At 42.5% G+C, this 72,089-nt stretch overlaps 2 protein-coding genes across 2 annotated transcripts in view; one reads left to right on the top strand and one right to left on the bottom strand.

Moving 5' to 3' along the window:
- Positions 1–7,606, bottom strand: part of LOC143766274 (uncharacterized) — a 16,770-nt gene extending 9,164 nt beyond the window's left edge. Inside the window, exon 1 of the mRNA XM_077253820.1 lies at positions 7,553–7,606. Coding sequence (XP_077109935.1) covers positions 7,553–7,579 — 27 coding nt within the window. The 5' untranslated portion in view covers positions 7,580–7,606. The remainder of the gene's footprint in view (positions 1–7,552) is intronic.
- A 29,378-nt stretch (positions 7,607–36,984) lies between these two features.
- On the top strand, positions 36,985–61,915 carry LOC143766265 (oocyte zinc finger protein XlCOF8.4-like). Its single transcript, XM_077253796.1, has 7 exons — positions 36,985–37,019; positions 48,196–48,339; positions 48,469–48,639; positions 48,723–48,846; positions 48,930–49,027; positions 49,226–49,313; positions 61,025–61,915. The coding sequence occupies exons 1-7, from the start codon at positions 37,005–37,007 to the stop codon at positions 61,858–61,860; spliced, it is 1,476 nt and encodes a 491-aa protein (XP_077109911.1). The 5' UTR covers positions 36,985–37,004; the 3' UTR covers positions 61,861–61,915.
- The last annotated feature ends 10,174 nt before the right edge of the window (positions 61,916–72,089 follow it).

Below are 72,089 nucleotides of genomic sequence, written 5' to 3'. Positions count from 1 at the left end.
TTACTGGAGACATTATATCACTGTCCGATTTGGCTTAATAGAAAATTTTATTTTTTCTATATAGTGCCTGAAGGGACTAATTAATACAGTGAAAAGTTAATAAGTAAAAAAAAGCATGTCTCAAATGTTATGTGTCTCAGAAAATGCTGACACAAACCAAAGTTTTAGTTCTTGTTTTAAACAAGTTCCACAAGTGCTTAAGCCACTAAAATATCTAAGAAAGGATCACAATGCCAGGTAATTTTTACTGTAAGATGGCTACAAAATTGCAACTCAAAAAGAAATGCAAAAATAAAGTTTTTTTTACCAACTACGTTACTTCAATACGTTATATAGTTACATAGTTACATAGTTATTAAGGTTGAAGGAAGACTGTAAGTCCATCTAGTTCAACCCATAGCCTAACCTAACATGCCCTAACATGTTGATCCAGGGGAAGGCAAAAAAACCCCATGTGGCAAAGAGTAACTCCACCATGGGGAAAAAAATTCCTTCCCGACTCCACATACGGCAATCAGACTAGTTCCCTGGATCAACGCCTTATCAAGGAATCTAGTGTATATACCCTGTAACATTATACTTTTCCAGAAAGGTATCCAGTCCCCTCTTAAATTTAATTAATGAATCACTCATTACAACATCATACGGCAGAGAGTTCCATAGTCTCACTGCTCTTACAGTAAAGAATCCGCGTCTGTTATTATGCTTAAACCTTCTTTCCTCCAGACGTAGAGGATGCCCCCTTGTCCCTGTCTCAGGTCTATGATTAAAAAGATCATCAGAAAGGTCTTTGTACTGTCCCCTCATATATTTATACATTAACATAAGATCACCCCTTAGTCTTCGTTTTTCCAAACTAAATAGCCCCAAGTGTAATAACCTATCTTGGTATTGCAGACCCCTCAGTCCTCTAATAACCTTGGTCGCTCTTCTCTGCACCCGCTCCAGTTCAGCTATGTCTTTCTTATACACCGGAGACCAGAACTGTGCACAGTATTCTAAGTGTGGTCGAACTAGTGACTTGTATAGAGGTAAAATTATGTTCTCCTCATGAGCATCTATGCCTCTTTTAATACATCCCATTATTTTATTTGCCTTTGTAGCAGCTGCCTGACACTGGCCACTGAATATGAGTTTGTCATCCACCCATACACCCAGGTCTTTTTCATTGACGGTTTTGCCCAGAGTTTTAGAATTAAGCACATAGTTATACATCTTATTACTTCTACCCAAGTGCATGACCTTACATTTATCCCCATTAAAGCTCATTTGCCATTTATCAGCCCAAGCTTCTAGTTTACATAAATCATCCTGTAATATAAAATTGTCCTCCCCTGTATTGATTACCCTGCAGAGTTTAGTGTCATCTGCAAATATTGAAATTCTACTCTGAATGCCCCCTACAAGGTCATTAATAAATATGTTAAAAAGAAGAGGGCCCAATACTGACCCCTGTGGTACCCCACTGCTAACCGTGACCCAGTCCGAGTGTGCTCCATTAATAACCACCCTTTGTTTCCTATCCCTGAGCCAGCTCTCAACCCACTTACACATATTTTCCCCTATCCCCATTACTCTCATTTTATGTAACAACCTTTTGTGTGGCACCGTATCAAAAGCTTTGGAAAAGTCCATATATACTACGTCCACTGGGTTCCCTTGGTCCAGTCCGGAACTTACCTCTTCATAGAAGCTGATCAAATTAGTCTGACATGAACGGTCCCTAGTAAACCCGTGCTGATACTGGGTCATGAGGTTATTCCTCTTCAGATACTCCAGCATAGCATCCCTTAGAATGCCCTCCAGGATTTTACCCACAGTAGAGGTTAAACTTACTGGCCTATAATTACCGAGTTCAGTTTTTGCCCCTTTTTTGAATATTGGCACCACATTTGCTATACGCCAGTCCTGTGGTACAGACCCTGTTATTATGGAGTCTTTAAAGATTAAAAATAATGGTCTATCAATGACTATACTTAGTTCCTGCAGTACTCGGGGGTGTATCCCATCCGGGCCCGGAGATTTGTCAATTTTAGTTATTTTTAGACGCCGCTGTACTTCCTGCTGGGTTAAGCAGGTGACATTTAATGGGGAATTATTATCACTAGTCATATTGGCTGCCATGGGATTTTCTTTTGTAAATACTGATGAAAAAAAGTCATTTAGCATATTGGCTTTTTCCTCATCCTCATCCACCATTTCACCCAGACTATTTTTAAGGGGGCCAACACTGTCATTTTTTAGTTTCTTACTATTTATATAGTTAAAGAATATTTTGGGATTATTTTTACTCTCTCTGGCAATGAGTCTCTCTGTCTCAATCTTTGCTGCCTTGATTTGCTTTTTACAGAATGTATTTAATTTTCTGTATTTATTTAATGCCTCCTCACTACCTACTTCCTTTAATTCTCTAAATGCTTTCTTTTTGTCCCTTATTGCGCCCCTTACAGCTCTATTTAGCCATATTGGTTTCCTCCTATTTCTAGTATGTTTATTCCCATACGGTATATACTGTGCACAGGTCCTATCCAGGATGCTAATAAATGTCTCCCATTTTCTTTGTGTATTTTTGTGTCTCAGGATATCGTCCCAGTTAATTGCACCAAGATCCTCTCTCATCCGTTGGAAATTTGCCCTCCTGAAGTTTAGTGTCATTGTCACCCCCCTTCTACCCATCTTATTAAAGGTTACATGAAAACTTATTATTTTGTGATCACTATTCCCCAAGTGACCCCCAACCCTTATATTTGATATGCGGTCTGGCCTGTTGGTTAATATTAGGTCTAGCAGTGCCCCCCTCCTTGTTGGGTCCTGAACCAGTTGTGAAAGGTAATTGTCTCTCATAGTTGTCAAAAACCGATTACCTTTGCTGGAACTGCAGGTTTCTGTTCCCCAATCTATTTCAGGATAGTTGAAGTCCCCCATAATAATGACTTCTCCTTGAGTCGCAGCTTCATCTATTTGCTTTACGAGGATATTCTCCATTGCTTCCATTAGTTTTGGAGATTTATAACAAACCCCTATCAGTAATTTATTATTTTTTCCCCCTCCCCTTATCTCCACCCACAGAGACTCTACATTTTCATTAGATTCACCTATATTATCACGCAGGATGGGTTTTAAGGTCGATTTTACATACAGACACACCCCACCCCAATATGATAAAACTAAAGGAGTCATTCAAAATTACTATAAGGCTAGGGTCACGCGTTATGTGACCGCGTTTAACGGACTACGTTACACCGCGGCATAACGCGGTGTTAACATAGTCCGTTAACGCCGCCATAGCCTGTAATGGTGAACGCGTCGCTAGCGCCCGCCCACATTGGGCGTGCGCTAGCGATGTGGCGTCATTTGAGTGACGGACCTCGGACGCTGCTTGCAGCGTCCGCGGCGCACCCGAGGTCCGTTCCTCGCTAGTGCAGATCGGGGATCTGCGCTAGCGGGGACGCCGAACGCGGACCCTAGAGAAGCATTGCGTTAGCGCAATCCGCTAGCGCTATGCGCTTAACGGATTGCCCTAACGCAATGTGACCCTAGCCTAAGTCCTAACATCTCCCCCCTGCTTGACCACGCTAAACTTAAATTCACACAATGGAGCAAATTACCACTTTCAGTTACTGGAAGGATAAATCTAGTTAAAGTGATTCTACTCCCTAAATTTAACTATATATTTCAACAAAGTGGGGTATCCATACCCAAGTCCTCCTTTTCAACTCTTAGCTCACTAATCACTGGATTTATCTGGGGAAACTCTAGGCCTAAACTTAAACTGTCTACCCTACAAAGGCCCAAAAAGCAAGGCGGGGCGGCGCTACCAGACTTCTTTTTATACTACCTAGCGGGACAGCTTAGAGCAATTGCCTCGTGGATGTCAGATACTCCTCTGCCTAACTCAGAGAATCACTTGGCACAAGCGTCGGGGACTCACTGTTTATTGGGATTTCTGGAGACAGATAAACCAAACATTCCTAGGATGCTACCTCTCCTTAAGCTTGCCCGGCCCGCACAATCTGGAGACAAGCTAAAAGAGTAGCTGATTTCATTGAGGTTGTGGCAGAAATGCCACTCTGACACAACACATACTTCGCTTCTCTACAAGAACATCCATCCTCTGCTTTCTGGAGCTCCAGAAATGTAATGAAAGTAAAAGACTTGTATAATCAAAATATTATAATGACTTTTGAACAGATGCAGAGCAGACTCAGTATGCAGTCCAAAGAGGTCAATTCTTCAGGTACCTACAACTTAGGTCAGTGATCCAATCCCACATAGGTACAGGCACGCAGATATCTTCTCTCTCGCTGACTGGCATACTTAAATCGCAAGGACCACAGGGTCTTATCTTTGCTCTATACACCTATCTACTGTCAGCAAACATGGACTCTACTCCTTTGGTGGTTTAGGGAAAATGGCAGCTCTTGATTCCTAACATTCAGGAGGAGGACAGGGAGGAGATGCTGGAGTCCTCAATCAAGGTTTCCCCATCAGCTAACAACAAAATGACCCAATTATATATAATCCATCAAGCATATCTTACATCAGCTAAATTAGCAAAAATGGGTCGTTCTCAGACCTCGGAATGCCCGAGGTGTCATGAGCTGGAGGCTGACTTCATACACATGATGTGGAGGTGTCCAGTAATACATTAATTCTGGCAGGGGGTTACCACCTTCTTGTCATCCCTAATAGCAACACCAATTCCCCAGGATCCCTTGGTGTGCCTGTTTGGGGTTGTGGAAGAAGATAATTGGGACCATTATATTAAAATATTTCTCCGAGAGACTCTATTTTTGGCCAGTAAATTAATTGCTCTGAGATGGATAGGTAGGTCACACCCAACACTGAGATCCTGGGTAGAACTTGTCAATTCAGTGATTCCATATGAAAACACGGTCTATCAAAATAGAGGGTGCACTGGGAAATTCTATAAAATATGGAACTTCTGGAACTCAACACCCGTCACTATGTAACAAGTGCCTAAGAATTTTGACGTGGGGGGGAACCCAAACCACATTTTTTTTTTCCAGCAGAAATGTTAATTTTAGTTATTGCTATATAAATAGTTATGGGGTATTGGTCTCCAAGTTTGAGGTCGATGTTATATGCGATCCAGTAAATGTATACTGAGATAACAAGTTATAATGTGTTGTTAGATGTACAGTATGTGAAATATATAACCACAGTGTAACATTGCTGGACGGTTAATGACCAGACATGGGAATGAACACTACTAATTCATACATTGTTGCTTTTACTGTAATTTTGTAAACTGGTGTAATAACAAAGTGTACTCCTGTTTATGGACATGGGAAATGTGTTTGTTCCTAGGTATATTTTCAAAACATCAAGTAAAAGAAGAAATTACTTTAAGTCTTTATACAGATACATTAACGAAAAGCTAAAAAAAGTTATGGGTCTTGGAAAAAGAAGATTAATAAATAAAAATCAAACAAAAAAAAAAAAGAAAATTAGCTGAATTCTAACGGAAGCCTTCATAGGGAAGAAAGCTTCAAAAAACAAACAAAAAACTAGAACCGTAATGAACTAAAGACAGGAAGAAAGAAAGTCAGTCCTGTCAGGAAGATAAGGGGAGAGAAGAAAGGATTCACTATATTCGTCTGGCTGTGTGTCCTCCATTGCTTCTGAGGCAGACTGAGAGGGAAGCTCTTCCATTATATGTGAAGCAGAAGGAAAAAGAGAGTGAAAAAAAGGGCAGGGTTGTCATCTTTGAAGACCTCAAAGCCAGGATGTGTAAATAGAAGGACTACTTTTCACCTGATGGAAACTCGTACGTACTGTGATATGAGTCCTCTTACAGCAACTCAGTACAGACAGCAAGAAACAGCTATGACATAATCGTTAAGAAAAGCAGAACACTAGTGACGGGCGAGCACTGAAATGCTCGGGTGCTCGTTGCTCTGGTCGAGCAAATTGGAATGCTTGGGTGCTCGACCCGAGCAACGAGCCCAACAGGTGCAGACTGGGGCTGAAATTCAGTCCTGGCATTTGAAATTACACAGGCCCATGCTGTCCCCATCCCCAAGCACCAGATGGGATATATTACAAATATTACCATGGATGGAGGAAAGCAAGATTTACTACAAGATTAATATTTCCAATGATTCCTGTGGCCTGCTGGGGTAAGTGACTTTGTGCTCCGTCACAACTCTTGAGAACACTGATTCTTATAACAACGTAGCAGACAAGGTGATCCACGACCAGGCAGGCTCTTCTGGCATTTGCCAGATGGCCAGTCCGGCCCTGTTTATTGACATGTTCCCTGGTCATAGTATTGATAGTTGCTAACATGACATGGTGGAAATATGTTTCTCTATGTTTTCTTTATTATTGCACATTGCACTTCTTGATTGGGGGTATAATAAGGGATCCTTGATTATACAGTAAAATTCTTATCACATTATTGTCATATATATTGCTCTTTATACAGTATGTTGTCACTCATAATCATCACAGTACTGTATATGGGATGCTTTTACCTGTTTTCCATTCTCCTTTGTTAGCATAGGTCCTGAGAGGGATGAAATCAGAGGGTTTGTTCTGTTTCAGTGCATTTGGTTTGGGCATACTAGATATGGGGATGAGCTCTAACTGACAAGCCTGTGAGGGCTTTGGTTTGCGTACTCCGTCTCCAAAGTGACGTCCTGTGGTCTGCATATGTTCAAAACAGCTGACATGTTGCGGCTTTGATGTGGGCTCACCGCCGGAGCCCACATCAAAGCAGGGGATCTGACCTCGGACGTACTATCCCGTCCGAGGTCAGAAAGGGGTAAAATCCCTGGGCTCTATATCTAAATCCTCCACCCTTGTCACATGTCAAATCACATGGATGTCAATAATCTCTACACATCTATCACCCATGACAAAGGCCCCAGGGCAACAGACAGACTACTCAGCGAGGCAAACATAGACAACCAAACCAGGAAATTTTGTTCAGACCTGCTTGATTTGGTCTTAAAATAAAAATACTTTCTTTTCTAAGACACCTTTTATGTGCAGACCCAAGGCACATCAATGGGTTCAAACAGCACCACGTAGCAAGTTTTTTGACAATTGGATTTATGGGCTGGATACCCTACATGGGCACCTCATTCACTGAGGTACACCAAGAGACAGAGCCTCCTCCATTATAGTTGAGGTACACCAAGAGGGAGACACACACTCTGACCTTTCTGACCCCTGCGATTACTGTGTCAGACCGTTTCCTCCACAGTTATTCCAAGAGGTGGAGTTATAAGTCTGCTCAGTGTGAATGGGACATTGTGTGTGAGGAAACCGCTGAGATGTACCCGACCTCTGGTATCAGGGACTCCCTGCTGTACTCAGTCCTGCACTTGTTCTTTCTTTACAGCAGGGGGCGCAGTAACAGCCAATCCCTGTGCTCCTCTATTGTCATCCTGGTAACAGTCTAATGCTGCCTCTTCTACACACTGTTCCTCCCAATGCATGAGCCGTCGGAGAAGGGCCCTGAAATAGTCTCAGCACTGAAGGGGTTACTGCCACCCAGTAATGGGGAATCTCCAGCACCTACCTCTACCTGCAGAGCCACACACCACATATATGGCTGCTCTGTGCGCACAGGACCTGTGATGAGGTCACAGGAGGGGAGGAGTCAGGGTCACATGATCAGCGGCCTCAGTGTATGCAGGACTCTGCTGTGCTGGTTGTCATGTTGCTGGATGAGGGGAAGTTTATGTGTGGGGTCAGGAGGGGTTTACAGTGTGGATGTAGCAGAGCCGTGTGTGTACGGAGCAGAGCCGGCTGTGTATGGAGTGAAGCTGTGTGTGTACGAGGTGTGCGGAGTGGAGCCATGGGTATACGATGTGTACTAAGCAGAGATGTGTGTATGATACACGTGAATTTAAATCTCCTGGTCCAGATGAATTAAATCTTAGGGTACTGAAATAGCAGAGGAAATTGCAGAGCCACTAATCAGAACCTTTGAAAATCCTGGAGAACAGGAGAAGTCCCAGAAGATTGGAGAAGGGCAAATGTTGTCCCAATCTTTAAAAAGTGAGTATTGTAACAGGAAAGATCTTTGAACAAATTATTAAATAGCATGTATGTAAGTACTTAGAAAGAATACAGTAATAAACCAGCATCAGCATGGGTTTGTAGCAAACAAGTCAAGCCAAACGAATCTAATTTCCTTATGATGGAATCACTAACTTGGTGGATCAGTGAAATGTGGTAAATATAGTATATCTCAACTTCAGCAAAGTGTTTGATAAAGTATCTCATGCAATCATTATTGAAAAAATTATCAGGTATGGGATTGACAAGGCTATGGTTAAGTGGATTCATAACTGGCTCAGTGATCGTACTCAAAGAGTGGTAATAAATGGTTGCACATCCAATAGGAAGAGTGTTTCAAGTGGGGTACCACAAGGCTCTGTCCTGGACCCAGTGCTTTTTAACATTTTGATAAAGGATCTAGATAAGAGAACTGAAGGTAAACTAATCAAATTTGCAGACGATGTAAAACTAGGAAGGTTAGCTAACACTAGAGAAGATAGGAAGGATTCAAAAAGATCTAGAAACGCTTGAACAATGGGACACAGCTAATAGAATGGTATTTAACAGGGGGAAATGTAAAATTCTACATCTGGGCAACAAGAACAAAAATTACATCTACAGAATGCGAGGAATAGAATTAAACAACAGCATCTGTGAAAATAACTTGGGTATACTAATAGATCACAGACTGCACATGCATCAACAGTGTGATGTAGCAGCAAAAAAGGCAAAGTTCTAGGATGTATTAAGAGAAGCATAGAGTCTAGATCTACTCCTCCTTGGGCAGACCTCATCTGGAATATTGTGTCCAGTTCTGTCATTTAAAAAAAAGACATGAAAAACTGGAGCAAGTTCAGAGAACAGCTACCAGGATGGTGAGCGGACTGCAAACTACGAGGGTCGATTAAAGGAGCTTGGAATGTTTAGCATGCAAAAAAGAAGGCTAAGAAGAGACTTAGTAGCCGTCTACAAATAGATGAAGGTATGTCACAGAGATATCATTCTTTCTCTCATTTGCACATAGTAACACCTGAAGAAATGGAATGAAACTGAAAGAGAGACGATACAGATTAGATATTATAAAAAACCTTTTTGACAATGAGGGTGATAAATGAGTGGAACAGGTTAGACAGACATCTGTCTGAGATGGTTTAGTGAATCCTGCATTGAGCAGGGGGTTGTACACAATTACCCTGGAGGTTCCTTCCAACGCTAACATTCTATGATTCTATATGCTTCCCAAGATTCATAAGCCAGGTAACCAGACCCATAATCATCTCATGGGTGGGAACACTAACTGAAAAAATCTCAGGGTGGGTAGAAAATGTCCTTAAACTGCTGGTAAGGAAGACCTTTTAGAAAAAACGATCTACAATAGGTCCTCTCCCCAAGAGTAACATCTTAGCCACCATCTATGTGAAATCTCTATATTCTAACATCCCACATGAAGATGGACTATCCGCCTCCAAATGCTTCTTGAAGCCAATGGGATCCCTTCTGAGTCTGTAGTAAGACTCACCAGAATTATCCTCACGCATTAGTTTTTCTGTATAGGCGAGGAGCTATATTTGCAATGAATAGGAACTGGTATGGGCAGAAAAATGGTACCCCAATATGCCAATCTTTTCATGGCTAACCTGGAAAATTACTTTTTAGCATCCTGCTTCATTAAAACCTTGGCCTATTTCCATTACATCGATGACATCCTACTAATCTGGACTGAGACTGAACAAGAACTTCTAGAATTCCATGACAAATTTTAAACACCATAAACATGACATTGAACCATTCAAAAACAGAAATCATCTTAGTGGATACCACTATAAAAATTCAAAATGGTTCAATCCAGACATCGATGTATCTAAACCAATTGACCGTACCACATACCTCAGATGGAACCGCTTCCACCCGAAACACAATAAAAAGCCCATCGTCTTCAGCCAGATCCTTAGATATAATAGTATCTATTCCAGCCCAATGGACAGGAATGAACACTTAATCATCTTAAATATACATTTTTCAAATCAAAGCTACCACCAAACCTCCAGTGATGATCAGAACATTAGAGCCACAAGGATCCCTAGAAGTCAATTACTTTAATGCAGAGAAAAAGAGGAAAATAATCATGCGCCTCTGGTGATAACCTACAACTCACAGCTTGATGTACTCAGAAAATCTGCTAAAAAAACGACACCATATCTTACACAAGGATGACCGGCTAAAAACAATATTTAACCCCTTAGTGACGGAGCCAAATTTATGAAATCTGACCAGTGTCACTTTATGTGGTAATAACTCTGGAACGCTTCAACAAATCCCAGTGATTTTGAGAATGTTTTTTCGTGACACATTATACTTTACAATAATGGTAAATTTAGGTTGATATGTCTTGTGTTTATTTATAAAAAATATCAGAAATTTGAGAAAAATGTTAAAAAATTAGCAATTTTCAAACTTTGAATGATTATCCCTTTAATCATACCACAGCAAAACATTAATAAATAACATTTCCCTCATGTCTGCTTTATATCAGCACCATTTGTAAAATTTTATTTTATTTTGCTAGCATTTTAGGAGGTTTAAAAATGTAGCAGTAATTTTTCATTTTTTCAAGGAAATTTACAAAATTTATTTTTTTCGGGACCAATTCATGTTTGAAGTGCCTTTAGGGGTCCTATATATTGGGAAACCCCCACAAGTTATACCATTTTAAAAACAGCACGCCCTGACATATTGAAAACTGCAGTCAGGTAGTTTATTAACCCTTCAGGTGCTTTTCAGGAATTAATGCAAAGTTGCATGATAGAAATGAAAATGTGTATTTTAACCACCTAAATGCCTCTAACTTCTGAACAGATTACTACAGCCGTCAGACTTTAAGGCAGCTATTTGGTCGTGAATTACCATGGCAAACATCAGGACCATAAAATCATGATCTGAGGGCACCAATTGGGATAAAGAGGAAGCCCCCGCACTCTGTTAACCAATTATAATGATGTAGTCACTATTGACAGCAGCATCTAAGGGGTTAAATAGATATGGACGGTGCAAACACTAATCGTGGCTGATGCAGCAAGTTGTCAGCTATAGTGTATGGCGGACAGCTGCTGGATTGTCGCCTGTATGGGGAGGCTATTCTCTTATATCTCAGGTCAGTTAAAAGTCGTATTGGCGGTCATCCCTTGCTATGCTACACGCAACCTCCTAATTTAAGAAACATCATGATCCAAAGCTCAGTGCTCTTGGATACACCTAGCGGAACATATCCTTGCAATATGAAGAGCTGCAAATTCTGCACTTATGTAGAGACCAAAGACATAATATTCCAGTGACATTCACGTGTTCCTCTTCCAATGTGGTGTACTTAATTCTGTGCAATATATGTTCTAATGGGGGTCTCCATGTTGGAGAAACAGGACAGAAACGGAGAGCAAGGATGAGATCTATTTACCACACAATTACAGGCAAAAAAAAAAATTTACCTGTTGCCAAACAGGTAAAGTTGCCTAAAAAGACAACTTCAAATAGCAAAAATATCGAAGGGTATGAGAATACATATGTATTACAGTCTTTGATTTCCTCCACACAGGACTAAATTGGTCTGGAGGATTTTTGACTTACTACAAAATTCTAATGAATCTGCTCCAGAGACAGTGAGGGCACCATGCTTCTGATCTTACATGGATACTGGGACATAAAACGCTTCACACCACTAATCTAATTAAGGATTCACTCTCTAAGCTCAGTTTGTTTATTTAAAAGTCCATTTATTATGCCATGCCTCTGCTTTTTTTGTGCATATATTTGTGTTTCTTCAGTCACTTTATTACACCATGCCTTATTCATATGTCGTGTAATCCACATTACTAAAATGTGCTCTTTTATTGAAAATGCCATCCAATGTACATCTTGTTGCATTTATGCAATCCTGGAACAATCGTTGCAGTTGCTTACTGCTGTGCAAGATGTGTGTACATTGTAGATTTAGATGCCCAGGTACTGAATCTAAAGGTACCTTCACATTAAGCGACGCTGCAGCGATAGCGACAACGATGCCGATCGCTGCAGCGTCGCTGTTTGGTCGCTGGAGAGCTGTCACACAGACAGCTCTCCAGCGACCAACGATGCCGAGGTCCCCGGGTAACCAGGGTTAACATCGGGTTGCTAAGCGCAGGGCCGCGCTTAGTAACCCGATGTTTACCCTGGTTACCAGCGTAAAATGTAAAAAAACCAAACAGCACATACTCACATTCGCGTCCCCCGGCGTCCGCTTCCCTGCACTGTGTGAGCGCCGGCCCTAACAGCAGAGCGGTAACGTCACCGCTGTGCTGTACTTTCACTTTACGGCCGGCGCTCAGTCAGTGTGGGAAGCGGACGGCAGGGGACGCGAAGGTGAGTATGTGCTGTTTGTTTTTTTTACATTTTACGCTGGTAACCAGGGTAAACATCGGGTTACTAAGCGCGGCCCTGCGCTTAGTAACCCGATGTTTACCCTGGTTACCAGTGTAAAACATCGCTGGTATCGTTGCTTTTGGTGTCAAACACGACGATAAACGCCGGTCTGACGACCAAATAAAGTTCTGAACTTTCTTCAATGACCAGCGATATCACAGCAGGATCCTGATCGCTGCTGCCTGTCAAACTAAACGATATCGCTAGCCAGGACGCTGCAACGTCACGGATCGCTAGCGATATCGTTTAGTGTGAAGGTACCTTAAGTGAGCAGATTGCAACACTGATCCACTGACAACATTCAACACTGAGATCCACTGAACTCACTTCCCCTTTCTGACGTCAATGCGAGTGCCGTGGGAAAATTTCCCACATCGCTCGTTCCGTACTACTTCAACAGCTTCCTCCCTTCTTCGTCTTCATAAGGAGGGTCTTAGTATGCTGTTCGGCTCCACACCCTTTCCTTCAAGTTGTCCTGGAATGACAAGGCCTTGGTGGCCGCCTTCTGAGAGGGTCTGTCTGGGAGAATAAAGGACAAGCTGGCGGGACGGGATGTTCCTACGTCTCTGGATGACCTGGTATCCCTGGTGACCCAGATTGACCTCCGGTTTTAAGAGCGCTCTAAGGAGACTAAGCGAGAGACACCTTATTGTCAGGCATCCAGTTCCCAGAGGCCGGTTGTTTCCCAGGATTCTGCTTCTCCTCCGGAGGCTATGCAAGTTGATGGTGTGGACTTGGCTAAACAACACCAAAAGGAGCGCCGCTCGAAGGGGAGGTGTTTCTACTGTGGCAGTTCTAAGCATCAGATCCGCTCTTGTCCTGAGAGGCCAGGAAAGTCCAGAGCCTAGGGTTGGTATGAGGCTTCCCTAGGTGAGGATCATTCCTCTCCTTTTCTGCTAATGACCGTGTCTTTGTCCTTCGACACTGTCAGTTTTTCTGAGTCTGGCTACCTGGATTCCAGGTCCGCGTGGGAACTTCATTCAGCAAGCCGTGGTGGACTGTTACCGGATTCCTGTCCAGCGCCTTCAGAACCTGGTGTTGGTGACCTCTGTGGATGGCAGAGCCTTGACCGAGCCCGTTTGTTTCCAGACTGTGCCTGTGGAACTTTGGGTAGGTCTGATGCACTCAGAGAGCATCTGTTTTCATGTTTGCCTGGTTTGTCTCATCCCTTGCTCTTAGGTTTACCCTAGTTACGAGCACACAAGCCTGTGTTAAACTGGAAGACCGGTGAAGTCCTGCACTGGGGAAACTCTTGTTACAACCGACATCTGGCCATTGATCTGCTCCCAGGGATGTCTCCTCGGGGTTGAATCTATCCTCTATCCCTAGCCTGGCCATGTCAGAATACATTCAAGAGAATTTAGTTAGAGGATTCATTTGGAAGTCTTCTTCAGCGGGCATGGGTTTCTTTTTTGTCAAGAAGGATGGATGTCTACGGCCCTGTATCGACTATAGGGGTCTAAACCAGATCATGGTAAAAAAAAAAAAAAAAAGGGGAGAAGCCAGCGTTGCTTATGGTCAGAATGCAATAAATAAAGTGCACATGCACATATTGATTTCTAACTGTATTTCAAAATGAGACATTTAGCAAACAATTGATCAATTCTTTGAGCCACGCCATCAATATGTGCATGTGCACTTTATGCATTGCATTCTGACCATAAGCGTTGGCTTCTCCCCTTTTATATTGGTTTGTGGTTGACCACCACTGTTGCCGTGCATGCTGGGTTATGTACGCCATTTTTTCTGTCTTTTTTGTGATTGACCTAGGCTGCTGTACACACATACAGGAGCCCTGCCCTGCCCTAGGCTTTGTTTGATTGTGTACATGTGTCTAAAGGTACCGTCACACTCAGCGACGCTGCAGCGATATAGACAACGATCCGATCGCTGCAGCGTCGCTGTTTAGGTCGCTGTAGAGATGAAAACACAAGAACACAGGCAGAGATGATTACCTGTTCAAGGCCTCCAACAATTGCACTAACCAGGGTGCACCAGGCCCAAGTAGAGATAGCAAATACACAGGTGCAAATAATACTAATGCAGCCAACCTACAATCAGGAATTGGCCACTTGGAGCACCCGTGCAAAAAATAGTCTGTATGTGGCATGTTCACACAGGAATGCAAAATATATGGTGCAAAGCCTATTAATGACGCCATATGTATAGCGGGCTAACCATGATGCATCCTGTGTGAACAGAGGCCACAGTGTACAGAGCCATCTAGGGCCCAGTCGCACCCTGGAAAAATATACAGTGCACAAAAACATAACAATGTATGCACTGGTATCGCTGTAGAGATGTCAAACACAGCAGCTCCACAACGATGCAGGAGCGATCCTGTGACGTAGCGGTGACTCACTTATCGTTCTCACAGGTCGTTAGCTCCATGTTTAACATTGCTGACATCGTTGCTTTTGCTGTCAAACACGACGATACACGCCGATCTGATGACCAAATAAAGTTCTGGACTTTAAGCTCCGACCAGCGATATCACAGCGGGATCCAGATCGCTGGTGCGTGTCAAACACAACAAGATCACTATCCAGGACGCTGCAACGTCATTGATCGTTGTCGTTCTCGTTGTAAAGTTGTTTAGTGTGAAGGTACCTTTAGCCTGTCTCACCCTTCATCTGTGGTGCTGGTTAGGCAGTGTGGGGGTTGTATCTTAAATGTCTATGTTCAGACCTGGTAAACCTTTATCTGTGCTTGTCTTGCCTGGTGCCATGGGAGTGATTCAGAAAAGCTTTAGGTACAGTTTGCATTTAATGTGGTCTCACTTTTAATACATTTAGGAGGCCGTAATGGCACAGCGAATATAAAAAACGTAGAGTAGGACTGCCCCATTATGAGAATGCCATGACATGGCGGGGTGGCTCAAAGAATTGATCAATTGTTTGCTAAATGTCTCATTTTGAAATACAGTTAGAAATCAATATGTGCATGTGCACTTTATGCATTGTGTTCTTACTATAAGCAGCCCTGGCTTCTCCCCCTTTAAAAAAAAAAACAAATACCTGTTGCCTCTTATTTCGGAACTGTTTGACCTTCTCCGAGGAGCCAAGATCTTCACTAAGCTGGATCTCAGAGGGGCCTAAAACCTGATTCGCATACGCCAGGGGGACAAGTGGAAGATGGCCTTTAACACCTGAGATGGTCACTATGAGTACCAGGTAATGCCGTTTGGGCTCAGTAACGTGCCCGCGGTCTTTCAGGAGTTTGTTAATGATATTTTTAGGGTTCTCCTCTATTCTTGAGTAGTTGTCTACTTGGATGACATCTTGATCTACTCCCCAGACTTAGCCACTCACCGAAGGAGTGTCCACCTGGTCTTGCAGAGGCTCAGGGACAACAGACTGTATGCCAAGTTTGAGAAGTGTGTCTTCAAGCAACCCTCTCTGCTCTTTCTCAGCTATATTGTTTCGTCCACAGGTCTGAAGATGGATCCAGGAAAAGTAGCCTCTATACTCAAATGACCTCGCCCAACCAATACAACGGTTCCTGGGGTTCGCTAATTATTACTGTCAATTCATCCCACACTTCTCATCTCGAGTGACCCCCATCTCAGCTCTGACCCGAAAAGGTGGCAACTCCAAGGATTGGTCTCCTGAGGCTGAGGAGGCCTTTACTTCAATGAAAAAAAGCCTTCTCTTCTGCGCCAGTGCTCCATTGTCTGGTCGCGGATAAACAATTCTTCCTCGAAGTGGATGCTTCCTCCACAGGCGCTGTGGCGGTTCTCACTCAAAAGTCTTCCACCGGGTGTATGGTCTCTTTTGGCTTCTTCTAGAAGTTTTTTCCGCTTCCGAGAGAAACTATTCCATTGGAGATCGAGAATTGTTGGCAATCAAGTTGGTTCTGCATAAGTGGTGTCATCTCCTCGAGAGAGCAGTCCACTAAGTCTTCATATTCACCGACCATAAAAACCTAGCCTTCCTCCAGTCTGCACAGAGGCTGAATCCATGCCAGGCCAGGTGGTCCTTGTTCTTTGCTCGATTTGACTTCGTTCTTCACTTCCACCCTGCCAGCAAGAACGGCAAGGCCGATACACTCCCTAGGGCCTTTCTGCCTCCCGACTTGGAGGACGAGCCTCAACACATCATCGAGCCATCCAGGATGGTGTCAGTAGCCTCCATCAATCTGTCTCATTCCTCCCGGAAAGACTTTGGTATCCACGTCGGACAAGAGGCGAGTTGTTCAGTGTGGTCGCTCTTCCAAGTTGGCCAGTGATGCTGAGTAGAGGAAAACATTGCTACTCATTTCCCATTACTATTGGTGACCTACCATGGGAAAAGACATCTGGGGGGATGACTTGGCTTGCCCCTTCTGTGCCCAAAACAAGTCTGCAAAGCCGCTTTTCGAAGATGGCTCATTTAATTCCTGTGTCTGGTCTTCCGTCTGCTCTTGAACTGACCGACTACTTCATTTTGCATATTTTCTGCCTTCATGGGTTTCCTCTCCACATTGTGTCCATTTTACTTTGAAGTTTTGGAGGGCGATATGTAGTCTAATGAATGTGAAGCTGGATTTTCCTTCTGCTTATCATCCTCAATCTAATGGGCAGGTGGTAGGACTGTGAAATCTGAAATATTGGTTATTAATTCTTATTACACTCAATTCTGTACTGAGCACATTGCCTTGTGCAAAGCTGACATTACATGTGTTATTTCTGTACATTCAGCTCAAGGTAAATGTTAACACCATATAGAGAGAAAACGTGCTCTGTGGGACATATATAACACATGATCCACAGGAAGGGTGGATCTCTTCAGTCACTTGAAACTCTCCACACAGACTTCAGACGGAATGAACAGCTGGTATGTGAGTTAGCCACATGCTTCTTGAAGAACTTCTACCATACTTTTGACAGAGAAAGACGCAAATTACTATTCAGAATCTCAGGAAAGATGGGGAACAAACTTTGATCTGGACAAATGGACAATCTCTTTGAAACTATTTCACCTATATTATGTTTTGCTGCAATGATGCTTTTTGGTGGACAATCCAATAAACCACTACATTTTTTATAAGAAATATAATGACATTTTCTTTAGAGTATCGTATCTATTAAAGAGTCCTGAATAAAGACAATATGGGTCAGACGGTTGTGGTGTCTTTAGACGCCGCTAAGGCGTTTGATAGTGTGGAATGGCGGTATTTGTGGTCAGTTATGAAGGCTATGGGTTTTGGCAAAATATTTATAAGTTGGGGGTAATTGTTATATGCATCTCCAAGAGCCAGCATATGGGTAAATGGGCTCTTGTCAGGGGATTTCCTTTTATATAGGGGAACGCGGCAAGGGTGGCACTTGTCGCCTCTCTTGTTTGCAATTGCTGTTGAGCCCTAGGCAGCGGCGATACGAAGGGATAGAGACATAAAGGGATTTAGATACGGAAACTATGAAGAAAATATTGCCCTGTACATGGACGATGTGTTATTGTTCCTGGAAGAGGCGCAGGAGTCTCTGGGGGCCGTTATGAACAGCATTACAAAATTTGGGGCTCTTTCCGGATTATCTACTAATTCGGATAAGTTTGTGTTGTTGCCCATGGAAGTGGCGGATCCTCTGACACTAGACCCTGGGGTTCCCTTAAGGGTGGTATGTGAGTTTAAATATCTGGGCATTGTGGTTTCGGACAAAATAGAGGACTATGTGCAGCTCAACCTGACTCCTTTGCTTGGAAAATTCCAGCAGAAGATTGGGGCCTGGAAGAAGCTATTTCTGTTGGTTGCAGGAAGAGTAAATTTGATCAAAATGATACTTATGCCTCAGCTTCGCTACATATTGCATAATGCTCCAGTGTGGCTGCCTCAGAATAAATTTTATAGGATCAATACTCTATTTAGGGACTTAATTTGGAAGTGTGGACGGGCATGCATCAAATTGGAACATCTGCAATGGTCGAAGGATAAGGGTGGTCTGGTGGTCCCCAATCCATGGATTTACTATATGGCATCTCAATGCCAGCACATGGTAGGTTGGGGAAAACCGGAACCGAGTTCTTCAGCTGGGATAATCATTGAACACGCCGTAGGGAAAGGCCCATTGTTAGCCAGTCTGGAAGCAGGCAGATTCAGAATTAACCCCCCAAAATTCCCAACAATAGCTATGATGAGGAAAGTCTGGCAGAAAATTAAGCAATGGAGGGGAGTAACGGAATTTACGAGATATACGCCAATTTGGTTTTATCCTAGATTGGCAGAGCTTATGAGATTGCGGGGGTTCGGTCAGTGGAGGCGCATTGGCATTTGGTTCATGTCTCAGTTGCTTGATGGGGATGTTATTAAAACATTCGAGACACTTAGGACCGAGTTTCCTTTGTCTTAGAAGATGTTCTTGCAATTTTTGCAGTTGAGACATGCCCTAAATTGTCAAAAGGAGGGGTCGCGCGTGATTCTGCAGTCCAATAGCTTGTTGAATCTTATTGGGCCTCAGAGGACTATTTTTTGCATGCTGAGCTGGCGTTTTTAATGATTCCAAATTGATGCAGATACGTTCTTTTGATCGTCCATTATTGCATTTTAATGCAATGTCGCAGCGACCAAAAAAACGTAATTCTGGAGTTTCGATTTTTTTTTCTCGTTACGCCGTTTAGCGATCAGGTTAATGCTTTTTTCTATTGATAGATCGGGCAATTCTGAACGTGGCGATACCAAATATGTGTAGATTTGATTTTTTTTAAATTTATTTATTTTGATTGGGGCGAAAGGGGAGTGATTTAAACTTTTATATTAATTTTATTTTTTTCACATTTTTTTTAACTTTTTTTTTACCTTTTGCCATGCTTCAATAGCCTCCATGGGAGGCTAGAAGCAGGCACAGCACGATCACCTCTGCTACATAGCAGCGATCTGCTGTTCGCTGCTATGTAGTAGAATTGCAGGTGTGCTGGGAGCGCTGACCACAAGGTGGCGCTCACAGCTACCGGCGATCAGTAACCATAGAGGTCTCAAGGACCTCTATGGTTACTGTCCTGACACATCGCCGACCCCCGATCATGTGATGGGGGTCGGCGATGACGTCATTTCCGGCCGCCCGGCCGGATGCGGTAGTTAAATGCCGCTGTCTGCGTTTGACAGCGGCATTTAACTAGTTAATAGCGGCAGGTGAATCGCGATTTCACCCGCCGCTATTGCGGGCACAAGTCAGCTGTTCAAAACAGCTGACATGTCCCGGCTTCGATGCGGGCTCACCGCGGAGCCCTCAAAGCAGGGGAGCTGACATCGGACGTACTATACCGTCCGATGTCAGTAAGGGGTTAAACATTTTGGCGAGCCACCCAAATCTGATTTTTGTGCTTTTATGTGGATTTCCTTCTACTTGCACAAGGGGGAAGAGAGAAGAGCTTTGCTAAATGTCAGCTGTGCAAGTTTTCAGGAATTCCACTACGATACTTCAAGTCACAAGGATCGGACAGGAATCTACGAGTGAGGACTAAGAGGTGCCAGATGGATTGACAAGTACCAGAAGTACTACAAGTACCAGAAGTACTAAAAGTGCCCGACGTACTGAAGATAGATGTGCTGATGACCAGAGCCCAGTGTTGTCCAACAAAGGAACTACAAGCTGAGATATTTCAAGATAAGAAAAGTGGATGCTATTACTTCTTTTTCTAAGCAAAGTAGACTGAGATTTAGGTCTATAGACGAGTCTAACTTAGAAGCTTTATGGCTCAGCTTATATGTAGAATGTGAGATGAAAAATCTAAAGATTGATAATAAGATGTCTTTTAATAGAGAAAAAGAGAAACTGAAAAATATTTTACAGTTGGTCGACGTATTTCACAAGTTTGTGTCAGAGAAATCCAAAAATGACTGTGCAAAAATAGTGTCAAAGGAAAGTAGCGATGTTCCTGAGATTGACTGTAATGTGGAGATTGAACAAGATGTGAGACACGTGTCTGTAATGGCCACTCAAGGTGACCTGTTGTCTGATGATGTAAAAAAAGATGGAGGAAATGTGGGAGGAGACATGAGAACTGACGTAGATGACGTACAAGGGACAGATGCAAAAAGGCCACTAAAAATAGAAGACTACTCAGAGGCCCAACTCCAAATTAAAGTTAGGAAAAATTTGTTAAATTATGCAAAATCATTCCTGCATATGATAACAAAATCCATGTTTGTAGAAATTCAGAGATATTTGAGAGCTATGCTGATAAGTTTGATTTAACTAATGAGGAGAAAAATCAGTTGTTTAAAATGTGGCTTCCTGTAACTTTTCCTAGAAGTTTAACATTAAAAATGCAGTGTGATAACAAGTCACATGAAGGACTAAACGACAGACAGATTAAAAAACTAATTTTCTGTGGATTAAATGAAAATGATCTAGATATTGATATTCTTCAAAAATTAAGGATTGGTCGGAAAGAATGTACTGTACCTTTACATTCATGTCCATATTTGAACAGTTGTACAAAACTCTCATTAAAAATGTCAAAACACAATCAATGATAAAACATTTTGGAAACAAATTTGGATTCCTAAAATCTGTATCTCGTGTTATTGCATCACAAAAAGATTCTTTATTTGAATGTGTGCAATCCCTTGACTTTGCTAGAAAACATAAGAATCGTGAAAGGAAAATAAATCGTACAAAGTTTGTAAAATCAGACAGAGTAAAATCTTATAAGAAGCCAGAATCAAAATCTCCTAAACTAAATTATCCCCATAATCAAATCTATGAAGTACGAAGAAAATTACATATTTTTTATAAACACTATCAAATGATCCAAGAGTCCACAGAAAAAGTTGCGCAGAGAGTTAAAAATTCAAGGTTCGGACCTCTCTGTAAAGAGACAAATGGCGGAAATTGATAGACAGAAACAGGTGACTTCTGACAGCGACATCATAGGGGGTAAACTTAAGACTCCATTATCGGAGTACTTGAAAGAATCTATAAGTTTAAAAATGGCAATGTTAAATAGAGCTTTTCAGGACATTATCGACAGAAAAATAAGATTTGGTTTAGGAATTGGTTTAAAATTTAATTATATGTTGTGAAAAAGTGTTATACGATGTATTATTTAGTTATTTGTAATTATTTTAAACAGTATAATTCCGTAGCTGCATAGTTTTTGTAGATTTATATATATATATATATATATACTGTATATATTCACACAGTATACAGTAAATAGTATACTTGTATAAGTAGAGATTGTATAACTGTATTTTTATATGTATAGTGAAATAATTAAAATTTACTCCAGTAATAATACTTAGAATTATATAAAATACATACATTCAATAAATACATATGTATGAGATATTTAAATGGTTTTGTTTCTGGATGAATATGATATTTAACTTTATATTTTATTTATCCATAGAATTTTCATTTCAAAGCAGGATTTGATCAAAAACCTCTTACATGGATTTGTGCCTTTATTTACATAGGAAGTTGTAATAACTGCATGATTTTATATATTTAACACTTAAAAGAAGTAATATATAACTAGCTGAATCTAAATTTAATTTTTTGTGGTGTTAATATTCTCTACCATTTTGCACAGTTATTTCTTTGCATGGTAATATATCTTTAGTGCATGGCATGACAGTCATAGCATGTGACATCTGAACTTTGGAATAATAATAAGGATATCATACCCCTATTTTCAGTTGTGTAGCTCAGTGAAAATAATTTCTGAAAGATTTCAACTTTTAGAAGTCAAAGAAATTCTTTAAGCCTAAGTTTCAGGGTTCGGAGACAATTGCAAACCCTATACCTCATACTCATGCCCATGAGTCCTTCTATCTATAGACTGGTTTACAAAGTTTTATGTTATGTGTATTTGGGGAATATTAAAAAAAAATTTAAGATATAATTTGTATTGATAATTAGGATACAATAACTTGGGTTACTTCACATGTATTCATACCTTTGTACAGTTGTGGCCAAAAGTATTGACACCCCTGCAATTCTGTCAGATAATACTCAGTTTCTTCCTGAAAATGATTGCAAACACAAATTCTTTGGTATTATTATCTTCATTTCATTTGTCTTAAATGAAAAAACACAAAAATAATTGTCCTAAAGCCAAATTGGATATAATTCCACACCAAACATAAAAAAGGGGGTGGACAAAAGTATTGGCACTGTTCGAAAAATCATGTGATGCTTCTCTAGTTTGTGTAATTAACAGCACCTGTAACTTACCTGTGGCACCTAACTGGTGTTGGCAATAACTAAATCACAATTGCAGCCAGTTGACATGGATTAAAGTTGACTCAACCTCTGTCCTGTGTCCTTGTGTGTACCACATTGAGCATGGAGAAAAGAAAGAAGACCAAAGAACTGTCTGAGGACTTGAGAAATCAAATTGTGAGGAAGCATGAGCAATCTCAACGCTATAAGTCCATCTCCAAAGACCTGAATGTTCCTGTGTCTACCGTGCGCAGTGTCATCAAGAAGTTTAAAGCCCATGGCACTGTGGCTAACCTCCCTAGATGTGGACGGAAAAATTGACAAGAGATTTCAACGCAAGATTGTGCGGATGTTGGATAAAGAACCTCGACTAACATCCAAACAAGTTCCAGCTGCCCTGCAGTCCAAGGGTACAACAGTGTCAACCCGTACTATCCGTCAGCGTCTGAATGAAAAGGGACTGTATGGTAGGAGACCCAGGAAGACCCCACTTCTCACCCCGAGACATAAAAAAGCCAGGCTGGAGTTTGCCAAAACTTACCTGAAAAAGCTTAATACATTTTGGAAGAATGTTCTCTGGTCAGATGAGACAAAAGTAGAGCTTTTTGGGCAAAGGCATCAACATAGAGTTTACAGGAGAAAAAAGAGGCATTCAAAGAAAAGAACACGGTCCCTACAGTCAAACATGGCGGAGGTTCCCTGATGTTTTGGGGTTGCTTTGCTGCCTCTGGCACTGGACTGCTTGACCGTGTGCATGGCATTATGAAGTCTGAAGACTAACAACAAATTTTGCAGCATAATGTAGGGCCCAGTGTGAGAAAGCTGGGTCTCCCTCAGAGGTCATGGGTCTTCCAGCAGGACAAAGACCAAAAACACACTTCAAACAGCACTAGAAAATGGTTTGAGAGAAAGCACTGGAGACTTCTAAGGTGGCCAGCAATGAGTCCAGACCTGAATCCCATAGAACACCTGTGGAGAGATCTTAAAATTGCAGTTTGGAGAAGGCACCCTTCAAATATCAGGGACCTGGAGCAGTGTGCCAAAGAAGAATGGTCTAAAATTCCAGCAGAGCATTGTAAGAAACTCATTGATGGTTACCAGAAGCGGTTGGTCGCAGTTATTTTGGCTAAAGGTTGTGTAACCAAGTATTAGGCTGAGGGTGCCAATACTTTTGTCTGGCCCATTTTTGGAGTTTTGTGTGAAATGATCAATGTTTTGCTTTTTGCTTCATTCTCTTTTGTGTTTTTTCATTTAAGACAAATTAAATGAAGATAATAATACAAAAGAATTTGTGATTGCAATCATTTTCAGGAAGAAACTGAGTATTATCTGACAGAATTGCAGGGGTGTCAATACTTTTGGCCACAACTGTATGTGGAATATGTGTTGTGAACCTACAATTGTCACTGTGTGAGTGATAGGAGACAGATGAGCGTATGAGCAGCTGCTAAGAGAGAATATAATGTAAGACTAACGTGGTATGTGTGATGTATGACAGAGGCCCCATGGTATGCTAGAAGAAAAAAAATAAATATGTTTTTATGGGAAATAATGCAAATAAGTTAAATTATTAGAGTATTAAAAAACATAATGAAATATGATCTACATAACATATATTTCTATATTTCTTTAGTAATTATTTTTTCTTGATTTAGTTAATCGTGGATAAGTAACCACTCATCAAAATGGTTTATAAAGAAAATCTACATTTAGAATCATTTTTTTCCAAATGATAATTTTATGATATTCACTGTTATTTTTAATGGTTACATAGATGGGTACACATCTTCAGACAAATATATGACATAAAGCTGATATGACAGTTATAAAATAATTATATTTAATTTTGGTTTTGATAAATGAATTATTTCATAAAGTAATATTTTTTGGTATTAAGGGGGAAATATGTTTTTGATCCTGATTACATTATTACATTTGATGAATACCTTTTCTTTATACATTTTAATAAAGAAGAAATATAAGTAAGGTACAATGGTATAGCTATTGGGTATAATAAAAATAAGGTTTTAAAAAAAGTCATTTCTTTACACTAATAAAGGGTATTACATGCAATATTGCATAATTTAAATATTTTGGTAATCCAAGCTTATGACAAATATGAAATCAATCAGATAATGGAAATATTAAGGGTCTGTGATACTGAGAACATAACTACTCTGCATTTGTCATCAACATATAAAGGCCTTATTTTTATTTTTCATTTTCAATTTTTATTCTTTATTTTTAGTTTTATTTCTTAATTTTTATTTTTTTCTCTCAATTAAGAAAAAACATCAATATTTAATAAAGTAATGTCTAGTACAAGAATATTGCTCTATTAAATATAGCGATGATATGGTTCCATTATAAGGGAAAAGTGTTTCAATTCTGAGTTAAATACAACAATTCTTTCATTCATTCAGTCACTCATATATATTCTTATTTTGGTTCATGGCTATACATTCTTACATATTACTGGTCTAATAAATATATTCTATTAATAATGTTTGAGCAATAAAGATGGAAACAGTTGTTACATAAAAAACACACTGACACCTATGGGTTGAAAAGGTAATTACACCTATAACATAAAAATGTTCTATCACATGATGAATATGGTTAGCAATGCATTATCATTTATTATTGTTTTATTATTCCAAACATGAAGTCCATATTAATATTCTGATAATAGTTATGTGGATATTATTCATTGCTATGGTACGCTGTGATATTATAGGTCAGGAAAATTACCAGATTTGGTATAGAATTAGGGAATGAAGACTTCAAGCAAGATACTGGAATTACAATAATAAAGACTTTTCATATTTCTAAATTCAAGTGATTCTTAAAAGTTGCAAGAAGAAAAATCATTATCCAGAAACCCAAAAGGTAACAATGATATTTTATTTCTAAGTAATAATAGACTGTGTCAAATACAATTCATTTCACCACTGACAACCACGACTGCAGTATCCACCACTTACAACCATGTGATTGTAGTATCTAAACTGACAACCACGATTGCAGAGGACGATGAGCCTATGATGCTAAGATGAACCGTGTTATCACATTTTTATCAAGTTCCACTGGTTTCCTATCACCTATAAAGCATCAATTAAAGATGGTGAGCAATATGGTAATTGTCAGGAAGCTACAACCCAGACATGTGTCCTGTGCATTAAGGACAAAGGACTGGTTATGGTGCTATGTTTAGAAAGGAAGAGTCAGTTTGCTTTGCTGAACAAAAACATCACACCTGTTCCAAGACCAGTGCAGATGACATAGAGGATTCCAGAAATATCCAAAGCGAGCCAATGTAAGTCCAGGTCTCTAAAGATGACACTGCACAACTATTAGAGCTACATTTCATCTATGTACTTTGTTTTCTTATCAACATTTGAATTTATGGACTTTGATTGACACATGATACATGGTCTCTACAATATCTACATGCTATCATTTATTTTGAAGGAATTATCATCTAAAGACTGTGTTTTAAATTAACCAAGAAGAATACGCAAGATAAAAAAATGAAGACCAGATGACATCAGGTGATGATTTTTGGACCTGTGTTGCTTCAATTTAGATTTAGGGAAGTATATTGATACATTTTATATGAATATTAGTCATGGCTTACCATAACATGAATCACATCATTATGATAATGAGTGTTATGATCTGGTGGCCTAGGAGTAGCATTGGACGTACTCTGGAGAAGGTGGTATCTGTACTGACCGCGGACCCTGAACTTAACACCGCAACTAGAAGTAGCCGTGGGATGTACCTACTGATCCTAGACACCTCGACACAGCCGGAGGACTAATTAACCCTATAGATAGAAAAGGGAAAACTATCTCGCCTCAGAGAAAATTCCCAAAGGATAGGCAGCCCCCCACAAATATTGACTGTGAGAGGAGAGGAAAAAACATACACAGGCTGAAAACAGGATTTAGCAAAGGAGGCCAATCTAGCTAAATAGGAAAGATAGGACAGAGAACTATGCGGTCAGTATTAAAATACTAGGAAATATCCACCACAGAAAATACAAAAAACACCACATCTAACTAAAGACATGGAGGGTATATCTGCCTCTCCAGAGATTTCAGCTTGACTGCATAAATCCTTACACAGCATAAGCTGGACAAGAAAAAACATGAAATGCACTGAACAATGAGGCCCACAAAATGTGGGCTGCAAAACAAGCAGAACTTATCTTGGTGAAAAGACCAGGAAGCAGGAGAAACCATGAAGGGATGTGAATCCTCCAGAAACAATGGACAACTGGCACTGACTAAAGGGTGAAGCCAGAATAAATAGCCCAGTCCAGAGTGGACACACCTGATAACTGCTGTGAAGGACAGACAGCAGCGCTACCACTTATAACCACCGGAGGGAGCCCAAGAACAGAATTCACAACAAATGAGTGCGTATAACAATGATTTGATATTAATATTATGGACATTAAATTATTTAGCAAAAGAAGAAGAAAAGAAGAAAGAAGATCTTGCTATCCTAAAGATTAACTTATCTACTTTGAGGGTTCCAATTAATGTCTGTCACCCTAAAAAAAGGGGGGAATTGTTAAATATGAATTATTGGTTATTCATTTATTCTTATTACACTTATTATTTCTGTACATTCAGCTCACGGTAAACGTTAGCACCATATAGAGAGAACACGTGCTCTGTGGGACATATATAACACATGATCCACAAGAAGGGTGGCTCTCTTCGGTCACTTCACACACTCCACATAAACTTCAGACGGAATGAACAGCTGTTATGTGAGTTAGCCACATGTTTCTTGAGGAACTTTTACCATACTTTTGACAGAGACAGACGCCACTTACCATTCAGAATCTCAGTAAAGAGGGGGAACAAACTTTGATAAGAACAAATGGACAATCTCTTTGTAGCTATTTCACCTATTTTATGTTTTGCTGCAATGATACTTTTTGGTGGACAATCCAATAAGCCACTACATTTTTTATAAGAAATATCATGACATTTTCTTTAGGGTATCACATCTGGTAAAGAATCCTGAATAAATAAATATACAATATAAGTATTTTTAACAAGGACCAATCAGATCGTCTCTGGATTCCTATGTCACTTCATCAACGTGCATCATAATGACTGGGGCAATTTACTTCCGTGGGCGGAGTTCTTCTACAACAATCATGTGAGTCCTCTGCTAAATTTCCTTTCCAGATTGTGTTCAGTCTCCAACCCAGAATCCCTTTTCCTATCTCTGGGTCATCTGGCATCCCAGCTGCTGACGCCCTTACGAGAGATTTTTCTAAAGTGTGGGGTGACACAAAAACTGCTCTAGAGAGAGCATCGCAGCGTATGAAGAAGCATGCCAATAAGAGATGCCTGCATGCGCCAATCCTTTCAGCATAGGGACAAAGTGTGGCTCTCCTCCAGGTACATCCATCTGAAGATGCCATCCTATAAATTGAGTCCTCACTTCATTGGTCCCTTCGAGGTCTTAAACAAATTAATGCAGTCTCTTATATGTTGAAATTGCCTACTTCTTTGCGTGTGCCAAATTCTTTTCATGTTTCCCTTCTCAAACCGGTTATCTTGAGTTCTTTCTTTAAGGATCTGGTACCACTCCTGATCCTGTCAGCGAGGAGGATGTCTTTGAGGTAGAAAATATTTTGGCCACAAAAAGGGTAAGGGGAAAAGATTTTTTTTTGGTGGATTGGAAAGGCTTCGGACCTGAGGAGAGGTCCTGGGAGCCTAAAGAAAATATCCAGGCCCCTCTCTTACTGGAGAGATGTTTTGCAGGCTTGAAGAAGATGGGGCATAAAGGGGGGTACTGTAACACCTTCGTCCCATTCTGCTTCCCGGTCCTCACCTGTGGCTTCTGGCAGGGACTCCGGTCTCCTGGTTCTCCCGTCCCAAGCTGTCTGCTTCCGCTGCTGCTTCGTGGACTCTGCGCACACCCCGCAAGTCTCTGGGCACGTCTCTAAGGCGCACGCACTCTTGATCTCTTAAAGAGACAGCATGCCATTTTCAAGACAGCTTTCAGCTAATGGCTGAGTGTCTCGTATTATTTCAGGCACTTCTGTCCTTAGGGAGGTCCTGAACAACAAGTGCTTCATGTTGCTAATCCCAGGTTCCCCTATCCTTGTGTCAGTATTCCGCCAGTATCCTGCTAATTCCGTTTGTCTCCTCAGAGTGCCAGCCGTATCTCCCTACGTCTCCTGAGGTGTCACCAGAACCTGCCGCACCAGTGCTTCCCTGCTCCAGGCCACTACCTGACTCTTCTGCCTGCCGTCAGCCTAGTGCTTCATTACCTGCAATATCTGCCAGTCCACCTGTTCTGCTGGGTCAACTTTCACATGTCTGGGGTCTAACTGGAGGTAGCACCTCGTCCCTTGGGCATTCCAATCCGACCCTGTTTGAGAGGTCATACTATGGGTGTCTGGGACTCGCATAGTCACGCCCCCTTAGGAGCCTCCCGGACAGTGGTCTCGAGGTTCCACAAAGTTGCAATAAACGAATGTACACTGCAACATCTGTGTCTCCATTTCCTTTCATTACATTAATAGCCTTGGAAGCTCTATGAGTATTACCGCCCTCCGAGGCTATAAACATTAGCCCCCTCTGCTGCTTACAAAAATTGCATGGGAGCCCATGCCATTTTTTTTTTAGAAAAATAATCTTTTATTATTAAATACATGTACAGTAAGCTGTATCTAAATATTCTATTTGTATTTACTGTATGTAGTCCATCTATCCTGTCGGCTCCTGCAGTGATTGTACTGTACACTGCAAATGAATTACCAGCTTTTCTTCTATCTATCTATGATATATATATATATATATATATATATATGTATATATATATATATATATATATATATATATATATATATATATATACATACACTGTGTGTATATATATCTGCGTGTGTGTGTATGTGTGTGCCGCTGACATCTACAGTGGGGAAAATAAGTATTTGATCCCTTGCTGATTTTGTAAGTTTGCCCACTGACAAAGACATGAACAGTCTATAATTTTAAGGCTAGGTTATTTTTAACATTGAGAGATAGAATATCAAAAATAAATTCCAGAAAATCACATTGTAACAATTATACACATTTAATTGCATTTTGAAGTGAGAAATAAGTATTTGATCCCTCTGGTAAAAAAGACTTAAAGGGAACCTGTCACCCCCAAAATCGAAGATGAGGTAAGCCCGCCGGCATCAGGGGCTTATCTACAGCATTCAGTAATGCTATAGATAAGCCCCAATATATCCTGAAAGATGAGAAAAAGACGTTAGATTATACTCCCCCAGGGGCGGTCCCACTGCGGTCTGGTCCGAAGGGCGTCGCGGTCTGGTCCAGGGCCTCCCATCTTCATAGGATGACGTCCTCTTGTCTTCACGCTGCTCTGTTGAGGGCAGAGCAAAGTACTGCAGTGCGCAGGCGTCGGGCCTCTCTGACCTTTCCCGGCACCTGCGCACTGCAGTACTCTGCTCTCCAGCGGGACCGCCCCAGGGTGAGTATAATCTAACCTCTTTTTCTCATCTTTCAGGATACATCAGGGTCTTATCTACAGCATTACAGAATGCTGTAGATAAGCCCCTGATGCTGGTGAGCTTACCTCATCTTCGATTTTGGGGGTGACAGGTTCCCTTTAATACTTGGTGGCAAGATCCTTGTTGGCAAGCACAGCATTCAGAATTTTTTTGTAGTTGATGATGAGGTTTGCACACATGTCAGGAAGAATTTTGGTCCACTTCTCTTTGCAGATCACCTCTAAATCATTAAGATTTTGAGGCTGTTTCTTGGCAACTTGGATCTTCAACTCCCTCCATAAGTTTTCTATGGGATTAACCCCTTTCTGCCATCTGACGTACTATCGTCGAGGTGACCTGGGACTTAATTCCCAGGGACGGGGTAGTACGTCATAGGCGATCAGCCGCGCTCACGGGGGAAGGGTGGCCGATCGCGGCCAGGTGGCAGCTGATTATCACAGCTGACATCCGGCACTATGTGCCAGGAGCGGTCACAGGCCGCTCCAGCCGGCACATTAACCCCCGGAACACTGCAATCGAAGATGATCACAGCGTTCAGGCGGCATAGGGAAGCTTCCCTGAGACCCTTGGAACAACGCGATGTGATTGCGTTGTTCCGAGCATCTCCTCCGTCCTCCTCCCTGCAGGCCCCAGATCCAAGATGGCCGCGGGGGGCCTTCCGGGTCCTGCAGGTAGGTGGCTTGCAAGTGCTTGAGAGCAGGCGCTGACAAGCCTCCTGCACTGCCTGACAGATCGCTGATCTGACACAGTGCTTTGCAAAGTGTCAGATCAGCGATCTGACACTATATAGTCATGTCCCCCCCTGGGGCAATGTTATAAAGTAAAAAAAAAAATATTAACATGTGTAAGGAAAAAAAATAAATTCCTAAATAAAGAAAAAAAAATATTATTAAAATAAATACATTTCTTTATGTAAATAAAAAAAACAATAAAAGTACACATATTTATTATTGCCGCGTCTGTAATGACCCAACCTATAAAACTGTCCCACTAGTTAACCGCTTCAGTGAACACCGTAAAAAAAAAAAAAACAGGCAAAAAAATATGCCTTATCATCATACCACTGAACAAAAGTGGAATAACACGCGATCAAAAAGACGGATATAAATAAACATGGTACCGCTGAAAACGTCATCTTGTCCCGCAAAAATAAAGCTGCCATGCAGCATCATCAGTGAAAAAATAAAAAAGTTATAGCGCTCAGAATAAAGCGATGCAAAAATAATTATTTTTCTATAAAAAAGTTTTTATTGTATAAAAGCGCCAAAACATAAAAAAAGATATCAATGAGGTATTGCTGTAATTGTACAGACCTGAATAATAAAACTGCTTTATCAATTTTACCAAACGCGGAATGGTATAAACGCCCCCTCAAAAGAAATTCATGAATTGCTGATTTTTGTGAATTCTACAAAAGAAAAATCGGAATAAAAAGCGATCAAAAATTGTAATGTGCCCGAAAATAGTACCAATAAAAACGTCAACTCATCCCGCAAAAAACAAGACCTAACATGACTCTGTGGACCAAATATGGAAAAATAATAGCTCTCAAAATGTGGTAAGGCAAAAACAATTTTTTGCAATAAAAAGCATCTTTTAGTGCGTGACAGCTGCCAAACATAAAAACCGCTATAAAAACCCTCTATAAATAGCAAATCAAATCCCTCTTTATCACCACCTTAGTTAGGGAAAAATAATAAAATAAAAAAATGTATTTATTTCCATTTTCCCATTAGGGTTAGGGCTAAAGTTAGAGGTAGGGCTACAGTTAGGGTTAGGGCTAAAGTTAGGGTTGCGGCCAAAGTTAGAGTTAGGGTTGGGGCTAAAGTTAGGGTTTGGATTACATTTACGGTTGGGATTAGGGTTAGGGGTGTGTCAGGGTTAAGGGTGTGTTGGAGTTAGGGGTGTGGTTAGGGTTGGGATTAGGGTTAGGAGCGTGTTTGGGTTAGGGGTGTGGTTAGGGTTATGGTTAGGGTTGGGATTAGGGTTAGGCATGTGTTGGGGTTAGGGTTGGATTTAGAATTGGGGGTTTCCACTGTTTAGGCGGCACATCAGAAGCTCTCCAAATGCGACATGGCGTCCGATCTCAATTCCAGCCAATTCTGAGTTGAAAAAGTAAAACAGTGCTTCTTCCCTTCCGAGCTCTCCCGTACGCCCAAACAGAGGTGTACCCAAACATATGGAGTAATCAGCGTACTCAGGACAAATTGGACAACAACTTTTGGGGTCCAATTTTTCTTGTTACCCTTGGGAAAATAAAAATTTTGGGACTAAAAAATCATTTTTGTGGGACAAAAAAGATTTTTTTTTTCACGGCTCTGCATTATAAACTGTAGTGAAACACTTGGGAGTTCAAAGTTCTCACAACACATCTAGATAAGTTCCTTGGGGGGTCTAGTTTCCAATATGGGGTCACTTGTGGGGGGATTCTACTGTTTAGGTACATCAGGGGCTCTGCAAACACAATGTGACGCCCGCAGACCGTTCCATCTAAGTCTGCATTCCAAATGGCGCTCCTTCCCTTCCGAGCTCTGCCAAATGGTGGTTCCCCCCACATATGGGGTATCAGCGTTCTCAAGACAAATTGGACAACTTTTGGGGTCCAATTTCTCCTGTTACCCTTGGGAAAATACAAAATTAGGGGCTAAAAAATCATTTTTGTGGAAAAAAAAAGGACTTTTTATTTTCACGACTCTACGTTATATACTGTAGTGAAACACTTGGGGGTTCAAAGTTCTCACAACACATCTTGATAAGTTCCTTAGGGGGTATACTTTCCAAAATGGTGTCACTTGTGGGGGGTTTCCACTGTTTAGGCACATCAGGGGCTCTCCAAATGCGACATGGCGTCATATCTCAATTCCAGTCAATTTTGCATTGAAAAGTCAAATGGCGCTCTTTCCCTTTCGAGCTCTGCCATGCGCCCAAACAGTGGTTTACCCCCACATATGGGGTATCAGCGTAGTCAGGACAAATTGTACAACAACTTTTGGGGTCCAAATTCTCTTATTACCTTTGGTAAAATAAAACAAATTGCATCTGAAGTAAATATATTGTGAAAAATAGTTAAATGTTCATTTTTTTTAAACATTCCAAAAATTCCTGTGAAACACCTGAAAGGGTTATTAAACTTCTTGAATGTGATTTTGAGTTCCTTGAGGGGTGCAGTTTTTAGAATGGTGTCACACTTGGGTATTTTCTATCATATAGACCCCTCAAAGTGACTTCAAATGTGATGTGCTCCCTAAAAAAAATAGTGTTGTAAAAATGAGAAATTGCGGGTCAACTTTTAACCCTTATAACTCCCTAATGAAAAAAAAAAAAGTTGGTTCCAAAATTGTGCTGATGTAAAGTAGACATGTGGGAAATGTTACTTATTAAGAATTTTGTGTGACATATCTCTGTGATTTAAGGGCATGAAAATTCAAAGTTGGAAAATTGCAAAATTTTCACCAAATTTCCGTTTTTTTTTCACAAATAAACTCAAGTAATGTCAAGGAAATTTTACCACTAACATGAAGTACAATATGTCACGAGAAAGCATTGTCAGAATCACCAGGAACCATGTAAGCGTTCCAGAGTTATAACCTCATAAAGGGACAGTAGTCAGAATTGTAAAAATTGGCCTGGTCTTTAACATGCAAACCACCCTTGGGGTTAAGGGGTTAAGGTCTGGAGACTGACTAGGCCACTCCATGACCTTAATGTGCTTCTTTTTGAGCCACTCATTTGTTGCCTTGGCTGTATGTTTTTTTGGGTCATTGTCTTGCCAGAAGACCCAGCCACGACCCATTTTTAATGTCCTGGCGGAGGGAAGGAGGTTGTCATTCAGGATTTTATGGTATATGGTTCCATCGATTCTGCCAGTGATGTGGTGAAGTAGTCCTGTGCCCTTAGCAGAGAAGCACCCCCAAAACATAATGTTTCCACCATGCTTGACAGTGGGGACGGTGGTCTTTGGGTCATAAGCAGCATTTCCCTTCCTCCAAACACAGCGAGTTGAGTTAATGCAAAATACCTCAATTTTTGTCTTGTCTGACCACAGCACCTTCTCCCAGTCACTCACAGAATTATCCAGCTGTTCATTGGCAAACTTCAGATGGGACTGCACCTGTGCCTTTTTGAGCAGGGGGACCTTGCGGGCACTGTAGGATTTTAAACCTTTACGGCGTAATGTGTTACCAATGGTTTTCTTGGTGACTGTGGTCCCTGCTGCCTTGAGATCATTAACAAGTTCCCCCATGTAGTTTTAGGCTAATCTCTCACCTTCCTCATGGTGAAGGACACCCCACGAGGTGAGATTGTACATGGTACCCCAGATCGATGTCGATTGACAGTCATTTTGATTTCTTCCATTTTCTTTCTATTGCACCAGCAGTTGTCTCCTTCTCACCCAGCGTCTTATAGTTTTGTAGCCCATTCCAGCTCTTTGGTCTTGCCCATTTTGTAGAGGTTAGAGTCTGACTGATTAATTTAGTCTGTGGACAGGAGTCCTTTATAAAGGTGACTATGTAAGACAGCTGTCTTTAATGCAGGTAACAAGTTGATTTGGAGCATCCAACTGATCTGTAGGAGCCAGAACTCTTAATGGTTGGTAGGGGAACAAATACTTCCCTCAATATATATATATATATATATATATATATATATATATATATATATATATATATATATATATATATATATATATTTATATATATATATATATATATATATATATATATATATATATATATATATATATATATATATATATATATATATATATATATATATTGTGAGGCTGTGGCCTCTGTTACAGCTAGGGGGTGCTACTTATGCTCCCCAGAATGTGCATGCAGACGGATGAAGTCCATAGGTGTGCATGAGAGTCACGGATTTGCGATCCGGGTTTTCCATGTGGCTGAAGGCCACAGGTTTGTGTGTGTTTAAAAGCCCTGCAGTAAGGCTAGGTTCACATTGCGTTAACAGCAGCCCGTTCAACACATACGTTAACGGGCTGCTGTTAACACAATTGCCAATTTGTCATCGCGCTAGCGCAGATAGAGCATCTGCTAGCTCTATCTGCGCTAGCAGTGACGGACCCGGAAACGCTGCAGCCCGCGTCTCAGGGTCCGTCACTCAATGACGGCACATGGCTAGCGCACGCCCATTGTGGGCGTGCGCTAGCGATGCGTCCGACATTGCATTCAATGGCGGCGTTAATGGACTACGTTACACCACGTTATGCCGCGGTGTAACGTAGTCCGTCTAACGGACGCCAGGAACGCAATGTGAACCCAGCCTAAGGGGTATGGGTGTGTCAGGTGTGCAAGGTGCACGTGTCAGTCTGGTGTGTGCTGCTGTGCAGAGCAGAGGCCTGCAGAGCGCTGGCTAAGTGCATGGAGGCACAGGCCAGCAGAGCCAGCACCCAGGGCAGCTGAATAGCCTGGCACCAGCAGCGTATACAGTGATGCAAGTCGTCCATGGTACTTGTCACGGATGTGGACAGTCCTGTGCCAGGAGGTGGATGTCCTGTGCCCGAAGGAGTCAGATGTGGAGAGTCCTGTGCCCCGAGGTGGATGTCCTGTGCCCGAAAGAAGACTAGCATGTGTAAGGATTGCAAACAGGTGGACATGATGCTCGGCTGCTATCCAGAGGATATCATGGACTGTGTACGACTGTGTGAGTAAAGAGACTGTGATACAGTGATGCAGGACACCCACGAGAACTAGTCAGAGGAAGGCTAGTTTGTGTAGTGTCTGCAACATATGAGGCTTTGTGTATGGAGACGTATGGAGACTGTAATATGGCGTGCGGTCGCCCAGGAAAACTGGACAAGTGAAGTCTGGCATGTTTAGGAACCGCAAATCTAAGGCCATATGATTTGTATTGCTATGAACTGGTGTAAACTGGTTACTGATATTATCCACTGAAGTTATGTGCTTTTATGTGATTTGGACTTTAATGCTGTGAGGAAACACATTAAAAGAGACTTTTGTGTTTGAACTTTGTGGGTCACTGCCTCTTCACTACGTACTATGCTACTACAATCTTACTATATACATACAGTATACATACAGTATGTCCATATGTCTTGGTGCTCTTTTGGTGCTCTTTCTCTGGCCCAATCATATCAGACCTGTTCATAAGGAGAGATAACAAGAACCAATCAATACACCTCGTCCACACACGACTCCGCTCCGTACACCTCATCCATACTTGGCTCCGCTCTGTACACCTCAAACACATGCGGCTCCGCTCTGTACACCTCGTACACACACGGCTCCGCTCCGTACACAGACTGCTCTGCCATGTATACATTGTACACACACAGCTCTGCTCCATACACCTCGTACACACACGGCTCTGCTCCGTACACCTCGTACACACATGTCTCCGCTCCGTACACCTCGTACACACATGTCTCCGCTCCGTACACCTCGTACACACACGGCTCTGCTCCATAGACCTCGTACACACACGGCTCAGCTCCGTACACACACGGCTCTGCTCCATAGACCTCGTACACACACGGCTCCGCTCCGTACACCTCATGCACACACAGCTCCGCTCTGTACACCTTGTACACACACGGCTCCGCTCCGTACACCTCATGCACACACAGCTCCGCTCCGTACACCTTGTACACACGCGGCTCTGCTACATCCACACTGTAAACCCCTCCTGACCCCACACATAAACTTCCCCTCATCCAGCACCATGACAACCAGCACAGCAGAGTCCTGCATACACTGAGGCCCCTGATCATGTGACCCCTGACTCCTCCCCTCCTGTGACCTCATCACAGGTCCTGTGCGCACAGAGCAGCCATATATGTGGTGTGTGGAGGTAAGTGCCGGAGCCCCCATTACTGGGCGGGGGACATTAACCCCTTTAGCACTTTTTCTGTCGTCACATTCCAAGAGACAGACCGTCTTCCTTTCCCTCTGATGTAGATGTGTGAGGGGCCGGTATCTGCACTGTGAGCTAAAATTTGTAGTGGAAGCGATTTATGGGGGAAAATGTAGTGAAAAGAATAATAACTTATTGGTACAAAAATAGTTTTTTGTTTGTTTGTTTTGTTTCTTGTATATTAGTGGATTGTAGCAGTACTGGGCATAATGCTTCTATAGTCTCGACTGGACAGGGGGATCATCTCATGTATTTAGCTCAAGTAGCACAGGATACCTGTTGGCTGCACCTGTTTGTGTTGGCGTCTGCCCGTCTGTGTCGGGCAGCTGTCCCTGTCTGTGTCGGGCGTCTGCCCCTGTCCCTGTCTGTGTCGGGCGTCTGCCCCTGTCCCTGTCTGTGTCGGGCGTCTGCCCCTGTCCCTGTCTGTGTCGGGCGTCTGCCCCTGTCCCTGTCTGTGTCGGGCGTCTGCCCCTGTCCCTGTCCCTGTCTGTGTCGGGCAGCTGTCTCTGTCTGTGTCGGGTGTCTGTCCCTGTCTGTGTCGGGTGTCTGTCCCTGTCTGTGTCGGGTGTCTGTCCCTGTCTGTGTCGGGTGTCTGTCCCTGTCTGTGTCAGGCATCTGCCCCTGTCCCTGTCTGTGTCGGGCGTCTGCCCCTGTCCCTGTCTGTGTCGGGCGTCTGCCCCTGTTCCTGTCTGTGTCGGGCGTCTGCCCCTGTCTCTGTCTGTGTCCTATCCAGTGTACCGCATATTCACACCTAATGGAACAAACACTTATCTTTTTAAAGAGGTGGTCCCGCACCACTCCCTATTATACAATATTACTGCCCGTTAGTGCTGTAATGTACTAATATACAAGTATCAATGACTGACCAGTAACAATACACTGTGTTCCAATCCAAATTATTATGCACAAAGAGTTTAGGAGTGATAAGGTTAGAATTTTTTTGTTTGTCATTTAAACTCAATGATGGTGATGTGTGTCAGGGCTCTTTATATCACTGAAAGCAATTGCAGATACCTATGCAAATTAGTTTGGCAGGTGTGTCCAAATAAAGGCAAGACTACTTAAGAAGGCTGTTCCACATTATTAAGCAGCCTACATTTTTTGCCAAAATGGGAAAGAAAAAGAATGTGTCGGCTGCTGAGAAGCAACAAATTGTGGAGTATTTAGGTCAAGGCATGACTACAATCAACATTGCCAAGACACTTCATCGTGATCATCGCACAATCAAGAAGTATGTAGCTGATTCCCAGCACACACGTGTGTGTGCTGATAAAGAAAAATTGAGGACTCTTTCCAACAGGCAATTGCGTAAGGTTAAAAGAGCAGCTGCAAAAATGCCTTGTCATAGCAGCAGACAAGTTTTTGAAGCTGCTGGTGCCTCCAACGTCCTCAGAACAACAAGATGCAGGGTCCTTCAGAGGTTTGCAGCTGTGCGTAAGCCATCCTGTCGACCACCTCTATCCACTGCAACAAGCAGAAATGGCTTCAGTGGGCCAAACGATACATGAAGACTGACTTCCAAACTGTTTTGTTCACCGATGAGTGCCGTGCAACGCTCCATGGTCCAGATGGATGGAGTGGAGGATGGCTGGTTGATGGACACCCCATGAAAACATGGCTAAGGCGCCAACAAGGAGGAGGTGGAGTAATGTTTTGGGCTGGAATCATGGGGAGAGAGATTGTCGGCCCCTTTATGATGAACTCCATAATCTATGAGTTTCTAAAACAACACTTCCTGCCATGGTTCAAGAGGAAGAACCGTGCTTTCCGCAGCAAGATCATTTTCATGCATGATAAATGATAATGCACCGTCTCATGCTGCAAAAAACACATCTGCATCTCTGGCTGCTATGGGCATAAAAGAGGACAAACTTATGGTGTGGCCACCATCTTCCCCTGACCTCAACCTCATTGAGAACCTCTGGAGCATCATCAAAAGGAGTGTCTATGATGGCGGGAGGCAGTTCACATCTAAGCAACAGCTCTGGGAGGGTATTCTGTCCACATGCAAAACAATTGAAGCAGAAGCCATCCAAAAACTGACAAATTCAATGGACAAGAGAGTTCAGAAGCTTCTTTCGAACAAGGGGTCCTATGTGCAAATGTAACATCACCTAGAATAAAGTTTTCACTTGAAAACTGTTTGATTTCATTTTGTAATAAGCTGGTAATGCTTATAACTTCACAATTGACCATTTTTTTGTTCAAAATAAAAAAAAAAGGTTAAACTCTGCTGTGCATAATAATTTGGAACATGCATTTTGAGTGTTTATTTTTTTTTAAAAGATACTGTGTTCATAGGCAGTTTTTTCCAAAACATTGCAATTATACTGGAATAGTAGATGACTGGAAAATAACAATGACTGCAATTCAGATAGGTAATTTAGAGAAAATATGAGGAAATATTATTTGCATAATAATTTGGAACACAGTGTAATACAGAACATGTACATTCCTTTATAGTCTGCACATATTCGTTCTTCATTTCTCACCTACCAAGCACAAGGGCTTCAATATACACCTGTTTATGTCAGATACTGTAAGTGTTATACTACTTTTTATTTTTACACCCCAATGGGTTAAGTTCATGATTAAGCCCTGACGCTCTGCAGTATCAAACCTGGTGCCGATTAACCCCTTAAATACTACTGTCAATCGTGACAGCAGTATGTAAAGGGAACCTGTCACCAGTTTTGGCCAATGTAAGTTACGGCCACTGTCTTTCAGGGCTGATAAACAGCATTCTATAATGCTGTAGATAAGCCTCCAACTTGACCTGTAAGAGAAGAAAAATAACTTTTATTATACTCACTTACGGGCGGTCTGGTCCGAGGGGTGTTGCTGGTGGTAAAACTCTATTTTCTCTTCGCCACGACAGCACCCACTTGAGAGAGGGGATCCGCCCCCAGGAACAGGAAACCCTATGGAGAGATAAAAGGGGCGGTCCCCCTCGCTCCCACAGTTGGTTTCCTGTTCCTACGGGAGACGCTTGGAGAGAAGAGGATACCCAGCCTGGATGCCGCTTGCGCAGTTTACCTTTATGGGACGGCAAGGGCTCCAGAAGCTGGAAGCAGCGTCGGGGGTCCTATGACAGTTTCCCCCCTCTGCTGGCAGGTACCGTGAGGCCGGGTCCGGGGAGTCGCCTGGCTCACGAAGATCCACCCAGCGGACCTGCAGGGACCGACTCGCTGGGGTAAGGTGATCCTGCGGCGCCATCTCGTATGGTGCGCAGGCAGCGTGGGTCCGGTGTATTGTCCCCCGGAAGCAGTATTGCGAACTTCCGGGGTGAGTCAGGAGGGACGGCGCCTGCGCTGAAGCTGGTGGAGACGCAGGCGCAGGCGCATACAGCAGAGCCGCGACCCGGATGTAGCGGTCACTTCCGGGTGTGGCAGGAAGCAAGATGGCGGCCCCCATTACAAAAGGACGCCGGCACTGATCCTCCGGCGTCCATCATGGCATCTCCGCAGAACCCGGCGATGGCTTCATCTGAAGTCACCGCTATTACACCTGGCAGCCACACAAGCAGCAGCCGCAGATCTTCTTCTAAGAACGCCAGCAAAAAATCAGGCCGGTCGGTTCCATCTGTGCTTCCGTCTCCTCCTCATCAGCCGGTATTGTAACAACAACCTCACTGGGTGAGTGTGTGTCTGTACCCTTCTTAGGCTGATTATACTCCCCCTCTTTGTCTATATTCCTTAGGCAAAAAGAACGGGGAAAACCAAACACATACAATGTGCTTTATGCTCTCAGCCGCTCCCCGATAATTATTTAAAGAAGCTGTGCCAGCCTTGCATCGAATCCACCTTACGTGAGGAATCTTCAGTAAGGTCGGAAGATATAAGGAGTATGATTAGAGAAGAATTGCGGGCCTTCCGAAGCTCAGAAAAAATTCCCGAGAGTAGGAAAAAATATAACTCCCCTAGGTCTGAGCAGTCCTCTGACATTGAGGATAAAGATTCGGATGGTTCCCGAAATATTTCCTCAGATGATGAGCGAGATACATGCTTTCCCACAGACAGTATCGATAATTTAGTCAGATCAGTTTGTAACACCATGGGTATTGAGGACACGAAAACCCCTAAAACCCCACAGGACGTGATGTTTGCAGGCCTGTCAGAGAAGAAAAAACCTTCCTTTCCTGTAATTCCAGCAATAAAGAATGTAGTAAAAAAGGAGTGGGAAAGCCAGGGACAAAGAGGATTACCGTCTTCGTCAAAAAGACGCTATCCCTTTAATGATGAAGATTTCTCCATATGGTTAAAAGCCCCGAAGGTGGATGCAGCAGTGGCCTCCACTTCTAGGAAATCTTTGCTACCCGTGAAAGATTCCGGTTCCTTGCAAGACCCGCTGGACCGGAAGGCGGATACCCTCCTAAAAAGAGCATGGGAGTCCTGTACGGGAGCCTTCAGGCCGGCTATGTCAGCCACATGCACTGCCAGGTCCATGCTTGTCTGGTTGAACGATTTAGAAGAAGGATTAAAAAGCGGCCTTTCCCGAGATAGATTACTCTCTTCCATGCCGTTAATTAGGGGAGCTACAGCCTTTTTAGCGGATTCCTCAGCTGATTCCATACGACTAGCGGCCAAATCGGCAGGTCTGACTAACGCAGCTCGTCGAGCCTTATGGCTAAAGGGGTGGAAAGGAGATCCCCAAACAAAATCTAAATTATGTGGTCTTCCATGCCAGGGTGAGTACCTATTTGGTACTAAGTTAGACGAAATACTAACTAAAGCGGGTGAGAGGAAGAAGGGGTTCCCCAATAACTCTTATCTTCCATCCTACAGGAGAGCGTTCCGAAAGCCCATCTTTAATAGGAGAAAGGACTATAAAAACCAAGACCGCTGGGCTAATAAAGATTTTAAACAAAAAGGAGCGTTTTTTGGGAAACGTCCATTCAAACCTGAGGATAAACCCCGTTAGGACAGATCTACCCGTTGGTGGTAGGTTGTCTTCGTTCTCATCACAATGGCTGACAATAACTTCCAATCCGTGGGCAACTAGCCTTATATCTACGGGTCTAAAATTAAAGTTTGCCCGAGTCCCTCCGGACTCATTCTTATTGACTTCCTTAAGGTCTCAATCACAACAAGAGGCCTTGGAACAAGAAATAACAAATCTCCTGTCCAAAGGCGTACTAGTGGAAGTACCTTTTCATCAAAAAGGAAGGGGTTTTTATTCCCCTTTATTTTTGATTCCGAAACCAGACGGATCGTTTAGAACAATAATTAACCTGAAGAGACTAAACGTCTTCTTAGAAAACCAAACCTTTAAAATGGAATCTATACGATCAACCATTAAGCTTCTTTTTCCCCATTGCTTTATGGCAGTGCTTGACCTTAAAGATGCGTATTATCATCTACCAATCTTCATCGAACATCAGCAATATCTTCGGGTGGCAGTTATGATGGGAGGTCAAGTAAGGCATTATCAGTATACAGCAATGCCCTTTGGACTGTCGATAGCCCCGAGAGTCTTCACAAAATTAATGTCGGAAGTAATGTCATATTTGAGATTAAAAGACACACTTGTAATACCATATTTAGATGACCTTTTGATAGTGGGTAACTCCTTTTCCCAATGCCATCAGCGAGTACTTCATACAATTTCGTCCCTGCAGGAATTGGGGTGGTTAGTAAACTGGGAAAAATCCAGATTATCCCCCACAACTCGTCAAACATTCCTGGGACTTATTCTAGATTCTACTAGTCAGAGATGCTTTCTTCCCGACTCTAAACAGATAACGATTATAAACAAAGTACATTCGGTGATTAATAACCCCCTAATCTCCCTAAGAGAAGGGATGTCTCTTCTTGGTTCCTTCACATCATGTATCCCGGCTGTCCCATGGGCTCAATACCATAGTAGAAAATTACAGTATAAAATTCTACAAGAAGAAGAGAGGTTACAGGGCCAATTAGATAGTCGGTTATCTTTACCAACAGACGTGTTAAATTCTCTTACCTGGTGGTTAGATCAGAATCATTTCACCAGTGGGGTTCCCTGGGTGGTTGAACCTTCAAGAACAATCTTTACCGATGCCAGTCCTAGTGGTTGGGGAGCACACTTAGGAGATCAAATAGTTCAAGGTCTGTGGTCTCTTGAAGAATCGAACGATTCTTCTAATAAAAAAGAACTGAAGGCTATCTATCATGCCATATGTAAATTTCTTCCACAGCTACACGGAAAGCATACAAGAATCCTTTCAGACAACATGACTGCAGTGGCATACTTAAATCACCAAGGGGGAACAAGATCAGAAGCTCTCATGTCTATAGCCGCCGACATTCTATCCATAGCAGAGGAGCACCTCCTATCCTTGTCTGCACTACACGTGAGAGGAGTCGACAATCCAAAAGCGGATTTCCTCAGCCGCCACACTCTCCGCCAAGGAGAGTGGGTTCTCAGCCGACGTATCTTTTTAATGATAGTCAAAAAATGGGGCACTCCCGAGATAGACCTCTTTGCGACGAGACGAAACAGACAAGTCAAAAGGTTCGCTTCATTGTTCCGATCCGACAATCCAGATATCTTCAATGCTCTGCAAGTCCCATGGACATTCCAGAAAGCATATGCCTTTCCCCCTCTAATACTTCTTCCAACAGTGATCAGAAAGATAAGGGAAGACAGAGCTCATGTGATCTTAATAGCTCCATTTTGGCCCAAGAGGCCATGGTTTTCCTGGCTGAGAGCCATGTCAATCTCAGACCCATGGATCCTTCCGGAGGATCAGGATCTTCTCTATCAAGGCCCCTTCAACCACCCTCAGGTGAAGGGACTGCGGTTGACAGCCTGGCATTTGAGAGGCAGCTGCTAAAAATGAGAGGATTTTCTAACAAAGTAATTGACACTCTGCTACTAAGTAGGAAAAAATCCACCACATCCATTTATGTGAGAGTGTGGAAAAAATTTTTAAACCTCTACCCAACAGCACTATCAAACGAAATTCATATCCCTATGGTCCTAGAATTTCTTCAAAAAGGGCGCGATTTAGGTCTGGCAGTCAGTACCTTAAAAGTACATATTTCTGCGCTTGGTGCTTTATATGGTCACGATATTGCAGGTGACAGGTGGGTAGCTAGGTTTATCGCAGCTTGCCAAAGGTCAGAGACAGTCCAAATTCCCCATGTACCACCTTGGGATGTTAATTTGGTCCTCGAAGCTCTAACAGACCACCCCTTTGAGCCACTACATTCAGCTCACATAAAACATGTCTCCATCAAGACAGCTCTTCTTGTTGCTTTGGTATCAGCCAGAAGAGTAAGCGACATACAGGCATTATCGATAGATCCACCATTTATGTCTATTTTTCCAGATAGAATTGTCCTAAAAACAGACCCTTCCTACTTGCCCAAAGTATGTACTAAATTCCATAGGTCACAAGAAATTTTTCTTCCCTCCTTCTATGATAACCCTACGAATCAGGAAGAACAAAAATACCACACATTAGATGTGAGGAGAGCCATATTAGCCTATTTAGACAGAACTAGCGCCTGGAGGAAGAGCAGGGCTCTCTTTATTTCCTTCCAGGGCCATAGGAAAGGAGATGGAATCACGAAGGGTACCTTATCTCGGTGGATTCGGGATGCAATATGTCTGGCCTATTCATCCAAGGGGGAGAAGCTGCCTGAGACTGTAAAAGCACATTCCACTCGGGCGATAGCATCATCCTGGGCCGAGCGAGCGGAAGTTCCAATAGAACTGATATGTAAGGCCGCAACCTGGGCTTCTCCTACTACATTCTATAATCACTATAGATTGGATTTGTCTTCTTCATCTGACTTGTCCTTTGGTAGATCAGTTCTTAACACTGTGATCCCTCCCAAATGACTATCTCTGAAAGTCTCTCAAGTGGGTGCTGTCGTGGCGAAGAGAAAACACCGGATTACGTACCGGTAATGCTCTTTTATAGAGCCACGACAGCACCCCTTTACTTCCCACCCTATTAAGTTATTTTTATAAAAGCACGATTAAGGGTGTTTTTTGGTTCTTGTAGTTAGCCATACTAAGTTAACTAATGATAAATGATGAAATCAAATTGCCTACTAAATCTGGTGGGCGGTTCCTCGCAATCTCTGTAACCCAACTGTGGGAGCGAGGGGGACTGCCCCTTTTATCTCTCCATAGGGTTTCCTGTTCCTGGGGGCGGATCCCCTCTCTCAAGTGGGTGCTGTCGTGGCTCTATAAAAGAGCATTACCGGTACGTAATCCGGTGTTTTAGTGGAATATTTTTTCTCGCATCTAAATGTTGTTGAATTTTGTAAATCATCTGTTGGTTAAAAATGCACAGTACACCCTTAGATGAATTCCTTGAGGAGTCTAGTTTCCAAAATGGAGCCACTTGTCGGGGTTTCTGCATGGCTCTCCAAAAGCGACATTTCTTTCACAATTCCAGACAAATAGAACTCTTTCCTTTCCTAGCCTTGCTATGTGCCCAAACAGAAGTTTTTGACCACATATGGGTTATCATCAAGAAATTGAATAACAAATTATGGGGTCCATTTTCACCTATTATCCATTGTGAAAATTACAAATTGGGGCTAAAACAACATTTTCATGAAAAAAAAAAAATGAAAATGTTCCATATGATGACCTAATGTTATCAAATCTGTGTAGTACCTGTGGGTTCAAAATACTCACTATACCCGAGGATAAAATCCTTGATGGGGTTTATTTTCCAAACTGGAGTCATATTTGTGGGGTTTCCACTGTTTAGTCACATCAGGGGCTCTCCAAGCGCAGCATGATGCTCACAGACCATTCAATCAAAGTCTAAAAAGTCTCTCCTTCCTTTCCAAGCCGTGCTATGCACCCAAACAGTATTTTTTTTCCCACAAATTGGGTATCGGCAAACTTAGGAAAAATTGTACAACAAATTTTGGGGTCCATTTTCTCCTGTTACCCTTGTGAAAATAAAAAAATTGGGGCTAAAAGTATATTTTTGTGGGAAAAATTCGATTTTCTTATTTTTACGGCTCTACGTTATAAACTTCTGTGAAGCACCTTGGGCTTCAAGGTGCTCACCACACATCTCGATACATTCCTTGAAGGGTCTACTTTCCAAAATGGGGTCACTTGTAGAGGAGTTACAAACATTTAGGCACATTGGGGGCTCTCCAAATGCGACATGGCGTCCCCTCTCAATTCCAACTATTTTTGCATTCAAAAAGTCAAACCGTGCACGAGCCCTGCCATGCGCCCAAACAATAGTTTTCACCTACATATGGGGTATCCACGTGCTCAGGAGAAATTGCACAACAAATTTTGTGGTACATTTTTTACTTCCACATTGCTTTGGTTCCTGTGAAGCACCTGAAGGGTTAAAAACTTATTTTTTTATGTGGTTTTGAGGGGTACAGTTTTTAGACTGGTGTCACTTTTGGGTATTTACTGTCATATAGGCCCCCCAAAGTCTCTTCAAATGTGATGTGGCCCCTAAAAAAAAAAAAAAAAATGATTTTGTTGGAAAAATGAGAAATCGCTGGTCAACTTTTAACGCTTTAACTTCCTAACAAAAAATATTATGTTTAAAAAATGATGCAGATGTAAAGTAGACATGTTGGACATTTTTATTAATTAACTATTTTGTATGACATAACTCTCTGGGTCAAGGGCATAAGAATAAAAAGTTTGAAAATTGCAAAATTTTCATTAAATTTACTATATTTTCACAAATAAACAGTTGTATCAGTTGTAACAGTTGTAAGTTGTATCAAACAAATTTTACTACTGTCATGAAATACAATATGTCAAGAAAAAATATTCTCAGAATCTCTGGGATCCATTGAAGCGTTCCAGAGTTATCACATAAAGTGACAGTGGTTAGAGTTCAAACATTTTGGCCTGGTCATTAAGGTCAAAATTGGCTCTGTTACTAAGGGTTTAAAGAGGAACTGCCAACAGGTGAAAAGGGACCAGTTTTTACTCTTCTTTTATTCTGTGTTCCCCTACTGTTATATATATATATATATATATAATATATATCCTGTCATATGTTCCAGAGATATGGACCTTTTTAATTGGTGCTAATTTTTAAACTGGATTTGCTATAAAAGTCTGATATAAGTGGGATATAAATATTATCTCTAGGATGTGTTACGATTCCTCTTATCTTACTGTTTGCACGCAGTGAATGACAGTTCTGTCCAATTTAGGAATGGGGCATGGTGAGCTCTCCTTATGGTGATGGATAGCTCAGCCGTCCAGTCGGATGCTGGGGTATGCTGAGCTGTCAGTAGAATCAGGAGCAGGGTGGGTTGGGGCTTCATCCATATGTCACCTGTTCAGAATAACTACCTGGCTATTTAACCAGCTCTCTCTTTGACTGCTGCCAGTTGTAGCATTGTTCATGAAGTGTGTGATGCTCTGTGCTCCTTGTTTTATATTCTGACCTTTGCTGCTCGACCTAGGCTTTGACCATCTATTTGCCTAGCCTCTTTATCGTGAATTAATCCACTACCTTCTTGGAATATTGATTTGGAACGGTTTTCTGACTACACTTTTGTCTCACCACTTTGTCCATTAAGTACTTTCCTGGCTTTTGACTTTAGACCTCTTGACTACCCAGCCTCACAGCTTATCTGTGAGTAGTGACTAGCATCACAATAAGGGACCTCATAGCACACTGCTCGTAATGGGGATGATGGTAGTCTTTCATGCGCATCTCTCTAAGATCATTTGTATGGCATTTGTATTCTCTTTATTGCAGTATTTCTTGGTGGTTACAGTAATCCTGCAGATGGTAATGTTGATTCTAGTGTCAGTTTGTAGTGTGACACAGGGCTATAATGGTGAATTTTTTTAAGGTTTAGTCCTGCTCTGCTTACTTTAGCACCGGATGAGAGGGGCAGGGTATGTCACATCTACTGCTAACTGCCAGGATGTGTGCACAATTGTCAAAAGTTGTGGAGCTGCCGTATTCACTAATGTCGATCACTAAGACTCCCATGACCCAAATTTAGTTTATAATCACAATATTGCTACTACAAAATTGCTCCCAGCATTGATGCTGGTGTGCAGGTGATACAACTATTGTCATATGAAGCATTCAACATCCTGTATAGTTTTACACTGAATTCTTTATGATGTTACATCGGCTCATCTGTATCCCATTCAGGTCCATTCAATATCGGATCCTTTCAGTGGAGATATTCTGTATAAGAGTTTTTTCCTGTTTGAGCCATCAAGGATGGACAAGGATACGATGGCGGAGAGGATATTACACCTCACCTTAGAGATCCTCTTTCAGCTTACTGGAGAGGTGAGAGATTCTGATGACATCACATTACGTCATTCTTATCTATGGGAATAACAGATGGACAGAACTGGAGAGGTGAGGATTCTGAAAATGTCTGTAGTGAGATTTATTAATGTGTCTCTCCAAAACCAGGATTACACAGTAGTGAAGAAAAACTTTAGTGAGACCCCTGTGTTTGAGACCTGGGCAAGAACTTTGAGCCCAACCACAGAGCCTCCACTTCACCCCCTGATACATGAGGACATCAATGACCAGAAGGTCCTAGAACTCATCTACAAGATGATTGAGCTGCTCAGTGGAGAGGTGACACTGCTGGGAATCCTGGGACATTACACTGTAATGCAATGAAGGGATCGGGGGGATGATGGTATCATTGTATCTGTCAGGTTCCTATAAGGTGTCAGGATGTCGCTGTCTATTTCTCCATGGAGGAGTGGGAGTATTTAGAAGGACACAAAGATCTGTACAAGGACGTCATGATGGAGGTTCCCCAGCCCCTCACATCACCAGGTAATAGACAGGACTAAATACACACGGCCTATAATTATCTGTATGTAAAGAATAAATTCAGTCCCTGTATGTGTTTCCACCAGTTCTATCCAGTAAGAGAACAACACCAGAGAGATGTCCCCGTCCTCTTCTTCCACAGGACTGTAAACAAGACAAGCCCAAGGTTCCTCAGGATTATCAGGTAGATGTATTGAAGGTGTCATGAGATTTTCCCTATGATATATAGACGGCTGTGAAGGTCTTGTGCTCAGTCATGTTTTATCCACCAGTATTATATGCTTTAAACTTGTATAATGAGAACGGTGGAGATGGCAGGATTAGAGCTGATCATAGATGTGACTTCTCCATCTGTCGGTAACGTTTACTTTATTTGTTTTAGGGTAAAGATCTGACCAATATTAATACTACAGAGACATATGTGAAGGGTGATGAGAGGTGTAAAGAGATTTGTACAGATAACCACCCAGGTGAGTTACAGCCTCTAAATTCTACTCGGTCACTGGTTGGTACAATTCTGCTGTATTTTTTATTAAATGGATTGTATTGAATTTTATTTTATTTTTTTCAACATTTTTAGTGGAATAGTTAAATGGGCACAATTGACACTTTTTTCCCACACAAAAAAAAAAATCTCAGGAATTCTCTATAGTCTGTTCTTTACACTCGGACATATCACTGCTGAAGATAAATCAATGGTCACAGCAAAATTGTGCTCCTCTGCCATCAGTAACTTACTACAACGGTCATATGCTCTTCTGGCCAGAAGCAGTACAGAGACCGGTGAAGGTATCTGGGCTGTGCTAGATCGGCTCACTCAGTTGCTTAAAAAGGTAGTCTCAGGAATGCTTTCTGTTTTAAATTTTCAACTGGTTTATTAAAACAGGCCTCATAAACCAGTGCAAACAAAATAAATCGACATATTCAGCCCTTTTGCCATAAACAAAAGAGTAGCACTCACTATAGTCCTTGTAACTGCGGGAATCTTCCTGCACAGGAAAGCAGGTTTCAGTTCTGTTTACCAAGAGCCCAGCTTTGAAAGTCAGCTCCTCCAGAGTACACTGCATACTCAATTAGTCAGAAGGCGGCCTGTTAACCTTCTAGGTGACACCCAGAGTTGGAGATATGGTGGACCACTTCCCACCCACACGTCAGCTGTCCACAAAAACACAGCCCATAACATGGCCGATTAACCCCACTCAGCATTTTGCCAGTGTCTTTGTCATAGGGCACACAAGAAAAAGAGGGTTGAGGGAGCAGTAATGTAAGAATAATTTATACTATTGCATTAAAGATTTAGGGGTGGACAACCATTTTAATTATTTTCAGGTTACCAACCTATTTCCTTTGGACCATTGGATCAGATAACTGCCAGCTGTAGCTTCAGCTCAGTGTGGTTTGTGTTCTCTGTGCCTAGTGCTCTGCTTGTTCATTGCTGGCTGACCTTGGACCTTGTTCTGACCATCCATTTGTTTAGCCCCTTTGCTTTGATACGCTATCTTCCTGGTATTTTGACTTCTTACCGTTACCTGACTACGTTTTTGTTTTTTTGTTTCTTCCCTCTGTTTATGACATACCCTCCTGTCTATTGACCTCTCACTTCTTGACTATCCTAACTCACGGCTTGTCCATAAGAAGTGACTCCATATGATTTCGGCTGGCCTTACATTTTGTCTTTTGGTCAGTATGGATCCTGTTCACACGCTCCTTGACCAGGTGCTGAATCTGACGCAGGTGACTAAGGAATGTCAGAATCGCAATATATGATGCAGGGTCAGATAAATGGTTTGAAAACTTCCTATAGCTCTCCTCTGCTGGCAGTGGCTGTGACGTCAATACCTTTGATGGACAGTTGGTCTCTCTTGAACCTGTAATGGCCGTCCCTTATAAATTTTCGAGAGAAAAATGTTTAGGGAAAGCTATAGGTTACTTTTTACCCTGTGTCTCTGGTCATCAGATGCTCAGTTCCAGTGGGTGGGATTAAACATGTCCTTACCACGAGGGGATTCTCAGACATCGGCATTTTGCTTGTCCCCACAAGCCGCAGAACGTTCTTCTATGGACGCTTTTTTTGACTCTTCAGGTCTGATCTATGATGAACCCGACATAATCCAGGTCACTGAGGCATAGATCAGGAACCTGGCATGGGGGGGGATGCATGGCTGAGGACAACTGTACTGAGTTTCAGCATATGAATGGACCGCAGAATCCTTGAGAGATGTGGTGTACTGCAGGCTGACAGTTATACTTCCCATTAGCAGGTCCATTTATTGGAGGTAGAGCCATTGGCAGTTACCTGGCAGTTGCCAGTCTTCATGCTGTGGAGAGAAAATGTAGACAATATCTTGAACTCTGTCTGTACTATGGTCTCACTGGATATTTTGTCAAGAATTGCCCAACTCGTCCTCAGCCAAGCAAACTGTTGGGACAATGTCTGAGTCCGGGTGATGGCTGCAGAGGTCACCCAGACTCCCAGATACTTTTCTCTTCCACTGATAAAGTACTGATGAATATGGTGTTATCCTTAAAGAACCAGGTGTTATCAGCATTGACGTTCAATTACTGTGGGTCTGTTGCTAACTACAGTGCCTACAAGTAGTATTCAACCCCCTGCAGATTTAGCAGGTTTACACATTTGGAATTAACTTGGCATTGTGACATTTGGACTGTAGATCAGCCTGGAAGTGTGAAATGCACTGCAGCAAAAAAGAATGTTATTTCTTTGTTTATTTTTTTTTTTAAATTGTGAAAAGTTTTATCAGAGGGTCATTTATTATTCAACCCCTCAACCCCCCAGAATTCTGTTTGGTTCCCCTAAAGTATTAAGAAGTACAGTGGGGCAAAAAAGTATTTAGTCATTCAGCAATAGTGCAAGTTCCACCACTTAAAAAGATGAGAGGCGTCTGTAATTTACATCATAGATAGACCTCAACTATGGGAGACAAACTGAGAAAAAAAAATCCAGAAAATCACATTGTCTGTTTTTTTATCATTTTATTTGCATATTATGGTGGAAAATAAGTATTTGGTCAGAAACAAACAATCAAGATTTCTGGCTCTCACAGACCTGTAACTTCTTCTTTAAGAGTCTCCTCTGTCATGATTCCCCAATGGCATGGGAACATCAGAAACACAAAATAACAGACTAGCCCTCGGGTGATGGAAACTCAAGCTGACAGTGACCTAAATCTACCACACAACTAACAGTAGCCAGGAAGCATTCCTACGGCTGCCTAGATGCCATGCGCCAGCCGGAGAACTAACTACGCCTGGAAGAGGAAGGAACAGACCTGGCTTACCTCTAGTGAAATTCCCCAAAGATGATAGTAGCCCCCACATATATTAACGGTGAGTTCAGAGGAAAAGACATACACAGTATGAAGGTAGATTTAGCAAAGCGAGGTCCACTTACTAGATAGAGGAAGGATACAAAAGAGGACTTCACGGTCAGCTGAAAAACCCTTTCAAAAACCCATCCTGAAATTACTTTAAGACTCCTGTGTCAACTCATGACACAGGAGTGGCAATTTCAGTCCACAAGAGCTTCCAGTAACAGGAAATGACAAACTGTAAACTGGACAAAAAATACAAAACAAAAAGGACAAGAGTCCACTTAGCTGATCAGCAGACTGGTAGCAGGAACATGCAACTGAAAGACTCAGGTTACAATGATGACCGGCAAGGAAGTGACTGGAGAGCAAGGCTAAATAGGGAACTCCCAAAACTGATGGAAGCAGGTGAGCTGAGGCAGAAAAGAACACACAAGTCTCCAGTACCACCAGCCACCACTAGGGGAGCCCAAAAAGCGGATCACAACACTCCTCTTTCCTCCACTCATTACCTGTAGTAATGGCACCTGTTTAAACTTGTTATCAGTATAAAAAGACACCTGTGCACACCCTCAAACAGTCTGACTCCAAACTCCACTATGGTGAAGACCAAAGAGCTGTCAAAGGACACCAGAAACAAAATTGTAGCCCTGCACCAGGCTGGGAAGACTGAATCTGCAATAGCCAACCAGCTTGGAGTGAAGAAATCAACAGTGGGAGCAATAATTAGAAAATGGAAGACATTCAAGACCACTGATAATCTCCCTCGATCTGGGGCTCCACGCAAAATCCCACCCCGTGGGGTCAGAATGATCACAAGAACGGTGAGCAAAAATCCCAGAACCACGCGGGGGGACCTAGTGAATGAACTGCAGAGAGCTGGGACCAATGTAACAAGGCCTACCATAAGTAACACACTACGCTGTTGTGATTTTGCTTTTTGCTCCCTCTAGTGGTCATTAGTGATTTGACTCTGGAGCGTCTGTCTTTTCCTATATCCTCACCTGGGCCGTTAGTTCAGGGGCGTTGCTATATAAGCTCCCTGGACCTTCAGTTCAATGCCTGGCATCGTTGAAATCAGAGCTAATCTGTTGTGCTCTTGTCCTCTGATCCTGTTCCTGTTTTTCAAGCTAAGTCTGCTTCTTTGCTTTTTGCTTTTGTTTTGTTTGGTATTTTTGTCCAGTTTGTTCCTATCTGTATCCTGACCTTTGCTGGAAGCTCTAGGGGGCTGGTGTTCTCCCCCCGGACCGTTAGACGGTTCGGGGGTTCTTGAATCTCCAGCGTGGATTTTTATAGGGTTTTTGTTGACCAGATAAGTTATCTTGCTATATTCTGCTATTAGTAAGCTGGCCTCTCTTTGCTGAACCTGGTTCATTTCTGTGTTTGTCATTTCCTCTTACCTCACCGTTATTATTTGTGGGGGGCTTGTATCTTGCTTTGGGGTCCCTTTCTCTGGAGGCAAGAGAGGTCTTTGTTTTCTTCTCCTAGGGGTAGTTAGATTCTCCGGCTGGCGCGAGTCATCTAGCGATCACCGTAGGCATGATCCCCGGCTACTTCTAGTGTTGGCGTTAGGAGTAGCTATTTGGTCAACCCAGTTACCACAGCCCTATGAGCTGGATTTTTGAATCTCGCAGACTTACACGTTCCTCTGAGACCCTGTCCACTGGGGTCATAACACTACGCCACCATGGACTCAGATCCTGCAGTGCCAGACGTGTCCCACTGCTTAAGCCAGTACATGTCCGGGCCCGTCTGAAGTTTGCTAGAGAGCATTTGGATGATCCAGAGGAGTTTTGGGAGAATGTCCTATGGTCTGATGAAACCAAACTGGAACTGTTTGGTAGAAACAGAACTTGTCGTGTTTGGAGGAAAAAGAATACTGAGTTGCATCCATCAAACACCATACCTACTGTAAAGCATGGTGGTGGAAACATCATGCTTTGTGGCTGTTTCTCTGCAAAGGGGCCAGGACGACTGATCCGGGTACATGAAAGAATGAATGGGGCCATGTATCGTGAGATTTTGAGTGCAAACCTCCTTCCATCAGCAAGGGCATTGAAGACGAAACGTGTCTGGGTCTTTCAACATGACAATGATCCAAAGCACACCGCCAGGGCAACGAAGGAGTGGCTTCGTAAGAAGCATTTCAAGGTCCTGGAGTGGCCTAGCCAGTCTCCAGATCTCAACCCTATAGAAAACCTTTGGAGGGAGTTGAAAGTCCGTGTTGCCAAGCGAAAAGCCAAAAACCTCACTGCTCTAGAGGAGATCTGCATGGAGGAATGGGCCAACATACCAACAACAGTGTGTGGCAACCTTGTGAAGACTTACAGAAAACGTTTGACCTCTGTCATTGCCAACAAAGGATATATTACAAAGTATTGAGATGAAATTTTGTTTCTGACCAAATACTTATTTTCCACCATAATATGCAAATAAAATGATAAAAAAAACAGACAATGTGATTTTCTGGATTTTTTTTTCTCAGTTTGTCTCCCATAGTTGAGGTCTACCTATGATGTAAATTACAGACGCCTCTCATCTTTTTAAGTGGTGGAACTTGCACTATTGCTGAATGATTAAATACTTTTTTGCCGCACTGTAGTTCAGGCACAAAGAACAATGAGCTTCACATGTTTGGATTAATTATCTCTTTTTCCAGCCTTTTCTGACTATTTAAGACCCTCCCCAAACTTGTGAACAGCACTCAAACATGGTCAAAATGGGAAAGACAAAGGAGCATTCCAAGGCCATCAGAGACAAGATCGTGGAGGGTCACAAGGCTGGCAAGGGGTACAAAACCCTTTCCAAGGAGTTGGGCCTACCTGTCTCCACTGTTGGGAGCATCATCCGGAAGTGGAAGGCTTATGGAACTACTGTTAGCCTTCCACGGCCTGGACAGCCTTTGAAAGTTTCCTCCCGTGCCGATGCCAGGCTTGTCCGAAGAGTCAAGGCTAACCCAAGGACAACAAGGAAGGAGCTCCGGGAAGATCTCATGGCAGTGGGGACATTAGTTTCAGTCAATACCATAAGTAACGTACTCCACCGCAATGGTCTCCGTTCCAGACGAGCCCGTAAGGTACCTTTACTTTCAAAGCGTCATGTCAAGGCTCGTCTACAGTTTGCTCATGATCACTTGGAGGACTCTGAGACTGACTGGTTCAAGGTTCTCTGGTCTGATGAGACCAAGATCGAGATCTTTGGTGCCAACCACACACGTGACGTTTGGAGACTGGATGGCACTGCATACGACCCCAAGAATACCATCCCTACAGTCAAGCATGGTGGTGGCAGCATCATGCTGTGGGGCTGTTTCTCAGCCAAGGGGCCTGGCCATCTGGTCCGCATCCATGGGAAGATGGATAGCACGGCCTACCTGGAGATTTTGGCCAAGAACCTCCACTCCTCCATCAAGGATCTTAAGATGGGTCGTCATTTCATCTTCCAACAAGACAACGACCCAAAGCACACAGCCAAGAAAACCAAGGCCTGGTTCAAGAGGCAAAAAATCAAGGTGTTGCAGTGGCCTAGTCAGTCTCCTGACCTTAACCCAATTGAAAACTTGTGGAAGGAGCTCAAGATTAAAGTCCGCATGAGACACCCAAAGAACCTAGATAACTTGGAGAAGATCTGCATGGAGGAGTGGGCCAAGATAACTCCAGAGACCTGTGCCGGCCTGATCAGGTCTTATAAAAGACGATTATTAGCTGTAATTGCAAACAAAGGTTATTCCACAAAATATTAAACCTAGGGGTTGAATAATGATTGACCCACACTTTTATGTTTAAAATTTATAAAAATTTAACTGAGCAACAAAACTTTTTGGTTTGTAAGATTTATGCATCTGTTAATAAATCCTGCTCTTGTTTGAAGTTTGAAGGCTCTAACTTATTTGCATCTTATTAAACCTGCTAAATCTGAAGGGGGTTGAATACTACTTTTAGGCACTGTATATTGATTTGGGACTGGTTCTAAATTATAATTCGGGACAGTTCGTTTGGAAATACACTTTCAAATTTTCTACATTGACAAGACACCATTAGTCTGACATTTGGTGAAGGGGGTAATGGTGGATTTCATGCTTCAAGTGGGAACCTTGACTCTGAATCCATCTCCTGTTTTGTTTTGGATATTTTACCTGCTAGGTTGGTACTGGGACTTCCATGGCTGCTTCTTCACAATCCTGTTATTGATTGGTCAGAAGGAAATTGTTAAATGGAGCCCCAATTGTTACAAGAAATGTCTAAAATCTGTACAAACATGCTCTGCTAATTTCAAGGGTCTGCTGGGGTACCTGAAAGACTTTGGAGATGTGTTCTCAGAAAAAAAGAGGCGGTAATATTACCTCCCCATCATCCCAAGGATTGTGTTATTAATCTTGTCCCTAATGCCAAATAACCTAAAGCTTGCCTTTGCATATTGTCTGGGCCTGAACAGACTGCCTTGAAACAATATGTTAAGGAAAGATATTTAGAACAAAAGTCCAAAATAAGCAATTTATGACACCAAAGCCAAGAGAGGGTATCACCTCATTCCCTAAGCCCTAAGTTCACATTTGCGTTGGGGGGTTTTGCGGAGGGCTGCGTACGTCCTCTGTTAAGCCCCGCCTACTTCCGCATACTTCTGCAGGCGTCCTGCGTACCTATCTTTAACATTGGGTACGGAGGACATGCGGATGTATGCGGATACATTGTTTTGACTCGCCCGCCAACCGCACGGGAACGCAACAAGATGCGTTTTGTGCGGACGGCGGGCTCGTCAAAACGACGCATCCACATACAGTGCAGACCAAAAGTTTGGACACACCTTCTCATTTAAATATTTTTCTGTATTTTCATGACTATGAAATTTGTACATTCACACTGAAGGCATCAAAACTATGAATTAACACATGTGGAATTATATACTTAACAAAAAAGTGTGAAACAACTGAAATTATGTCTTATATTCTAGGTTCTTCAAAGTAGCCACCTTTTGCTTTGTGGACTGCTTTGCACACTCTTGGCATTCTCTTGATGAGCTTCAAGAGGTAGTCACCGGGAATGGTTTTAATTTCACAGGTGTGCCCTGTCAGGTTTAATAAGTGGGATTTCTTGCCTTATAAATGGTGTTGGGACCATCAGTTGTATTGTGCAGAAGTCTGGTGGATACACAGCTAATAGTCCTACTGAATAGACTGTTAGAATTTGTATTATGGCAAGAAAAAAAGCAGCTAAGTAAAGAAAAACGAGTGGCCATCATTACTTTACTCAGTTGTTTCACACTTTTTTTGTTAAGTATATAATTACACGTGTTAATTCATAGTTTTGATGCCTTCAGTGTGAATGTACAATTATCATAGTCATGAAAATACAGAAAAATCTTTAAATGAGGTGTATCCAAACTTTTGGTCTGTACTGTACATCCGCATCCGTACTAGTACTGTGCATGTCGTGTCTCCCCCTTTGATGTGGGCTCTGGCGCTGAGCCCACATCAAAGTCGCGACATGTCAGCTGTTTTGTACAGCTGACATGTGCGCGCAATAGCGGCAGGTGGAATCGCGATCCACCTGCCGCTATTAACTAGTTAAATGCCACTCAAACACGGACAGTGGCATTTAACTACCGCTTCCGGCCGTGCGGCCGGAAATGCTCGCATCGCCGACAAATGAGCCACCATACAGCTCCATAAGCATCTTTTAGTGTGTGACAGCAGCCAAACATAAAAACCCATATAAATGTGGTATCGCTGTAATCGCCCCGACCCAAAGAATAGGGTCGCATAATCACTTATACCGGCGTAAAAAATAAAACCAATTCTTCTTATGCTGGTGATTTTTCTTTTCATTTTGCCTCCCAAAGAGAGAAGTACGTCTTGGCGCACATTTATCCTGTGCTCTGCGCTGAGCGCTTGCACTGGGATTTCGGTGTAAATCTCTGAAATTCATGATTCAGACAGAACCTCTGGCGGAAGATTCCGTATAATGAGGCAGATGGAGGCACTGTGGACGCTGTCTTACCTGTTATCTGGTGGTGTCAGTCTTTTTAGGATTGCATAAAAGTGCCGTCGGCCCTATGGGAGGTGGAGCCGCATATTCATCCCTGTAATGAGCGGTACCACGTGACCGCTCACACAGGACAAGCTGCCGGCGCTGAGAGGAAGCATCGCGGGAGCTGGGTGAGTATTTTAATGCAAGCGGGCGGGCGCACGGGGGTGGGAGGCGGGAGGTGACCAGGAACTTTATTTTAAACACAAAAAAACCCAAAAACCTTTATTTTTTTCATTCCTTCTCTAGAGCGAACGCTGCTGGGGAGAAGGAATGAATGCCGGCTTCAGCACCACACGCAGGGAGGACAGCGCTTAACTCTAGCGCTGTCTCCTGCACGGTCCATGTGGTCCTCAGTCGGCACACGGGCGGCACACAGACAGCATCCGTGTGCGGTACATGTTTGCACGGACCCATTGACTTTAATTAGTCTGTGTGATCCGTGCGCTCCCACGAACACTGACATGACATGTCTCCGTGTTTTGCAAACGGACACACGGTCCGTGAAAACACGCTGACATGTGCAGAGACACATTTATTTTAATGTGTCTACGTGAGTCAGTGTCTCCGGTACGTGAGAAAACTGTCACCACACGTACCGGAGCCACTGACGTGTGAAACCGGCCTAAAGCAAGTGCTGAGGGCGCAATTCGCCCATGTCACAAAAGCATCCAGAATCAAATGCTGTTGTATAATTCCTCTAACCGCCCATATATATAGGTTGCAAAAGGTCAATATCTCTACATATTACCTCCAAGCGTATTCCACACTGAATCCACTGCTGAATGCCAGGCCGTGCCTCCGGAGGTAGGACGTAGATATAAAAAAAAATAATTTAAAGCATTATCTCGGAATTCAGAAAGAGGAAGATGGCAGTCTGCTGGCCATGAATGTATTTAGTAATGTTTTCCTTTAGCTGATGGTAATAGGGTTCCCATCTTGCTCAGAAAAAGAAATATAGTATTTGTTAGAGATGATATTAAGGCACACGTTCTGGATTTATCGCGTTTTTTCATGTTTTTTCACTATAAAAATGCGATAATAACGCAAAAAAAAGCATCCATTAAGCAACCTATTAATAGAATGCAATCCGCAATTTTTGTGCACATGTTGCGTTTTTTTTTTTGCAAAAAAAAAAAATGAATCGCGGTAAAAAAATGCAGCATGTTCATTAAATTTGCGGATTTTTCGCTCTGGAAAAAAACGCGAAAAATCCACACAAAAAACGTGCAAAAAACGCATGCGGATTTCCTGCAGAAAAAGGCTGGTTTTGTTTGGAAATTTCTGCAAAGAATCCTGACGTGTGCACATAGCCTGAATCTTCTCTTCAGGCTAAAGGTACCGTCACATTAAGCGACGCTGCAGCGATAGCGACAGCGATGCCGATCGCTGCAGCGTCGCTGTTTGGTCGCTGGAGAGCTGTCACACAGACCGCTCTCCAGCGACCAACGATGCCGAGGTCCCCGGGTAACCAGGGTAAGCATCGGGTTGCTAAGCGCAGGGCCGCGCTTAGTTACCCGATGTTTACCCTGGTTACCAGCGTAAAAGTTAAAAAAACAAACAGCACATACTCACCAGCGCGTCCCCCAGCGTCTGCTTCCTGACACTGACTGAGCTCCGGCCCTAACAGCACAGCGGTGACGTCACCGCTGTGCTTTCACTTTCAGTTTAGGGCCGGCGCTCAGTCAGTGTCAGGAAGCAGAGGCTGGGGGACGCATGTAAGTATGTGCTGTTTGTTTTTTTAACTTTTACGCTGGTAACCAGGGTAAACATCGGGTTACTAAGCGCGGCCCTGCGCTTAGTAACCCGATGTTTACCCTGGTTACCAGTGTAAAATATCGCTGGTATCCTTGCTTTTGCTGTCAAACACGGCGATACACGGCGACCTAGCGACCAAATATAGTGCAGACCTTCTAGCAGCGACCAGCAATTTCACAGCGGGATTCAGATCGCTGCTGCGTGTCAAATACAGCGATATCGCTATCCAGGTCGCTGCAACGTCACGGATCGCTGGCGATATCGCCTAGTGTGACGGTACCTTTATGGACATGTCTTGTCTGACTCCTGAGAGTTAAGGGTTAGATAATGCACCGCTTTGTCCTTTAATGCAGTCTGAAAGGACAGTGAGAAGTTCTTATCAGATGCCAGGAACATTCTGGAATCTGTAGCTCACTGTCTGAAGTCAGAGCAATTGTCTCCTTCTGAGATTCTACCCGGATGCAGTTCAATTTTGTTCTCTGCATTCCTGCATATATTGGATAGTCAGTTACTCTTTTACGCTTGCCTACAAAATGAGGCAAGCCGCATTCATCTTGGGGTCCCAAGTATTAGAAGTGAAGATGACGGAACTCATGTTCAAAACTGTACAAAACAGCTGACATGTCACGACTTTGATGTGGGCTCAGCGCCGGAGCCTACATCAAAGGGGGAGACATGACATGCGCCGTACTAGTACGGCGCATGTCATGAAGGGGTTAATAAATCTCCCTCATTGGCTTTTATTCTGTATAGAAGGAATATTAAAAAACTAATCCTATGGTTTTTTTTTTTGTATTTTACTAATAAAAAATACAAAGCACATGTGCTATTCCAACTCTACACTTGCTGCAGCGCCATGGGTTTTCTTACGTGAACATACTCCTTCACAACGGTGCCTTGCTGTGTGCTAACCTGCAGTTAGCTTCAAGGGAGTGTTTGAGCTTAACCTCAGGCTAGCATCATAATCTATTAGTGCTTAGATTGAAAATTTGTTACCTCTACTGTCTTGATCAATTAATAATTGAGTTTTACTGAATTAAATTGAATATCTTAAAAACTTTTTTTGGGCAGATGAGCTTACCTGGAGCTTAGATTTCAACACTGATGATCATGGTATCAAACCAGATACACTGGAAGAAGATATCATTATCCCACATTTACCTTCAACGCTTTGCAGCAAAGATCCATCATCTGATCCATTTCAACATGTACTATCTTCTGACTCCATACAGACTGTTCGTCAAAATAGAAACAACACATGGGATGTGGAACATCAAAGAGCTTGCACTGAAACAAAGCCATTTTTATATTTAGAATGTGGGAAAAGCTTTAAGCACGAATTGACTCTTGTTACACAGAGAATTCACCGTGCTGAGACACCATTTTCATGTTCTGAATGTGGGAAGTGTTTTTCATCCAATTCAGCTCTTGTTGTACATAACAAAATCCACACAGGAGAGAAGCCATATTCATGTTCAGAATGTGGGAAATGTTTTGTACAGAAATCGCTTCTTTTGAGACACCAGAGAGCTCACACAGGTGAGAAGCCATTTTTGTGCTCAGAATGTGGGATTTGTTATTCCAATAAATCTAAACTTATCATACATCTAAGAACTCACACAGGGGAGAAGCCATTTTTATGTTCAGAATGTGGGAAAGGTTACTACGAGAAATATAATCTTGTTGTTCATCTAAGAACTCACACAGGGGAGAAACCATTTTCATGTTCCGAATGTGGGAAATGTTTTAGCCAGAAAACAAATCTTTCTACACATCAGAGAGTTCACACTGGTGAGAAGCCATTTTCATGTTCAGACTGTGACAAATGTTTTGCCTACAAAGTAAATCTTGTTAAACATAAGAAAAGTCACATAGAGGGAAATAATTTTCATGCTGACAATGTGTAAAATGTGTTAGAGAAATTATATCAGGGATCTAGCAATTATATATATATATATATATATATATATATATATATATATATCTTTTAAATCATTATTTTGACAAATTGTACATGAAAAGTTATATACAGCGGGGAAGAAAAGTATTTAGTCAGCGACTAATTGTGCAAGTTCTCACACTTAAAAAGATGAGAGAGGTCTGTAATTGACTTCATAAGGTAGACCACAGCTATGAGAGTCAAAATGAGAAAACAAATCCAGAAAATCACCTTGTCTGATTTGGCAAGATTTATTTTGCAAATTATGGTGGAAAATAAGTATTTGATCACCTAAAAACATGCAAGATTTCTGCTCTCACAGACCTGTAACTTCTTGTTTAAGAGGCTCCTCTGTCATCCACTCATTACCTGTAGTAATGGCACCTGTTTGAACTTATCAGTATAAAAGACACCTGTATACAACCTCAAACAGTCATACTCCATTCTCCACTATGGTGAAGACCAAAGAGCTGTCGAAGGACACCAGAAACAAAATTGTAGCCCTGCACCAGGTTGGGAAGACAAAATCTGCAATAGGCAAGCAGCTTGGTGTGATGAAATCAACTGTGGGAGCAATAATAAGAAAATGGAAGACATACAAGACCACTGATAATCTCTCTCGATCTGGGGCTCTATCAAGATCTCACCCCTTGGGGTCAAAATGATCACAAGAATGGTGAGGAAAATATCCCAGAACCACACAGGGGAACCTAGTGAATGACTTGCGTAGAGCTGGGATCACCGTAACAAAGGCTACCATCAGTAACACACTACGCCGCCAGGGACTCAGATCCTGCAGTGCCAGACGTGTCCCCCCTGCTTAAGCCAGTACATGTCCGGGCCCCTCTGAAGTTTGCTAGAGCATTTGGATTATCCAGAAGTGTGTTGTGAGAATATCATATGGTCTGATAAAACCAAAGTAGAACTGTTTGGTAGAAATAAAACTCGTTGTGTTTTGAGGAAACAGAATGTTAAGTTGCATCCAAAGAACACCATGCCTATTGTGAAGCATGAGGGTGGAAATATCATGCTTTGAGGCTGTTTATCTGCAAAGAGACCAGGACGACTGATACATGTACATGAAAGAATGAATGGGGCCATGTATCGTGAGATATTGAGTGCAAACTTCCTTCCATCAGCAAGGGCATTGAAGATGAAATGTGGATGGGTCTTTCAGCATGGTAATGATCCCAAGCACACCGCCAAGGCAACGAAGGAGTGGCTTCGTAAAAAACATATGAAAGTCCTGGAGTTGCCTAGCCAGATCTCAACCCCATAGAAAACCTTTGGAGGGAGTTGAAAGTCTGTGTTGCCCAGCGACAGGCCCAAAACATCACTGCTCTAGAGGAGATCTGCATGGAGGAATGAGCCACCATACCAGCAACAGTGTGTGCCAACCTTGTGAAGACTTAGAGAAAACATTTGACCACTGTCATTGCCAACAAAAGATAAATAACAAAATATTGAGATGAGCTTTTGTTAATGACCAAATACTTATTTTCCACCATAATTTGTAAAATAAATCTTGCCAAACCACAGAAGGTGATTTTTCTGGACTTGTTTTGTCATTTTGACTCTCGTAGTTTTGGTCTACATATGATGTCAATTACAGGCTTCTCTCATCTTTTTTTAGTGGGAAAACTTGCACAATTGGTGGCTGACTAAATTCTATTTTTCCCCACTGTATACTTAAATTGTAATCAAAGTAAGTCACACATTTAAATGTGCAAGAAAAGCAATTTGGAGCTCTGGCTGATGATTAGGAAATGTATGTAATTACCAATAAATATCAGCAAATATCTAAAAATTTCCTTGCTGTTATTGCATTGTGTTGCAGGTTGTTTTGCAGCTATGGTAAAATTAACTATATTTCAAGAATCTGAAATAAATTAAAGCGCTTGTGAATGATTTGTTCCCAAGTGTGATTTTTCTTGAATTTGTGACCTTGGATTAAGAAAATTTAGAAGAGAGTAACACTTACTAAGTCACTGTTTGTATTTACTTCCTTAAATTTCTATGTTGTGTAATCCCCATTAGTAAAAAGTGCTCAATTATTGACCATGCCATCCAATGTACAACTTGTTGGATGTATGCAGTCCTTGAACAGTCGTTTGAGGTTGCATACTGCTGCGTGAAATGTGTTAATATTGTAGATTTAGATTCCCAGGTACTGGATCTAAATGAGCAGATTGCAACACAGAGATCCACTGACAACATGGAAAGGAGTGTGCTACTAATTGAGCAGGTGCTTGCTGGGGTAGATTGGGGGGGGCTAAAGTAGCATGGAGCTATGAGGCCGCTACCTAGGTGACAGTAAGAAGGCAGTTTAAAGCGATGAGTGTCAGGTCTTCAGGTCAGGTCTGATCTTAATGCCATCAAATTGGACAATGTCTTTAAAAAAAAAAGTACAAAGCAAATGGGACACTTTTATAAGCATCCTCAATAGGACCTTTGTACAATATATACCCTATGAATATAGACATGCTAAAAATAGGAGAAAACCATTAATGCTAAATAGAGCCGTAAGAGTAGCGACGAGTCATTAAATTATTATAGAGAAAAAAGTGTGTAAAAAGCAAATAGAGGCATAAAATCCTGAAAGAGAGACTCCTTGCGATCTTGCGATCTTCAGCATGCTATGAGACATACTCAAAAGAAAAAAAAAATCGGATAATACTTGAGTACCATTGTTGTTGTGAAATTGGATTTTGGGCTCCCCCGGTGGCCACTGGTGGAATTGAACTGGTGTGCATCATCCCCTCTGTTCACCTGTTTCCATCAGGATGTGGGAGTCGCTATTTAACCTTGCTCCTCTGTCACTTCCATGCCGGTCAACATTGTAATCAGAAGCCTTTCTGTGCATGTTCCTGCTGCTAGACAACTCCCAGCTAAGTTGGACTTTAGTCCTCGTTTGTTTTTGCATTTTGTTCCAGTTCACAGCTGTAGTTTCGTTTCTGTGTCTGGAAAGCTCTTGTGATCTGAAATTGCCACTCTGATGTTATGAGTTAATACTAGAGTCTTAAAGTAATTTCAGGATGGTATTTTGATAGGGTTTTCAGCTGACCATGAAAGTGCCCTTTCTGTCTTCCTGCTATCTAGTAAGCGGACCTAAATTTTGCTAAACCTATTTTCATACTACGTTTGTCATTTCATCTAAAATCACCGCCAATATATGTGGGGGCCTCTGTCTGCCTATCGGGGAAATTTCTCTAGAGGTGAGCCAGGACTATATTTTCCTCTGCCAGGATTAGTTAGTCCTCCGGCCGGCGCTGGGCGTCTAGGGATAAAAACGTAGGCAACGCTACCCGGCTACTGTTAGTTGTGCGGCAGGTTTAGTTCATGGTCAGTTTAGTTTCCATCCTTCCAAGAGCTAGTACTTATGTTTGCTGGGCTAAGTTCTCTTGCCATTGAGAACCATAACAGTTTGACCGGCCAAAAAGGGTTAAATTAATTGACAGAGAAAGGAGAGAAAAGAGAAGTCTGCTGAAGATTTTTTATTTTTTTTTTCCCTTCCCTTCAGTTCTGAGTGTGCTTGTAATTGAATCTCTTGCAAGTCTGCCTATATTGCAGCCTTTCTCTCTCTCTCTCTCCTTCTAATCCTGGAATGGCTCTGTGTTCACCTGTTTAAAATGGATATTCAGAGTTTAGCTGCAGGTTTGAATAATCTCACCACGAAAGTTCAAAATTTACAAGATTTTGTTGTTCATGTTCCTATATCTGAACCTAGAATTCCTTTGCCTGAATTTTTCTCGGGGAATAGATCTTGCTTTCAAAATTTCAAAAATAATTGCAAGTTGTTTTTGTCCCTGAAATCTCGCTCTGCTGGAGATCCTGCTCAGCAGGTCAGGATTGTGATTTCCTTGCTCCGGGGCGACCCTCAGGATTGGGCTTTTGCATTGGCTCCAGGGGATCCTGCGTTGCTCAATGTGGATGCGTTTTTTCTGGCCTTGGGGTTGCTTTATGAGGAACCTCAGTTAGAACTTCAGGCGGAAAAGGCCTTGATGTCCCTATCTCAGGGGCAAGACGAAGCTGAAATATACTGCCAGAAATTCCATAAATGGGCTGTGCTTACTCAGTGGAATGAGTGCGCCCTGGCGGCGAATTTCAGAGAGGGTCTCTCTGATGCCATTAAGGATGTTATGGTGGGGTTCCCTGTGCCTGCGGGTCTGAATGAGTCCATGACAATGGCTATCCAGATCGATAGGCGTCTGCGGGAGCGCAAACCTGTCCACCATTTGGCGGTGTCTACTGAGAAGACGCCAGAGAATATGCAATGTGATAGAATTCTGTCCAGAAGTGAACGGCAGAATTTTAGACGAAAAAATGGGTTGTGCTTCTATTGCGGTGATTCAACTCATGTTATATCAGCATGCTCTAAGCGTACTAAGAAGCTTGATAAGTCTGTTTCAATTGGCACTTTACAGTCTAAGTTTATTCTATCTGTGACCCTGATTTGTTCTTTATCATCTATTACCGCGGATGCCTATGTCGACTCTGGCGCCGCTTTGAGTCTTATGGATTGGTCCTTTGCCAAACGCTGTGGGTATGATTTGGAGCCTCTTGAAACTCCTATACCCCTGAAGGGGATTGACTCCACCCCATTGGCTAGTAATAAACCACAATACTGGACACAAGTAACTATGCGGATTAATCCGGATCATCAGGAGATTATTCGCTTTCTTGTGCTGTATAACCTACATGATGTGTTGGTGCTTGGATTGCCATGGCTGCAATCTCATAACCCAGTCCTTGACTGGAAAGCTATGTCTGTGTTAAGCTGGGGATGTAAGGGGACGCATGGGGACGTACCTGTGGTTTCCATTTCATCATCTATTCCCTCTGAGATTCCTGAATTCTTGACTGAATATCGTGACGTTTTTGAAGAACCTAAGCTTGGTTCATTACCTCCGCACCGGGAGTGCGATTGTGCCATAGATTTGATTCCGGGTAGTAAATACCCTAAGGGTCGTTTATTTAATCTGTCTGTGCCTGAACATGCTGCTATGCGAGAATATATAAAGGAGTCCTTGGAAAAGGGACATATTCGTCCTTCGTCATCTCCCTTAGGAGCCGGTTTTTTCTTTGTGGCTAAGAAAGATGGCTCTTTGAGACCGTGTATTGATTATCGGCTTTTGAATAAAATCACGGTTAAATATCAATATCCGTTGCCACTGCTGACTGATTTGTTTGCTCGCATAAAGGGGGCCAAGTGGTTCTCTAAGATAGATCTCCGTGGGGCGTATAATTTGGTGCGAATTAAGCAGGGGGATGAGTGGAAGACCGCATTTAATACGCCCGAGGGCCACTTTGAGTATTTGGTGATGCCTTTTGGTCTTTCAAATGCCCCTTCAGTCTTTCAGTCCTTTATGCATGACATTTTCCGTGATTATTTGGATAAATTTATGATTGTGTATCTGGATGATATTTTGATTTTTTCGGATGACTGGGACTCTCATGTCCAGCAGGTCAGGAGGGTTTTTCAGGTTTTGCGGTCTAATTCCTTGTGTGTGAAGGGTTCTAAGTGCGTTTTTGGGGTTCAAAAGATTTCCTTTTTGGGATATATTTTTTCCCCCTCTTCCATCGAGATGGATCCTGTCAAGGTTCAGGCTATTTGTGATTGGACGCAACCCTCTTCTCTTAAGAGTCTTCAGAAATTTTTGGGCTTTGCTAACTTTTATCGTCGATTTATTGCTGGTTTTTCTGATGTTGTTAAACCATTGACTGATTTGACTAAGAAGGGTGCTGATGTTGCTGATTGGTCCCCTGCTGCTGTGGAGGCCTTTCGGGAGCTTAAGCGCCGCTTTTCTTCCGCCCCTGTGTTGCGTCAGCCTGATGTTGCTCTTCCTTTTCAGGTTGAGGTCGACGCTTCTGAAATCGGAGCTGGGGCAGTTTTGTCGCAGAGAAGTTCCGATTGTTCCGTGATGAGACCTTGTGCCTTTTTCTCGCGTAAATTTTCGCCCGCCGAGCGGAATTATGATGTTGGGAATCGGGAGCTTTTGGCCATGAAGTGGGCTTTTGAGGAGTGGCGTCATTGGCTTGAGGGGGCTAGACATCAGGTGGTGGTATTGACTGACCACAAAAATCTAATTTATCTTGAGTCCGCCAGACGCCTGAATCCTAGACAGGCGCGCTGGTCGTTGTTTTTCTCTCGGTTTAATTTTGTGGTGTCCTACCTGCCGGGTTCTAAGAATGTTAAGGCGGATGCCCTTTCTAGGAGTTTTGAGCCTGACTCCCCTGGTAACTCTGAACCTACAGGTATCCTTAAGGATGGAGTGATATTGTCTGCCGTTTCTCCAGACCTGCGGCGGGCCTTGCAGGAGTTTCAGGCGGATAGACCTGATCGTTGCCCACCTGGTAGACTGTTTGTTCCTGATGATTGGACCAGTAAAGTCATTTCTGAGGTTCATTCTTCTGCGTTGACAGGTCATCCTGGAATCTTTGGTACCAGGGATTTGGTGGCAAGGTCCTTCTGGTGGCCTTCCCTGTCTCGAGATGTGCGAGGCTTTGTGCAGTCTTGTGACGTTTGTGCTCGGGCCAAGCCTTGTTGTTCTCGGGCTAGTGGATTGTTGTTGCCCTTGCCTATCCCGAAGAGGCCCTGGACGCACATCTCGATGGATTTTATTTCGGATCTTCCTGTTTCTCAGAAGATGTCTGTCATCTGGGTGGTGTGTGACCGTTTCTCTAAGATGGTCCATTTGGTTCCCCTGCCTAAGTTGCCTTCTTCTTCCGAGTTGGTTCCTCTGTTTTTTCAAAATGTGGTCCTTTTGCATGGTATTCCGGAGAATATCGTTTCTGACAGAGGAACCCAATTCGTGTCTAGATTTTGGCGAGCATTCTGTGCTAGGATGGGCATAGATTTGTCTTTCTCGTCTGCTTTCCATCCTCAGACAAATGGCCAGACCGAGCGGACGAATCAGACCTTGGAGACATATTTGAGGTGTTTTGTGTCTGCAGATCAGGATGATTGGGTTGCTTTTTTGCCTTTAGCGGAGTTTGCCCTCAATAATCGGGCCAGCTCTGCCACCTTGGTGTCTCCTTTTTTCTGTAATTCGGGGTTTCATCCTCGATTTTCTTCTGGTCAGGTGGAATCTTCGGATTGTCCTGGAGTGGATGCTGTGGTGGAGAGGTTGCATCAGATTTGGGGGCAGGTAGTGGACAATTTGAAGTTGTCCCAGGAGAAGACTCAGCTTTTTGCCAACCGCCGGCGTCGGGTTGGTCCTCGGCTTTGTGTTGGGGACTTGGTGTGGTTGTCTTCTCGTTTTGTCCCTATGAGGGTTTCTTCTCCTAAGTTTAAGCCTCGGTTCATCGGCCCGTACAAGATATTGGAGATTCTTAACCCTGTGTCCTTCCGTTTGGACCTCCCTGCATCTTTTTCTATTCATAATGTTTTTCATCGGTCATTGTTGCGCAGGTATGAGGTACCGGTTGTGCCTTCCGTTGAGCCTCCTGCTCCGGTGTTGGTTGAGGGCGAGTTGGAGTACGTTGTGGAAAAAATCTTGGACTCCCGTGTTTCCAGACGGAAACTCCAGTATCTGGTCAAATGGAAGGGATACGGTCAGGAGGATAATTCTTGGGTGACAGCCTCTGATGTTCATGCCTCCGATCTGGTCCGTGCCTTTCATAGGGCTCATCCTGATCGCCCTGGTGGTTCTGGTGAGGGTTCGGTGCCCCCTCCTTGAGGGGGGGGTACTGTTGTGAAATTGGATTTTGGGCTCCTCCGGTGGCCACTGGTGGAATTGAACTGGTGTGCATCATCCCCTCTGTTCACCTGTTTCCATCAGGATGTGGGAGTCGCTATTTAACCTTGCTCCTCTGTCACTTCCATGCCGGTCAACATTGTAATCAGAAGCCTTTCTGTGCATGTTCCTGCTGCTAGACAACTCCCAGCTAAGTTGGACTTTAGTCCTCGTTTGTTTTTGCATTTTGTTCCAGTTCACAGCTGTAGTTTCGTTTCTGTGTCTGGAAAGCTCTTGTGATCTGAAATTGCCACTCTGATGTTATGAGTTAATACTAGAGTCTTAAAGTAATTTCAGGATGGTATTTTGATAGGGTTTTCAGCTGACCATGAAAGTGCCCTTTCTGTCTTCCTGCTATCTAGTAAGCGGACCTCAATTTTGCTAAACCTATTTTCATACTACGTTTGTCATTTCATCTAAAATCACCGCCAATATATGTGGGGGCCTCTGTCTGCCTATCGGGGAAATTTCTCTAGAGGTGAGCCAGGACTATATTTTCCTCTGCCAGGATTAGTTAGTTCTCCGGCCGGCGCTGGGCGTCTAGGGATAAAAACGTAGGCAACGCTACCCGGCTACTGTTAGTTGTGCGGCAGGTTTAGTTCATGGTCAGTTTAGTTTCCATCCTTCCAAGAGCTAGTACTTATGTTTGCTGGGCTAAGTTCTCTTGCCATTGAGAACCATAACACATTGTATTCTCAACTAAATGATTAGGTGCTATTTGCTACTTTGTTTTTTATACATATTCTTGAAGCTCTTGTTTTACCATATACAGCTCTGACCACTGCATAGTTTTATAAAAAATCAGCTTCTCTACATGTCTGACAGCCATTCCATTCCAGTGTCAGTTGAATTCCAACCAGAGTACACCTCATTCTACTTAATGTGCTTCTGATTAGGTCATCACCTGAATCAAATCTCATTTAATGAAGGAAAGTATAAAAAACACTGCTGTGGTGCTCACAATCCTCTTGCAATAGGACAAGTTGGATGGTGAAACAAGTGCTAGTCATATCCCAAAAGTAATAGGAATGAAAAAATAACTTTTAACCATGAGAAAGGAGTTGAAAAGAAAAGTCGTGAGTGAGAAAAAGGGCTGAATTCTAGCTTTACTAGCAGAGGGACACAGTGAACGTCATGTTGCCTCCATCCTTAACACTTCATAGACTTCAGTCCATTACAACAAGGTCAAGCAGCAGACATTGGGGACAACAAAGCTGCAGACTAGTAGAGGGCCAAAACGACTCTCCACTGACCGGGATGACCGTCATCTTGTTCAAATGTCACTCAGCGACCGCAGAATGACATCAAGTGACCTACAAAAGGAATGGCAAATGGCAGCTGGGGTGAAGTACATGGCAAGAACAGTTCATAACAGGCTCCTAGAGGCAGGACTCAAGTCATGTAAAGCTAGAAAAAAGCCTTTCATCAATGAGAAGCAAAGGAGGAGAGCCAGGCTGAAGTTTGCCAAAGACCATAAGGATTGGACCATAGAGGACTGGAGTATATAATCTTCTCTGATGAGTCTAATTTTCAGCTTTGCCCAACACCTGGTCGTCTAATGGTTAGACGGAGACCTGGAGAGGCGTACAAGCCACAGTGTCTTGCACCCACTGTGAAATTTGGTGGAGGATCAGTGATGATTTGGGGATGCTTCAGCAAGGCTGGAATATGGTAGGTTGTTCTTTGCGAAGGACGTATGAATCAAGCCGCATACAAGGTTATCCTGGAAAAACAGTTGATTCCTTCTGCTCAGGCAATATTCCTCAACTCTGGGGACTGTTTTTTTTCAGCAGGACAATGCGCCATGCAACACAGCTAGGTCAATCAAAGTGTGGATGAAGGACCACCACATCAAATCCCTGCCATGGCCAGCCCAATTTCCAGGCATGAACCCCATTGAAAACCTCTGGAATGTAATCAAGAGGAAGATGTATAGTCACAAGCCATCAAACAAAGAAGAACTGCTTACATTTTTGTACCAGGAGTGGCATAAGGTCAATCAAAAGCAGTGTGAAAGACTGGTGGAAAGCATGCCAAGATGCATGAAAGTTGTGATTAAAAATCCTAGTTTTTCCACAAAATATTGATTTAGCAACTCTTCCTTAGTTAAAACATTAGTATTGTTGTTTCTAAATGATTATGCACTTGTTTTTTTTGCATTATTTGAGGTCTGCAAGCAATGCATTTTTTTGTTATTTTGACCATTTCTCATTTTCCGAAAATTAAATACAATACTTATTGGTTGAAACTTCGGAGGTATGTTGTCAGTAGTTTATAGAATAAAATAACAATTTACATTTTACTCAAAAATATACCTATAAAGAGAAAAATCATGCAAACTGAAAATGTTGCAGTGGGTTCTTAATTTTTGCCAGAGCTGTATTCATATTAAGATCTTTGTAGTAATTTGAACCTCTTAAATTTCAGGATTGTGTAATGAAGGTGCTTTTAGTGCATTTAT

This window comes from Ranitomeya variabilis, chromosome 4 (genome assembly GCF_051348905.1).
Source record: "Ranitomeya variabilis isolate aRanVar5 chromosome 4, aRanVar5.hap1, whole genome shotgun sequence".
In the NCBI taxonomy this organism is placed as follows: domain Eukaryota; kingdom Metazoa; phylum Chordata; class Amphibia; order Anura; family Dendrobatidae; genus Ranitomeya; species Ranitomeya variabilis.
Note: the sequence above shows the minus strand (reverse complement) of the source record. Positions and strands in the feature narration are given on the sequence as shown.

What these genes read in the sequence shown, in the direction of transcription:
- LOC143766265 (XM_077253796.1), top strand. An exon ending in CCAGCCCCTCACATCACCAG is followed by an intron (nt 48,847 to 48,929) that starts GTAATAGACAGG and finishes TGTTTCCACCAG; the next exon opens with TTCTATCCAGTAAGAGAACA. An exon ending in TTGTACAGATAACCACCCAG is followed by an intron (nt 49,314 to 61,024) that starts GTGAGTTACAGC and finishes TTTTTTGGGCAG; the next exon opens with ATGAGCTTACCTGGAGCTTA.